The 69,135-nt window shown below is 55.1% G+C and overlaps 3 protein-coding genes across 17 annotated transcripts in view; 1 reads left to right on the forward strand and 2 right to left on the reverse strand.

Annotated features, from left to right (window-relative positions):
• Nucleotides 1-263: 263 nt before the first annotated feature.
• PIK3R2 (phosphoinositide-3-kinase regulatory subunit 2) lies at nucleotides 264-9,506 on the reverse strand (the record flags this gene model as incomplete). Of its 3 annotated transcripts, none has more annotated exons than XM_079703137.1 (15): nucleotides 264-585; nucleotides 909-1,079; nucleotides 1,253-1,324; nucleotides 2,153-2,329; nucleotides 2,561-2,703; nucleotides 3,744-3,869; nucleotides 3,972-4,152; nucleotides 4,301-4,399; nucleotides 4,489-4,597; nucleotides 4,748-4,833; nucleotides 5,333-5,543; nucleotides 5,634-5,765; nucleotides 5,874-5,915; nucleotides 6,261-6,353; nucleotides 9,185-9,506. In XM_079703137.1, 15 exons carry the CDS (start codon nucleotides 9,504-9,506, stop codon nucleotides 378-380), a joined length of 2,172 nt encoding a protein of 723 aa, XP_079559263.1. In that variant the 3' UTR covers nucleotides 264-377. The 3 variants fall into 3 exon arrangements, with proteins under 3 accessions (XP_079559263.1, XP_079559262.1, XP_079559261.1); XM_079703136.1 differs by having other exon boundaries at nucleotides 909-1,103; XM_079703135.1 differs by having other exon boundaries at nucleotides 6,261-6,386.
• Nucleotides 9,507-14,752: 5,246 nt separating this feature from the next.
• On the reverse strand, nucleotides 14,753-50,695 carry MAST3 (microtubule associated serine/threonine kinase 3; the record flags this gene model as incomplete). Of its 13 annotated transcripts, XM_079703689.1 has the most annotated exons (29): nucleotides 14,753-15,285; nucleotides 16,246-16,427; nucleotides 16,540-16,676; nucleotides 17,294-17,416; nucleotides 17,855-18,081; nucleotides 18,583-18,789; nucleotides 19,243-19,487; nucleotides 20,026-20,165; nucleotides 21,808-21,917; nucleotides 22,779-22,901; nucleotides 23,589-23,690; nucleotides 24,184-24,349; nucleotides 24,505-24,637; nucleotides 27,201-27,339; nucleotides 28,026-28,234; nucleotides 29,084-29,169; nucleotides 29,593-29,657; nucleotides 31,199-31,331; nucleotides 31,606-31,707; nucleotides 31,789-31,998; nucleotides 32,291-32,366; nucleotides 32,566-32,726; nucleotides 33,406-33,484; nucleotides 34,012-34,032; nucleotides 34,222-34,294; nucleotides 34,376-34,464; nucleotides 42,498-42,578; nucleotides 45,067-45,098; nucleotides 50,657-50,695. In XM_079703689.1, the coding sequence occupies 29 exons, from the start codon at nucleotides 50,693-50,695 to the stop codon at nucleotides 14,753-14,755; spliced, it is 4,023 nt and encodes a 1,340-aa protein (XP_079559815.1). The 13 variants fall into 13 exon arrangements, with proteins under 13 accessions (XP_079559815.1, XP_079559817.1, XP_079559827.1 ...); XM_079703691.1 differs by lacking the exon at nucleotides 42,498-42,578 and having other exon boundaries at nucleotides 34,222-34,291; XM_079703701.1 differs by lacking the exon at nucleotides 42,498-42,578.
• A 6,539-nt stretch (nucleotides 50,696-57,234) lies between these two features.
• IL12RB1 (interleukin 12 receptor subunit beta 1) overlaps nucleotides 57,235-69,135 on the forward strand; it is a gene marked incomplete at both ends in the record, with an annotated part of 18,660 nt that continues 6,759 nt past the window's right edge. The window contains 9 exons of the mRNA XM_079702590.1: nucleotides 57,235-57,295; nucleotides 58,044-58,112; nucleotides 59,034-59,151; nucleotides 59,569-59,738; nucleotides 61,694-61,833; nucleotides 64,971-65,004; nucleotides 65,479-65,601; nucleotides 66,361-66,443; nucleotides 67,287-67,524. Coding sequence (XP_079558716.1) covers nucleotides 57,235-57,295; nucleotides 58,044-58,112; nucleotides 59,034-59,151; nucleotides 59,569-59,738; nucleotides 61,694-61,833; nucleotides 64,971-65,004; nucleotides 65,479-65,601; nucleotides 66,361-66,443; nucleotides 67,287-67,524 — 1,036 coding nt within the window. The remainder of the gene's footprint in view (nucleotides 57,296-58,043; nucleotides 58,113-59,033; nucleotides 59,152-59,568; nucleotides 59,739-61,693; nucleotides 61,834-64,970; nucleotides 65,005-65,478; nucleotides 65,602-66,360; nucleotides 66,444-67,286; nucleotides 67,525-69,135) is intronic.

Raw genomic sequence — 69,135 nt, forward strand, 5'->3', positions numbered from 1 at the left:
TGGGTGGCCAGAGCTGCAGGGAGGGCAGTGCCGGTGGGGGAAGGGGGGGTGGAGTGGGGGAGGCGGGACCCCCACAACAGATACGCAGAGGGAAAGAGACCAAGAGGGAAAGAGAGGACAGACAGATGGAGCTAGAAAGAAACGAAGTGTGACAGTGGGAGATGGACAGAGACTCAGAGAGATGGAGAGACAGGCAGACATGGAGAACCTGAGAGAGACAGAATTGCAGAGAGATGAAGAGAAAAACAGATAGACCTGGAGAAATTCACAAAGACAAGAGAGATGGAGAAAACCCAAGAAAGAAGAGACAGGTTCAAAAAGATGGAGACCGCCGATGTAGCTGCCACCCCAGCTGGGCCAGTTCTCCTGCTCAGAGCTCAGCGGGTGGCAGGTGGGGGCCCGGGGCCCGGGGCGCGCACAGGATGGGCAAGTGTGACGGTGAGTGCGTCGTTGTGCTGCACCAGCGAGGCGTGCTGGTAGTGCAGCACCAGCTCCTTCAGCGACCCGTACAAGTTGTAGGGTTCTGCGAAGCCAAAGCCTGTGGCTGTGCGGTAGATGACGCAGTGCTTGGTGTCGCCGTCCACCCTGTGGGTGCAGGCGAAGGGGTGGGTCAGATGGGCCCCCACCAGGCTCTCCCAGCCCCGCCCCCCTATTCCTGTCAGGTGACCCTGCCTGGGACCTATATTTCCCCATTTCCTGTATGCTGGATGCCGACCCGGTCCAGACCCCGCCATCTCCTGCTTTGATACTGTCCCAGCTTCCTCCTCTGTCCCCAAGAATCCAGGGCTTCTTCCTGTCTTCCCAAGGCCTAACATACAGTTGGCACTCAATGAGAGCCCTCAGAAGGAATGGGCGGATCCCTCCTCCCCACCTTCAGTCCACTCTCCGTTCCCTTGCCAGGCACTCACACCACAGAACAGGCATAGCAGCCCCGCTGGCTGCTTTCACGGATGAGGAAGGTGCCATCTCGCTTGCCACTCAGCATTTCCTCAGCTTGGGTGCGGTTGATCTTGCCTACATACCATGTGCGTTCCTCGTGGTGGGGGAGATCATCTTCATCCTCCATCAGTGAGTACTGGCTGTGGGGGAGGCAGGGAGGAGCCCTGGTCACTTACTCGTTAGCCTCCAAGGTCCCCCTGCCACCTGGACAACTCTCCCTCCTTGGTGAACTCCTACTCATTCTGCAAAGCCCACCAAAAATGGCCCCTCCCCTGGGACAACCCCTCCCCCCCGCCACCAAGTGGTCACTCACTCCTCAGTCTCGTTCTTGATCCCCAACCATTCATTGATTTTCTTCTGCCGGGCACCTTTCTGAGTGAGCCACCTGGGGGGAAGAGGAAAGGTGGGCTCCTGCTGCTCCGCTGGTAGGGAAACAGCAGCTGCAACACAGGCAGGGCGAGCCACCATGGGCCAGGCCAGCCTGGCTGGAGGCAAGGGTTGACAAGTGCAGGTTCTGGGTGTGATACCCCTGGTTGCCACAAGGGGTCAGCCTTGGCCTGGCCAAGGACCACTTGAACCCAAGTGGACTCCTCAAGCTCTGCCAGGGAACCCCCCTATTTATTATGTTTCTGTTTACACTTTTTGAGACTCTGGGTTGTGCCACCATGGCAAGGTCTTATCACTATCAGAGGCTCAGTCCCGGGGACTTCACGGTGGTGTGCCTTTGCACAGGGCAACTTTACAAAGGACTTTGAAAGGACCAAGTGAGCTAATGTGTGCACGGTGCTTGGCACACAACAGGTGTACATGAGCGTCCAAGACCCAGGCAGAAGAAGGAAGCCCCTGATGAAGTCCTCAGTGGGTCAGTGGGCAGAGGAGGGATCTTGGGCTCAGGCTGGGCGCCGTGTGCTGGGTTGCACAGTTGGCATTCATGGAGTGGACCCTGTTGGAGGCTCCCAATGACCCAGCCTCGTGAGAGCAGTGTTCCCATTCCACAGCTGAGGCTGAGGCCGCCGCACAGGGAGCCCATCTGAGGGAACTGGGAGGGGCCTGATCGAGAGGGAAGGGGCTGGCGGACAGACAAGGGGGCTAGGGGACTAGGTAGGGCTAGTTGGTGGAGAAAGCAAGAGTGAGACGCATGCAGAGGTCACCTCACCAGGTGCCCCTGCACTAACGGGGGGATCCACGGTTGAGTGCAGAGCCAGGCACTCACACGAGGTACTGGTCTCTGATCTTGCGCAGTTGCATGAGGTCTGGCTTGAGGCTGTTCATGCGCTTGTCAATCTCTCGGTTGTCGGAGGCCTGTGCCCGCAGCTCCTGTTCCAGCTTCGTGCGGCTCTCGTGGATCTCAGCAATGCGAGACTTAAGTCGCTCTGAGTTCAGCAGGATCCTGTGGGAGGAGTGGCTCAGAGGCCTCAGATGGCTCCCAGTATCTAAGCCTTTGGACATGCTGTTTCCCTGATTGCTCTTTCTGGCAAACTCCTATTCATCCTTCAAAGCTCATTTCAACCGACCCTCTCTTCCCCTGAAACCCAGGCTGCCCTCTCTGTTTCCTTTCTTTCCCTACTTGCGCTGTGTCAGATCAAGGTGTGGTAGGGCAGGGCAGAGGAACCAGACTCACCTCTGCATCTCTTTCTCATTGCCCTCACGCCGGAAGCGCTCCAGATATTCCTTGCTGCACTTCTCCTGTGTCTGGCCCTGCTCTTCAAAGATCTTGATAGTCTCATTGAAGGCCTCTATGGCTGTGCGCTTCATCTGCAGTTCCTGGAGGAGGGGGTAAATCTGAGCACCTCCTGGGACTCCCTGCAAGTCCCTCATGAAGGATAAAGGCAGATCCCAACCTGATATGGAGACTTTGCTCAAGCTGTTCCCTCCACCACGTGCATCGTTCCTCTAGCCCCTCCTTCACCAAACGAACTCCTATTCAGCTTTCAAGCCCCACACTCCCCAAACCCCCTCTTCCTTTAGATCCTCCTTTAGGCACCTTAAAAAAATACCTGGGTCTGTGAGCACGGCTGAGAATTAATGATAAATCTAGTTGCTACAATTCATGGGGCTCCTTCTCAGAGTAGATGCTGCACCAAGCACCTTCCATGCATCATCTCATAAAACCTCCCAAGAGCCTCCTACAAAGTCAGAACTATTAATGGGGAAACTGAGGCTCAGGGGGCCTAAGCCATTTCCACGGTCATGATGTTCCTAATTGATCCCAGACAGGTATCTTGTCCACTTAGAACCTCAGGTGACCCATCACTAGAAAGGGGACAAGACAGAAATTGCTCAGGGACTACAGGGGAGACAAATTCCCTGCTCGAGATGGGATGTTCAATCTGAATAAGTTGTATCTCAACTTACAAAAGAAATTTATTAACACAGTCCTTGAGTAATAAAACCTCCCCCCACTTCCTTGTTTTTAAAAGACACTGCTCTTTTCCATGACCTCCTGACGCTTTGTCTTAGGCAACTCTTCGTCAGGCGGTTATCATCATTTTGAATAACATCCAGGTTGAAGGGGATGGAGAAGTAATTAAGACTCACGGTTCCAGTTTCCAGATGGGGAGACTGAGGCCCAGAGGCTCAACCAAGACATCTCCCACAGCTCAGCCGCTCCTGGGAGGCTGGTTGGTGCCTCTTCATCTGTTTTTATTTGTTTTTTTTTAGAACCACATACATTGATTTCTATGTTTTTAGAGTGATTCCTGGTTGTAAGAGCCTGCTGTGACCTAGAAGTGGACATCTGTCCCTGTGGCCTTGGCACTGCCCCTCCGTGCCTGGGTCTCCCGGGATGCGCTGGCCCGCGGTACCTGGGAGGTGCGTGTGTACTCCTCGTAGAGCTGGTCATACTCGCGGCTCTTGTCCTGGTACTGCTGGTGGTAGACCTTGAGCTGGGCGCCCACTGCTTCCACACTGTCCTCCTTGACGATCTGGTCCTGGGGATACCCGGTGCCGTCAGGGAAGCTACCTGGGAAACAGGCCCAGGGCCGGCCAGGCACCACCCACCCCCGCCCCCAGCTCCCACCCCAGCCCTGTACCTGCTGGTACTTGGACACCGGGTAGAGGAGCCGCGTGTCCAGCTTGGCGTTGTACTGAGCCAGGGACTCGTGGCGGTAGTGGGTGATGAGGTCCACAACAGAGCAGAAGGTGAGTGGCTCCGAAAAGCCGTAGTGCCCGTCTCGGTGGAAGACCTTGATCAGCTTGTTGTTCCCACCTTTCCTAGGGGCGGGTGAGAGGGGGTGTCAGCAACCAGCAGCATCCGCAGACCCAGCAACGTCCCACTGGCTGTGCGACCCCCAGTCCTCTGACCTGGGTGTTCTCCCTCCCACCGCTCACCCCTGGTCTCCCTGAAGGGACAGGCCCCCACCTGAGGGTCAGTGTGTACTCCCCCTGGATCTTGCTAGATGCATCTCGGACCAGAAAGGTGCCATCCGGTGTGTCCCGCAGTTTCTCATTTACCTCCTCCCTGTGGAGACAGCCAGGACTGGGGCTGCTCACTGGGAGACCCGACCCCTCAGGCTTTGCCCACCATGTGGCTCCACCCCACGACCCTACCTGGAGATGTCACCCCAGTACCACTCAGCATCCTGCAGGGAGGGCGGGTTGCCCCCATTGGCCAGGCCTGTGGGGGCTGGCTTTGCCTTGGGGGGTTTTGGCGGCAGTGCTGGGGGACAGGAAAACAAATGCACACTGAGCACCAACTGTATACTGTGGCCAGCTCCCATTGCAACCAAGCCTGCCGATACTGGCAGGGCTCCGAGTCAGCATTCTTGGTCCCCAACGATAGGAGTTAATAAAAGGGGGTGGAGGTCACCTGGGGGCGCAATCTCCTGTTCCTCCAGATGTTCCTGAAGCAACTTCTCCACCAGTAGCGCAGGGAAGTCGGGGGTGGCCTCAGTCCTAGGGGGAAGAGACGTGTGGTGAGCGCTGGGCAGGGCCTGGTGTGCACAGGGCCCTGCATGTGCTTGCGTGTCTGGCGGGGGGTCTCTGTGAAAGCGTGAGAGGGGAAGAAGAGTAGGTGACGCAGGCTGGTGTGGGAGACCCACTACTGTTTATGTATATGCAGTTAGCTCCCAGTAAGTATTCATACAACAAACAACAGGAATCAGCACGTGAAGGAAGGTACAGACACCACCCAAGTGCCGGCCCTCCGGTCTAGGCCCCATCGCCTTGTCCCAAGCCCTGCTAGAGTCTTCCTGGACCTCAAGCCCCACCCCTTGTTATCCTTCCTAGCTCGCCCATCAGGACAGCTCTGGCCTCTTCCCCGCTGGGCCCCGTCCACACTCCTTTCTCATCGTCTAGACCCCCGCCTTGGCTACGTCTCCAGCCCTTCCTCCATCTAAAGCCCCACCCCTTTTTGCTCCGGCTCAGCCCCGCCTCCCCAGCCCCGGCCTCTCACCCGTCGGGCGCGACCCCTGGCGGCGGCGAAGGCGACGGCGCCCGCAGCAGCAGCGGCCCGAAGGCGGCGCTCAGGGCACGCACAGCTGGGCCCAGGGCTGGGGCGCGCCGGGCCACCCGGCCCAGGTGCTGGAGCAGGAAGCGCAGTGTGAGCGCGCTGTGCAGCGGCAGTGTCGGGGGCTCCAGCGCCGGCCCCACGGGCCCCGCGGCCTCTGCGGACAGACGGCCAGAGGAGGGTGAGCCAGGGCTGGCACCCGCCCGCCCCAGAGCCCTCCCCAGTCCGGGATTCCTGCCAGACTCACCCCGCAGGGCTCGGTGTGCCTCAGCCACGGCCTCGGGTGTCACAAGGGGTGCGGGCAGCGCCAGCAGGAAGCCCTTCACGCCATCTGTCAGGGCTGCAGCGTCCCACTGCTCCATATCGCTCAGCGACCAGTCTGCGGGTGCAAGGGGGATACATCGATCCAAGGCGGGTGCAGGGAGGGGACATCATCCGTCCAGGGCAGGTTCCTCTCCCACTCTTGCCCACTGAAGCTTTCCCTCACCTGTGCGCGCGGCAGGTACCTCAGGCCTGTAGCTGTCTAGCCCTGTGGGGAAGGGGATGGGGTAGGTCAGTGCCACCCCACGTGGCAAGGCGAGCTCTCAAATGCTGCCTCGACCCCTGTGTGGGGTCTGGGGTGGCTACTAACCTCCCAGAGGTAAGAACAGGGGGAGGGGAGGGAAATGGTGGCAGAGGGCACGGCGCATGCAATGATGGGGTCTACGTTCCCCTGGGAGTTACTCCTTCCCCAACTCAACATGGAGGCCCAGAACATCCAGACTCAGCCACTTCCCATACAGAGTGAGCCCAGCAGCCCTGTGAAGGAGATGAGTTGCCCATCACTAGAGGTAAGCAAGCAGAATCCAGGGGTTGCAGCCAGGCCGAGGCTCACCTGTCCGCTCAATGGCCTCCACAAGTTTCACCAGGATAGGGGGAGCCACATCAGGCGGGGAGAACTGGTCGGGTAGGTCAGGGAGTGTGAGGCCTGGCAGGAGGGGACAGAATGTTGGCAGGGTCCCTAGAAGGACCCTGGCCCCTCTCTCTGCCTGCTGCATCTCAGCCCAAGTGCCTGGCATCTGGACCACCACTCTGGGCGGGGGGACAGAAGGCCCAGCTGGTGGGGCTGGGAGGGCTGAATTAGTGGGGAACGATTTTCTAGGTTAAAATATCAATTCACCCAACTACAGAGGCCAGATATAGTTGGCCGACTAGTGTCCTCCCAAATGGTATGTCCACTTCCTAATCTCTGGTACCTGTGACTGTGACCTTACTTGGAAATAGGGTCTTTGCGGATATAATTAAGGCAAGGATTTCAAGATGAGATCCCTAAATCCAATGACTGGTGTCTTTATAAGAGAAGGCCTTATGAAGAGAGAGGCAGAGATTGGGGTGATGTGGCCACAAGCCAAGGTACACCTGGAGCCCCCAGAAGCTGGAAGAAGCAAGGAAAGATCCTCCCCTAAAGCCTCTGGACAGAGCACAGCCCTGCCCACACCTTGACTTTGGACTTCTGGTCTCCGGAACCATGAGAAAATAAACTCCTGTTGTTTGAAGCCACCAGTTTGTGGTAGTTCATTACAGCAGCCACAGGACACTCATACAGCAGGTTTAGGGCTCTGCCATTGCCTGCTGTGCAACCTCAGGCACAGGACCCACCCTTTCTGTGCCTCAGATTCCTCCACTGAGAAACTGGTCGATGGAATCATCTCTCCTTTCTCAGTGGGAACAACAAAGTGGTTGAAGACAGTAAAAGGAAAATACCCCAGCTGGATCAGAACACCTCATTCCAAGGACCTTTCTCCATTTTCTAAGTCATTTTGTTTAAAAAAAAAAAATTTCCCCCCTTTTGAAAATGCTGACCTCCTTCCATGTCCCAACTCCGCGCCCCCCCCCAGCCCCATGTTTCTGCCCCACCCAGCCTTTTGTGCTCAGGCGCACTCTGCCTGCAGGGCCACCATTTGATGCAGCTTTGGCCCTTGGCGGGGACGCCCTGGCACACAGCAGGAGCAAGCCGGGGCCTGCGGGGCCTCCCTGAGTGATGGGCCAGGTGGTGCCTTGAGCTGAAGAAAGGCCCAGCTGTGTCGAAAATGCAAAAAAAAAAAAAAAAAAAAGTGAGCGAACAAGGGGAGGTGGGTGACATCCCAGCTGGTAAGGGGGCTCTGAAATTCAACTTTGAAATTTGCCTGTGACCAGTTTGCAAAGCATGGAGGGAGGTCCCATTAGGATAGGCATTATCCCCATTTTACGGATGAGGAACTGAGGCTCAGGGAGGGAGCAACCTCCCCGTGGGTGCACAGCCAGACGGGGGCGCAGGTGACATCAGGGTTTGGCACGCAGTTCCCTGCGTGGAGTTGAATGGAGGGAAGGCAGGCAGCTGCAGCCTGCTGCCTGGTGGTCCCAGGATCCCGGAGGGTCAGGGCTTGAACAAAAGGACTAGTACCCCCCATTTCCAGATGAGGAAACTGAGGCCTGGAGAGGGGTGGTCCTAGCCGATGTCACATAGTCCTGGAAGATTTGGAGGGTGGGGCTGGGTGGCCGCCCGGAGTGGGGATGTGTGTGGTGTCTGGACCCAGGCCAGGCACAGGAGGGAGGCGGCTGTTACCAGGGGGAGAGGCAGATTCTGGCTGGGAGCCCAGATGGGGCCGCCTCCTGCTCCTCTAGGCCGAGGCGGGACGCAGGCCCTGGCCCTGGAGACGCCAGATGCTGCAAAGCCCAAGCCAGCAACCATGCTGCCTCAGCACCCCGCCATTTCACCCCACGCTGTGGGACTCTGGCCTGACCCTCTTTGGGCATCAGTGTCCCTCGGGCACAAAACCAGGCAGGCCATCGGGTGGGGCCTCGGTGCCTCCCAGGGGCTTTGGCCTTCACTGGGTGACTGCCCCTGAGCGAGTGGTCCAACCCCCTTGCACCCTGGTCTCCACATCTGTACACAGGGCCTCACTGGGTGGCTGTGAGGGTCGGAGCAGACCACGCTGGGTGCTCAGCACTCATCAGCCTCCTCCCCACAAGCTGAGCCTCGGTTTCCCTGGTTGGAACCCACACACCCTGCCCAGCATACAGCCCAGCACGCAGCAATTGCAGCGTATGTTCAATGCCCTGATTCTCCACTCCCAGGACACTCTTTGGAAGTAGGGATGGCCGAGGGTCTCTTTGGGGAGGGATGTAGGGTCCTCACACGTCACTGTGCTGCATGGCCTCGACTGAGTAGCCCACCTTCTTTGGGCTTTTTGGCTCTCTTCATTTTGGAAACCGGAAAATTAGGGTTACAACAAAGGGGGTTCCTCAAGGGATTCTGTCTGCAAACCACAAGATGAAGCTAAATTGAGCCCCTGAATCTTACTGGACACTCCCTATTGTCTTCAAAATCAATCCCACAAAGTCCTTGAGGGGAGGACCCTGCCCGTTTTCTCACTCCACTCCACCTGACGGCTTGTCCCCTGAACCCGTCATGACATTCCCACCTCAGGGCTTTTGTCCTCGCTGTACCTGCTGCCCGGAGCCGTTTACCCCCATCTCTCCTGAGAGGCTCCTTCCTCACAGCATCTGTCATCACCTAATCACGTTCTCGTCACTTCTTGAACCAGAAGCCCCATGAGGGCAGGGCTAGGCCTTGTGTCCACCACTCGGTGCCCAGTGCCATGAACTGCATCCAGCACTTGACGGCAGTGTAATCAACACTTGCCGACCAACCACATGTCCTTATTCCTCCTCTCCTGGAAGAAGCACCATTGCCTCATGGGAGAGAAGAGGAAACTGAGGGTCTGAGGGCACTCCCCCTTTTCCCCAGCCCTGCCAGGGCCCCTACCTGTTGCTCACCTGGCTCAGGGGGCCCATCTCGGGGTCTGGCAGGCAGTGGGCGTGGGCCACGTGGGCGAGGCCCAGGCCGGGCCAGGGTCACAGGCCCTAGGAACTCAACATAGGTGCCAGGGAAGTCGCCGCGCTGCCGTGTACGCTCATTGAGGCCAGGCATCCAGCCCACGCTCTGTGGGCAGCGCTCACTGCCCTCGGCCACGCCCAGCGCCTGCAGGGCTGCCCTGCTCACCACCAGCACGTCGCCCGGCAGCAGCTCCAGGTCCTCCGGCCGCTCCCGGCGGAACGGGTACAATGCACGGTATTGGAAGCCCTCGGCGCCAGCCATGGCTGGGCAGGGTGGGGTATGGATGGTCAGGTGGCTGCTTGGAGCCCCAGTGGCCCCATCAGCCTGGGGTGGGGGCCAGGAGGGTCCGCTGGGTGGGCTTGGGGACTCAGACCTCTATTTCCACCAAGAAGTTACAGGTGACCACAGGGGATGCTCACGCCTTGCTTCCCACCATTGTTCCACGACCCTGACAAGGGTCACTCGTTGCTCGGTCCACCATTCGTCAACCGGTGGGAGGGGGTCGGCAGCAGCGTGATCTCAGGTCACTCAGCCGCTGCGTCCCCCCTCAATCCGTAGGGCTGGGCTGGGCCGCTCACTCCCTCGCGTGGGGAGCCATCGGCTCCCGAGGCTGGCGGCTCTTCCAGCTGCGCCAGGCGAGGGGGCCGAGGGCACAGGCTGTCACCATGCTCGGCTCGGGACGCCGACCTAGGGGGAGAGGGGCGGGGCAGCATCAACCAGTTTGGACTCCTGCCACCCCTAACTCAGAGATGGGCCCAAACACCAGGTTAGAATTCCCTGACTCATTGGCTAACGGGGGGCCAGTCCCTGCCCCCTCAGTTTCCCCAGCTGTAAAATGGGTACAACAATAGCCCTCCTTTGGGGTTGTTGGGGGCACAGCTCCAAAGAATCTGCCCCGGGCATACTGCATACTCAGTAAACAAGCTCTTCATCATCCCTGTTAGAGATGGGGAATCTGAGGCTCAGAGCAGGGAGGTCTTTGTTGGACAACTCAATGGGCCAGGATGCCAGGACTCAAAAACTCAGATCCGTCCAACTTCACAAGGCCCAGGATAGATGAGAGGAGGCAGCAGCCACATAACAGACAGTTATACCCAGAGTGGGTAGGGTGTAATGGGTGATGCTCAGGGTGCTGTGGGAGCCCCAAGGAGACTGGGCCAGCTGAGCACAGAAGGAGGCATCAGGGGCAAAAGGCGGTAGGAAAGGAGGTCCAAGCAGAGGCCCCAGCACAGGCAAAGGCCTAGAGGTGAGTCCAAACAAATGGATCTCTGATCTCTGCGGGGGAGGAGGGAATGGGAGTGGGGGCGGTGTCCAGACATTGCTCAGTTTGGTGCCCACACAGTAGGTACTCAAAACAGAAGAGGGTTGGTGGGAGGCCAAGAAGACCTTAGCCCCAGGGTAGACATGGAGCCAGTAAAGGGTGGAGGGAAGGAGGGCACTGCAACTGCCAAGAGGGAGGCTGCTGGATGCAGGGGCAATGATCACTCCTTAGGAGCCCCCAGTCTCAGGGAGACACAGCCCAGCACAGACACATTCTCAATCTCAGCCCTGCAGGTTCAGTCCTCCAGAGAGGTTGGGGGGTGGTAGGCGGTGCTTTTCCTAGGGGCGGGTCCTCACAGAGGAGAGGAGGGGGCACTGGCCAGAGGAAAATAGTACAGGCAAAGACTTGACAGCAAGAACTGCTTGCCAAGAGTTCAGGGTGGCTTTAAGAAAGCCACAGACCACGCAGGGCCTCGAGTGCCAGGCAGAGGGTCAGACTTTATCCCTCGACCACGGGAGCAGCAAGAGGTGTCCGAGCAGGGAGCACAAGCTCCACATTCCAGGACGCCCCAACTTACCCGCTCCCTGGCCCCTGTACCCCCACTCTACAGGTGGGGAAACTGAGGCCTAGCGAGGGGGACGTCCAGGAAACCGCCTAAATCCGCTTGCCTGCCCGCCTCCGCGCCCAGCTGAGCACACGTTTGCACACGCCCCAGTGTGCGCTCCTGGGAACCAGCGCTCCCCGAATCCAAGAGGCGGGTGGAGAGGCCAGGCCTGGCTGGGGTCTTGGCGGCTGGACTCAGGGCCTGCGCGCTCACGCGTGTGCAGACGCGCACTCGGGCCTGCGTGGACCCCGCAGCCCAGCCCAGGGGCCGGAAGTGGAGTCGACCCTCTGCCGTCTTGCACCCCACTATGCCCCACACAATGCCTGGGCGCCCCTCATTACTGCTCGATGCCCCACTCCCGGCAGGGCCTCCCTCAATTCAGGGCCGCAGCTCCAACCCCTTATCTCTGTCTAGGGTCCCCCGTTCCGCCCTCATCGTCCGGGGAAGGCTGCAACGCAGCCAGGTCGAGCCAGAGGCCTCCCGCTCCCTGCGGCCCCCAGTTCCCGCGGGGCCCGATGCAACCCTGCTCGCATTCTGGCTTCCACCGTGGCCCCACACTCTGCCTGGGCGCCCCCGCATCTGACCGAACCCCAAGACCGGCCTGCCACGCGGACCAGGCCGGACTTACCTGGTCGAGGCCGCCACCGCTGTTGCCGCGGCCGCCGTCACGCAGAGCCGAGCCAGACCCGTGGCTCCACCGCGGCCGCCGTCGCCGCAGCCGCGGGATCCCCACCTCCGCCGCCGCCGATGTTCCGAACAGTCGGGTCCGCCCCCGGCGGAAATGGCCGAGCGTATTCGGGCCGGGAGGGTGCAATGAGGCCGAGGCGGAGCCTGGGGAGGCTCGAATGCTTCCGGAAAGAGCCGAACGTACTCCCGCGGGACTGGAGGGTAACGGGGTGGGGGTGGGGCTCCCCGAGATAGCCGACCGTTTCCGGAAATAGCCGAACATAATCGGGTCAGATGAATAATTCCGAGGCTGGGCTCGGCTAGGCTCGGCTGGACTCAGAGATGTCCGAGCAATTCCGGAAATGGCCGAGCGCGCTCCCCCTGGACCGGCAGAACAGAGGCTGGGCCCCGAGACTTCGGAAAGTTTCTGGAAAGAACCAAGGGTGCTCGGTCCCAAATGAGGCCCTGGGAACTTAGATCTAGAGGCGACCACCAGCTTCCGGAAACTGCCGAACCATGGACAGCTCCAGAGGGCGAGTGAGGTGGCCCAGAACTCAGGAAATGGAGGCGGCAGAGTTGGGGGCACGGGCTCAGACAGAAAGCTGCGCTTTTCAGGAAACAAGCTGAGAGCCGAGAAGGAGCCGGAGTTGAAAGCCGGAGTTTCCGTGGTAGCCCAGAGCGTCCGGAAACAGCTGAACTAACTCTCTCGGGTAGGGAGAACTAGCCCAACGCCTGTCCAGCTGCGGACTGTTTCCGGAGATAGCCGAAGACACTCGGAAACAGGGGGCGTGGCCAAAGGTTTCCGACCTACGGAGCGCTTCGGAAGTAACCGAACGCGCTCGGGCTAGACTGGGTTCCAGTGGTGGTGAGGGGAACTTCAGGGCACAGCCCCAGCAAAGACTGGTTAAAAAAGGACACAGGGCCTCCCTGGTGGCGCAGTGGTTGAGGGTCCGCCTGCCGATGCAGGGGATACGGGTTCGTGCCCCGGTCTGGGGGGATCCCATGTGCCGCGGAGCGGCTGGGCCCGTGAGCCATGGCTGCTGAGCCTGCGCGTCCGGAGCCTGTGCTCCGCAGCGGGAGAGGCCGCAGCAGTGGGAGGCCCGCGTACCACAAAAAAAAAAAAAAAAAAAAAAAAAAAAAGGACACAAAGATGGTTTATTTATTTATTAACACAGCTTCAGGGCCCCAGACGGGTGTCTGGATGAAGCTTCTAAGGACAGAACCCATGATGGGTACTCAATTCAGAGAGGACAGCAGGAGGCCAGGACCAGAGAAGGCATCAGGAAGAATCTCAACAGTGAATTCCCAGCAGCCTTCAAAACCCACAAGTGACTTTGAGCCAAGGGTCTGTTTTCATCCCGCCCCCACCCCACTCTTCCCTTACCCTTTTCTTGGCCCCTCACAAATCCAGACATTGGACCTCTTCTTTGTAAATGTAGGCTTTTATTCACCATCAGCTCCGGGATGGAAGGTGGGAGCAAGTCATGCACAGCCTTGATCTAGTTCCAACACCAGGCAGTGCTACACGGATGTCTCCAGAGAGAACACAGAGTGGGCTGCAGTGCCTGGAAAGTGCCCTCACCATTGTGGGGTATGGTGATCTTGCTGGCCACCTCTGAATGGGAAATGGAGACTCTGAGATGCCCAGTGGGTCACACAGCATTACAGGGGAGAGAGCTGGAGCTGGAGTCGGCTGTATCTGACAACAGATTCTCCATTCCAGCTCCCTTGACTACAATGCCCAGGACAGAGCCTGGCTGCATGACTCTTTCCAGGCAATGGTGGGGGCAAGTCTCCACGTCTTGCCAGGCCTTAGTTATTTGTCTGTAAAATGGGGATGACGACACCACCTCCAGCCTTCTCAAGGTTGGCTGAGGGAAAAGCCACAGTAAAAGCGCTTGGCATACAGTAGGTGCTTAATAGTCGTTGGGATTTGTTTTGTAAACACAAGGAAACTGAGGCACAGAGTGGGGAAGTCATTTTCCCAGAGCCAAACAGTGAAGCCAAGAGTCCAACTTGGGCCTCACTGCCCCCCAGTTGGATTTTTCTCACTCGTATTTCATCCCTACAAGGCTCTGGCATATCGAGGGCACCCCCCAGGGGCTGTTTCAGACACATCATGGTCAAGTTCTCACCCTGGTGGGCATTAAATACAAAAAATCTTGTCCAGGGTGGACATTCTTCTCCTACCCTGGCAGTGTCCTTTGAGGCCTCTGCCTCCTGGGGCATCAGTGTCTGCTTGTGACGCGGGTGACCCCTCTGCCTAGATCTGGTGAACTTCTACTCATATATCAAAGCCCCAGTTCCCACACCTCCTAAGCCTATAGGACTGGAGGCAGACTCTAGCAAGGCTGGCCTAGGGATGGAGGCTATGATGGTGGGAAGTAGCCTTCAGAATCCAGTCCATCATCAAGATTACTTTGTTTTGTGGTGGAGGGGAATTGTTTACGGAACCTCCAAGTCATCCAAACTGGGCCTGGACAGGTAAGCTTGGCTGCATCCCTTCAAATCTGTGGGTCTTGAGTCAGGGATGGGATCAAGTAACACAAAAAAACTTTAAAAGTACAGAAAAACCATAAAACACGAACACACGTTGACTTGTCCAAAGTGCTTCCTTCTCAGCCCAGGGGGCAGGGTCTACAGATGGGTCCCCAGTGCATGGGACAAGACCTGGGCAGCCGCCTTAACAGTGGCAGCTCAGTCTGGCTATCGCTTATAAAACGTAATAAATTAGCTGCAGGGATTTGCTGCTATTTACAATGCCACCCTAGTCTCCCTTGCCTGCCCCTATGGCTCCCTGACTGATCAGCTCCAGAACATGAGGGAGGCACATTCCAGCAAGAAACGCGATCGCTTCTCATCTTCCAGGTGTCAGAGGCTGGTGGCTCAGTCTCCATCCAGGTGTCAATTTATGGAAAACACATTCCACAAAAAATGCAGTGACTTCCAGGCCAGGGAGAGGCTAGGTAGGAGGGATTAGTCTTTCTCAGAGAGTCCAAGGGCTCCTGGCACAGCCTCAGCGCCCTCCACGGCGATCTGCGGCACCAAGGTTGGTGGCCCAGTGGCCTCCTCAGGTGGTTCGTCAAAGCTGACCTCCTGCACAGCCTCCTGCTTCTTGAATGAGTCTCGGCGCTCAGACAGATGCAGCCGTCGCATGACCACCAGCTCGGAGTCTGGCCCGCGGCTGCGGCGCCCCAGCTCCCCGTCGAGCCGCTCACCTGTACCCAGCTTGTCAGCCGACTGGCCTCGGCGCAGCCTTGGGGACCGGGCAGGCGCAGGCGGGTGCCCTGACAGGGGCGAGGGTGAGCGGGGTGGGGGCGCTGGCACGGGCGGGCAGGCCAGCGGGGAGGGCGGGATGCTGCTGGTGGACTTGCGGCGGCCTGCTTTGGGGCGGGGTGGCCCAAGCTTGGTGGCCAGGCCATGCAGGGAGCTGGGTCGGGTGTGGCCAGCGGCAGCCGGAGATGCAGGGCTGCTGGAGCTTGGGGATGCGCTGGGTGGAGACACTGTGTCTGTGGGTGACGGGAGGGTCAGGGCCACCAGCCTCAACGTGCCAGCCTCGAGGTGGGGCCCTAAGACTGACTGCCAAAAGCCCACACTGTTCCCTGTGGCCACCCATCAGGCCTGGTTTTTCCTTTGTTTGCACAGGCTCTTCCTTTGGCTTAGATCTGGTGGACTCCTACTCATCCATCAAAGCCCTAGCTCCTCTTCACCCACTTCTCACCTATATGACCCACTGAATCATTCAGCCAAAGGTACCTGCCCACCGTCCATCTATCCATCCCATGAACCCATTGATTCTGGAAGTTATCCAGTACGGACCCTGCCTCTGCCTGTGTCTACTCCCACCCCTAGGCCTCAGCCCGTGAGGATGCCTGATCTGAGAAAGACAAAGATGGCACAGATACCCCCAGCCCCATGAGGTCAGGGTAGGCCAGAGGGAGAGACAGCAGTTGGGGTCCCCAGAAGGCAGGGAGGGCTTCCTGGTGGCTCTCCTCCAGGAGGCCTTCCCCGCCTCTGTGGATTGCCCCAGACTGTCTCTCTAGTCTGATGCTAACCCAGTGGAACTAGGGGTGCCCATCTCTGGCTGTCTCTCACAGACTGGGGACCCTCAGGGTTGGGCCAAGTCACCATCCTTTCCTTCTCCAGAACAATCTTTCCATGCCCTCTCTGGCTCACCCTCCATGGCTCCCTACTGCCCCCCAATTTAAGCCCAGCTCTTCGGCTTGATCCATCCCCCAATCCCCTCTCCCTAGCCTCCCTCTAGCTTTCACGTCTCTCCTGTCTGGATCCCCTTTGTTCATGATGTTCTTTCTGCTGGGCACACCCTTCCCTGCCCATCCCAGACTGCCTTTGAGGCTGTCACACATCAAGTCATTCCAGCCTCCCAACTCTGCTCACTCCCCCGCTGTGCTGACCACCGCAGCCCTAAGGGGCCGTTCTTCCCCGGGTGGTCCTGGGGGTGCACCCACCTGCTGGGGCATCGGGAGCTGGGCTGCAGCAGGGCGTGGTGGGGCTGGGGGAGAGGCTGTGGGTGGGTGAGCCCGGGAGGCTCTCGCTGGATGACAGGGAGTGGTGGAGGCCGGAAGAGAAGCTGCGGCTGGTGTGCAGCACAGACGACTGTTTTGAGATCTTCTTGAAGAGCGACTTCCGCCTGGGGGTTAGGAACCCAGATTCTTCAGAACCCCTGCCCCCAGCGGCCCAGGCCGCCCAAACATGCCACAGGTCCTGCATCAACCCTCCCCGGCAGCCAGCCCACCACTCACCGCTCCTGCGTCTCCCGCCTTCGGCTCCGCTTGTTCCTGCGCGCCATGCGGCCCTTGGTCACATTCTTCCGTGCGGGGCCCACCTTGATGGAGGTGTTCTCCAGGGGCGTGGTCCGAAGGGCGATCTTGTTGCCACTCTGCAGGAGGGATGGCAAGGGGTCGCCTGTGTGCCTTCCATCCACCGAGCCATCCACGCACCCACCCACCCATCTACTCATCCGTCGGAAGCCCCGTATCCTAACCACCTGCTTCTTACCTAATGACCCCACCACTCACTGGGCCAAAGATGGATGTCTGCCATCTGTCCATCCATCCAATGAGCCATCTACCCACCCACTGGTCCCAGGAGCTATCCAACTAGGGGTCTGCCTCCTCACCTGTGCCCACCTCCCCCGCCTCTAGGCCTCAGCCCCTGAGGACCCTTGGTCTGAGGGGAGGCAGGAGGCAAAGATGGTACAGATACCCCCAGCCCCACAGTCAGGGTGGGCCAGAGGGAAGGTCAGGAGAAGGGGCACCCAGGGGGCAGGAAGGGCTTCCTGGAGGAGTGGCTCTGAGGCAGAGGCCACGGGACATGCAAGGCCGAATGCGGAGTGGTACGGTTGGACGGGGAGAACCGCACAGAATCGGGAGCTGAGGCCAAGGGGTGGGGATGGAGGTCACAGGAGCAGCCCAGAGGGTGGGCAGTGTTGGGAGATCCAGGGGCCCTGAGGATGGATGGGGGTGGAGGCTCTGGGATGGAGGCGGGGGCCTGCACCTTCAGCAGTAGCTCCACGACGTCCATGTGCACCAGCCCCAGGACCGACTCCCCGTTGATGTGGGTGATGAGGTCCCCGGCCCGCAGGCCTGCCTCCTGGGCAGGGCTTCCCTCCTCCACACTCTGGGGGTGGGGGCAGATGGCGGGGTCAGTGGCCTGGGCCCCAGAGCTAGAGACCCCAGCCCAGCTGAGTCAGCTACAGGCCCCCAGCAAGCTTCTGCCTTTCACACTGCCTGGTTTCCCAGACCTTTCAGAGACCAGTGGGGAGGGGACAGGTCCTGGGCTGGGGGAGGGAGGACAAAACACCCACTGTGCGGGAGCTTTGTGCCCACTTGAGGTCTCCATCCCTCTTGCCCAGTCCTCTCCCCATAACTGACAAGGACCATTAAGACACAGGTGGCATCAGTTCCCTGCCCTGGGCTCCAAAACCTCATAGGCAATGAGTACTCGCTTGCTTTCCAAGACTAACAAATGCAGCTCCAAAAGGGAAGCGCCTTGCCAGGGCAGAGCTGGGACTCAAACCAGGTCTGGCTGTTCCTGCCCATCCCAGGGCCAACTCACCCACACGACATGGTGCACAGTGTAGATGTCACTGTCACCCATGTAGACGCGGATTGCCCGCAGGCTGAAGCCGTACTTCTTGCCCGAGCTGTGGATGACAATGGGGGGCCGCAGGCTGCCACACACGGGGGAAGGGTCTCGGCTTGGAGAGGAGTCGCGGGACGACGGGTTTGAGGACAGCGAGCGTGGGGACAGGGGGCTCATGAGGGGGCCGCCGCTGCCGTCATCTGCAGGGACGAGGTTCAAGGAGGGGGGTCACTCCCTTGTGGGTCCCTTCACAAGGCACCTTCCTCTCCCTCCACACCGATCAGTCGGTTTGTTTTTGTTTTTTGGCCGCACGGCGCAGCATGTGGGATCTCAGTTCCCGGACCGGGGATCGAACCTGTGCCCCCTGCAGTGGAAGCTCAGAGTCTTAACCACTGGACCACAAGGGAAGTCCCCACACTGATCACTCTGGCTGCTTTGCTGCCACTCCAATGCCCCAAACACCCTCTCCCTTCCCCTCCAGGCCTTTGCATATGTAGTGCCCGCTGCCAGGAATGCCAGTCCCCCAGCTGCTTCCTATCTCCTGGGCTCAGCCCTGAAGAGCAGCCCTGGGAGCTTTGTGCCCAGGGACACATCACCTGGAGGGGCCCCCTCCAGCTCCCGCTGGCCAAAGCAGCCCCCACTCCGTGGTTAAAATGGACATGGACAGACAAGCAAAGACGAGGCTGGGCCGTCGGCGTCACCTGCCGTGATGATGAGCGACAGGGCAGACACTGAGGCTGACTTGGGCACGCGACCCCCGCTGGGGGAGGTCTTGGATTTCTCAGGGGCTGAGTCTCTCGGGCCCCCAAGGCGGCGGCCCCGGCCGGCATCCAGGGCCCTCGGCGTAGAGTGTCGTGCACCAGTGCTGTTGCTTCGTAGGCGCGCGTGGCTGAGGGCAGCTGTGTCAGCTACAGGGATCAGCAGGGTCGGGGGGTCAGTCTGCCCCTCCCCCATCTCACCACTTGGCCCCTCTGCCCTCAGAAGGCAAAGCCCCTTCCTCCCTGGTTGGTGTGTGCAGTCCAGCCTCCTGGCCTTTGTTCAGGCGTTCCCTCTTCCTGCACACCTTTCTTTCACTGCTCTCCCTGGGAAGCTCCACTCTTCCAAGTCCCCTACTTCAAGAAGCCTTCCCCTCACCCCAGTCAGATTCCTAACTCCCACTCTTGGAGCTCCCCAGTTCAATTCCTCTCTCCCGTCCTAATCCAATGAAGCTGCGGGGTATCACCCTCAGACTGAAGCCTTTGTTACACAAGTGAATGTTGTCTCTAGAGAACTCCTACTCATCCTTCAAAACCCATCTCAGATAGTCCCTCCTGTGGGAAACTCTCCATGACACCATCCCTCCCACCCTGGATTCCACCTACCAGAGAGGCTTGAGGGCTTGGGCATCACTGGGGTGGCTGCTGGGGGTGGGTCGGGCTCCCCTAGAATGAAGACGGGCCTTTTGGGGCCCACAGGAGCCGGGCCGACTCCCTCATCCTCTGATGAGAAGGCAAATTTGGGCATCGTGTCCAGGCTGATGGTGTTCAAGGAAGATGGGCTAGGGCCCCGCTCAGGCTGGGAAAAGGATAAGTGGCAGGAGGAACCGGAGGATGTGCAGGACCTCAGCCTGTAGCGGGGAAGAGCCTGAGTCACACCTGCCAGGTGCCCTCACCCCAGGACACCCACTCTCCCCTAGTGACCATACCTTAACTCTCAGCCTAGAGTCAGAGGTAATTTGTAAATATAAGGTGAGTTCCCTCTGCCTGCTCTATCCTCTGTGACTGCCCAGAGAACTCCTATTCAATTTTTAAAACCCAGCTTCCAACGCCCATCCTCTAGCAGACATTGACTATTTCTGTGAGTTTGGACATTGAAAGATGAAAGGGACTTCATGAGCAAAGGGTATTCTGGGCAGAGGAAACAGCACAAGCAAAAGCCTAGCAGTGTGACGGTACATGACTGCTTTAGGTTTAGTGTGGTTAGGAATGCAAAGCCAAAGGGAGTGATGACAGGGGCCAGGTTGGCAGGGGTCTGACAGGCTGGCCAATATGTTTTACCCTTTTCTACTGGGCCACTGGGAAGCTCTTTCCAATGTTAAGACTTTGTGGCTCCACCTCCCAGCAGGTTTGGATGCTGGATCTGCTTATACTCCCCAGCCCACCTACCGGACCTCGGTGGTGCTCAGCCGGCGCCCATAGTCCCCCTCACTGCTGCGCTCCCACCCTTCCTCCCGGTCCTCACTGAAGCTCCGTTCAGCAAAGGTTGGGGTGGGCTGGGCGGCCAGGAACTCAGAGCTGCTGTAGACCTGGGAAGCAATTAAAAATAACAGTAACGGGACCTCCCTGGCAGTCCAGTGGTTAAGACTTCACCTTCCAGTGCAGGGGGTGTGGGTTCAATCCCTGGTCAGGGAGCTGAGATCCCACATGCCTCTCAGCCAAAAAACCAAAACATAAAACAGAAGCAATATTGAAACAAATTCAATAAAGACTTTAAAAAATGGTCCACATCCGAAGGGGAGTCCTGGGCAGAGCTCTGGCCTCTGAGGCTTCTGAGGAGGAGCTGCTACCATCATGACAAGCATGGATTTCTGTACATGAGCCCCTTTGGCAAACTGGTGACACCTACAGACCTCCTCTCAGAGTAGTATTTTTAAATGCATCAAATGAAATAGGTCAGGTTGCAAGCGAGGCTGATTATATTAAAATAATATTAGGATATTTTTTAAACCAGCAATATGGTACTATACGTGTCTCTTTAGTAATGCATTAAATAACAAGATCTAGCAGGTCTTATAAGTACCATAATTTTGAAGTAGTTTTGAACTTGAAAGATATTTTACAACGACTCCAGCGTGACGTGAAAAATCCATGATTTGTATTTGTGACAAAGTCAAGGTCATGCTAATATTACTGTGATTTGTTGCTCATATTACAATTAGAAAACATGCCAAATTTCAGTTAGAGATTAGTGAAAATAAAGATGTAATTTATTCCCATGCAAGTTCACAAACCCTAGATTAAGAAGCCCTTCAATAAATTCTGATAGTACCTGAAAAAAAAAATGGTCCACATCATAAGAAAAAAAACAGAAACAAAAAAACAGTAACAACAACCGCATTCGCGGGGGACAGCTTAGTTGAGTGTTTCCTACGTGCCTGACACTTCCTTGAGTCACTTCCTCAGATGCTTACTTACCACATCTCTAAAGACGTAGAGTCTTTAGCCCACTGTACAGGTGGAGAAACTGAGGCTCAGAGCAGCCTGGCTACCAAGGGGCCACAGCTGGGGTTTCCTGCCTGGGGCCCAGACCCATAAGCAGTGCAGGTTTTTAAATCAAATTATAAACAAAGGAAGGAACTCAAGTTAAGCTGATGAGGCTATAATATAACACCCAGCATAGCAGGTCTATTCACAATTGCCCCAAAGTGGAAACAACCCAAACGTCCATCAACTGATGAGTGGATAAAACGAAATATGGTCCAACCATACAATGGAATATTATTCAGCCATAACAAGGAATGAAGCACTGACACATGCTACCATGTGGATCAACCTTAAGAAGCCAGACACAGGGAATTCCCCAATGGTCCCACATAGCGTATGATTCTATGTATGTGAAATGTCCAGAACAGGTAAATGCATAGAGACAGAAAGCAGATTAGTGGTTGCCGGGGAGCGGGGGAGGGGGAAACCAGGAGTGACTGCAGCCGGGTACAACCCGGTTGCCCTTTGGGGATGATGGAAATGTTCTGGAACTAGATACAGGTGATGGTTCCACAACATTGTGAATGTACTAAATGTCATTGAATTGTATGCACAGTTTAAAATAGCTAAAATAGTCTATTTTATGTTACATGTATTTCACTACAAGAAAAAAAAAGAAAAAAAAACCCCCAAACATCTTGCCCTGTTTCCTGAGCACTAGCTACATCCAGGGCCCAGGCTCACCTTGCTGAACCGGTGGGAACAGGATGAGAACTGGGGGATCTCTGTGGATGACTCCTCATCATTCGTCTCGTCATCTTCAGAGCCCAGGTGACGGTAACGCTCTGAGCGCGCTGCAGGAGGGAAAGGCATGTGCAGCCCACCTGATGCTGGAGGAGGTGGACACAGGGGCTGTGGGGTGATGTGGGGAGGGCCTCCCAGGTGGGGAGACACTGTCAGGGCAAAGCCTTTGTGGTGGGACCAGGCTTGGTATGTTTAAGGACCAGAGGAGGCTTGGGCGGCAGATTTAGTATCTGGGAATAAATCCCAGTTGTGTTCCTAAAAGCTGTGGGACTGTGGATGGGAATTCTTGTGTCTCAGTTTCCTCACCCTTAAGATGGGTTACCCAGAGTTAGGTAAAATTGTGCATCTCAAACATAAAGGATGTTCCTCATCTTACAGAAAAGGAAACAGATGCTCAGAGATGAACTCTGACATGCCCAAGATCACACGTCAAGTTCTGGAGGAGGCACTGGAAGCCAAGGGCGTTTACTCTGTGTTTGGCCAGAGCCCCGACTGGGGAGAAGGAGATTTGTCTGAGCTCACCTGAAGTGCTCGAGGGGACCCCCTCCACCAAAGCTGAGCGAGGCACCCCACCCTCCTGTATGACAGGCAGGGCTCCATGCCTGGTCAGGGCTGACACTCAGGAGGCTGAACCTGCTGGGGGACCCCCAGGCAAGGGCTGCCACACGCAGTGCCTTGGTTTCCCCTCCCACAACCCAAGGTGGTGCGACAGCCTCCTGAGCTCAGATGCATAGGAAATCCAGGCAGGGGGGCAGCCAGCAGACATAACCCAGCTTCTTGGAAAGCTCAGGGAGTTGGAAGCTCCAGGCCCAGGCCGAGGCACCAAGCTGGGGTGGAGACCCTGTTAGACACCCCTCACCACCCCAGGAGATCGTGGGACAGCACAGCCCGCCTCCTGGACCCCTGCTTACTGTCGAAGTAGCTGGTGTCGTCCTCAGCTTCAAGCTGCGGCACGAACTCGGCCTTGTGTCGCAGAAGCCCCGCCCAGTCCAGTGTCCAGAAGAAGGGGTGCTGCTTTACTTCGTGGGTGCCTCCTGCAGACATGCCTGGCTGAGCCCTGCTGGTCCCCACCCCCCACGGCCCCCTGGGCCAATTATGAACCCAAACTTGGCCAACACAGAACCAGAAAGATGGGAGGGGAAACGAGCCTTTAAGAGCCCATAGGGGAACCAAGCTAGGGCTAGAACCCAGGCCCTGCTCTTCCCTCTGCTGGATTCTGAGACCCCATCACCTGGAGAAACCCCAGAACCTTAGGAGGGGGCTTTTTCCACATGTTTCTACCCCATGGAGCAGAGCTGACTGTATCCTGTTCCCCAACCTCAGCCCCCATAGTCCTCTCCAGTGGCCAAGCTTCATCCTGAGTGTGATCTGTAGTGGCCACATAATGGGTGGCTGCATGAATATTAAATAGTCCCTTAATCAATATTTTGGTGGCTGGGGAAACTTGGGACAGTGGGATCCACTGGACTGGGCCTTGGGGACCATAGGACACAGCCCATGGTGACCTGGCAGGCTCATATACACAGCCTCAGTGCCCCTTGTCTGAACCAGATCCAGCTACCTGCTACTCTTCAAAATCTCAGGCTAGTTCTTGGTGAGCTCCTATGCATCCTTCAAAACCCCAGTTTCAAGTCCCCCTCCTCTATGAAGCCTCTCAAATAGAACTCTTGTTTACCCCAGCCCCCATCCCACCCACCTGGGCCTCACCCACACCTACGTACCAGTGCCCAGACGGTCCAGGGGGCTCTGTCGGAGCAGCCTGGTGATAAGGTCCTGGGCGTCAGCTGGAAGGGCTTCGTCCCCCTCTGGCCACATGATCTCATCTAAAATGAGAGGAGGGAATGAGGGACTGGGGACAGCGCTTCTTAGCACCTCCTACCACCTCCCCTTTCTATGCTCCAAGCCATCAGCCTCCTCTGCTCCTTCAGCATACCAGGCTTGGTCCCATACAGCCTTTGTTCTGGCTGTGCCGTCTGCCCTGAGCACCTTCCCTTCATCCATCTCTGTGACTCCCTCTCACTCCTTTAAGTCTTTGCCCACACGTCACCCAGTGTGGCCCTGCGTGACTCTCTATTTAATAGGGCACCCCTGCACCCGCCCCCCCACCCCCTCCCTTCTTCCTGCTTCCTTCTCCCCTTGGCATTTTTTGCCTCTGATTACTCCATAATTTGCTTATTTATCTCCCTTACTGTCCGTAAGGTGCCCAATCCACAAGTGGGCCTGCTCCCCTCCCCAGCAAAGGCAGGGGGGACCACCGACCAGAGCCAAAGTGGGGCTGAGACTTAAACCTGGGGCGACAGGGCAGGGGGAACGCACCACTGACCACCTGGCCAAAGAGTTCCTCAGGGGTATCTCCGAAGAACGGCACACAGCCCACCAGGAATTCGTAGAGGACGACGCCCATGGCCCACCAGTCCACTGGCTTCCCGTAGCCCTGGCGGAAGATCACCTCCGGGGCGATGTACTCAGGCGTCCCGCATACCTGGGCCAGGTGGGACAGGGAAATGAAAGACCGCCCCCAGCCAGGGAAGAAAGTGTGGGTAGAATTACAGGGATAGTTTATTTTCTCCTTTTTGCTGCAAAGTCTCCCCATGTCCTGGGCTCAGGCTTCAGGCAGAGGGAGGCAGCCCCGCCCACCTGCTTGTCCACGAACTCCCGAGTGTCCTTCTCGATGTGGCCCTCGTAGAGGTTGGTGGCCATACTCATGAGCCCGATCTTAGACAGGCCGAAGTCAGTTAGCTTGATGTGGCCGAGCGAGGTGATGAGCAGGCTGTGGGCAGGCGGGTGGTGAGCTCAGGTCTGGGGGGCCCGACGTGCTTGGCCGCTCCCGCACCCTCGCCCACCCAGAACTTGGTCCTACAGGAGGCGGCCCGACCCCTCCATGGATCAGAAAGCACTGCCTGTGCATGATCACATTATTGAAAGAACCAACGGGTCTTGGGCAATATTACAAATTTGGCAAACATCTCTGTGCACCAACTGGGTGCATCTGGTGTTGCTCTTGAGCACCTACTGTATACTCCGCTGTGCAAAAATTAGGTTCCTGAGAATCACAGCATGTCCACACTGGGCATTAAAACATTTCGTGAACACCTCCTGGGGGGGATCTACAGCATATTCTTGTACATGCATCCATGATTTTAACAAACTGAACACTTTGTAAGCACCTATTGTTAAGTGAACATGTCTTTAGCACCTGCTGTGTACAGAAATATTTGTGCCTCTCATGGGCACACCAGTTTCTTAAAACTTACACACCTACCATGTATGCTGCTGTTCATGTTCTCCTGCAAGCTTAAGTATATAAATATTTTAAGTGATAAAATGATATGCGCCAGCTTTATTTTATAAAGTCACATTTTCACGCACCTCCTGGGGACATCTGCCCATTTAAAAATAAATTTCTGGGGGCTTTTGTGGTGGTCCAGTGGTTAACACTCAGAGCTCCCAATGCAGGTGGCCCAGGTTCTATCCCTGGTCAGGGAACTAGATCCCACATGCATGTCGCAACTAAGGAGCTGGCGAGCCGAAACTAAGGAGCCCACCTGCCGCAACTAAGACCCAGTGCAACCAAATAAATAAATAAATACATACATATTTTTAAAAGTTAAAAAATAAATAAATAAAATAAAAAGGGGGAATTTGGACACAGGCATGCACACAGGAGGAGCACCACAGCCTAGGGACTACCAGAAGCCAAGAGAAAGGCCTGGAACACATCCTTCCCCATCACCTTCAGAGGGAGTGTGGCCCTGCCGACACCTTGATTTTGGACTTCTGGCCTCCAGAACTGTGAGAATAAATTTCTGTTGTTTAAGCCCCCGAGTCTGTGGTACTTTGTTAGGGCAGCCCTAGCAAACAAATGTACCTTCTCCTGACTTGGGGTGTATTTGAAATTTTCTGAAGAAAAGAGGAAAAAATATTTTTCTGGAGCACCAACTGTGCGGGCCTATCTCTCCCTGAACCCTCCAGGGCTGCACCTTCCCACACCGTTTTTCAGATGAGAGTCCTGAGCTTGGGAGGGGCAGGTCCTGCCTTGGGGACACTTGGAAGATCCCACTCCAGGATGATCCCACAGAGACCCGATGGGCACAAAGCAAGCAGCCTTAGAGCGTTGAGAACAGAGGCCCAGGTACACAGCAGATGCCAACACACATTTGCTTTGTTTTCTAAGCCACTCACAAACAACAAGATGCCCTGAAAACATGCAGGGCTCTTAAGGCTTATGTTCACACCTCCACATAGCAAGTACCTCCACTGGAGAAAGGGACCCATGTCCCTGGCACACAGTAGGTGCTCAATGCATGCTGACCTCAACATAAAAACTTTATAAAAAGATAGCTGCAGTGTTCGGGGACTGACACACAGTCATTGCCTAATAACTGTTGTTCTGATCACCTTTACACAGCTGGTGTCCAATAAATACACACCAGCTAAAAAATGTGCTTTATAAACTCAAAGGGGTCATCAGTGTGTGAGAAGTTAGTTATACTGCCGTCTGAGTTCCTTCAAACGGTGAGCACAGGCCCAGGTATACAGCAGGTGCCAAATACAGGTGCTTTGTTTTCTAAGCCACTTGCAAACTACAAGATGCCCTGAAAACATGCAGACTCTTAACGCTTATGTCCACACCGCCACATGGCAAGTACCTGAGAAACTCACACTTCTTGCCTGGTATCCAAAGGGCACTTGATGAAAGAGCAGCCCTTTCCTCTGTACACAGGAGGTGCTCAACTAATGCAGGGAAGAGTGCTTTGAAAATTATGAAAGGGTTACAAAGCATGAGGGATTATTCACACTCACACTTGTGTTTTTCAGTCACCCAGAGAGCACCGGGCACTCAGTAGGTGCTTACTAGAAGCTAGAATAAAATAAACACCCTAGGACTCTCTTTCTTCCCTGCACTAATACACAGCAGGAGCTCAAGACATGCAGTCCCTTTCTCTGCACATAAGGTCTTGCGAAGTGCATGTCCCTGTTCTTTGTATATAGCTGGTGCCTCATAAGTGCATGTTCACTTCCCTGTGTGGCAGCAGCTCTGTGAGTGCCTGGTCCCTTCCCCTGTCCAGTCTGTGCCCCCTCACATTGCCTGGCCAGCACCTCGATAAGTGCACTGTCCTTCTCCTGCACACAGCAGGCGCCTATTAAATACCTGCTCTCTTCAGTACACACCAGGTGCTCAACATTGCCAAGATCCCTGCTTTCTACCAGCAGGGGGCCCATGATGCCAGCAGAATCTAGATGGTGGGGCTCCTGAGCAGTCCCAGACCCACTCAGAGGCCCCGCCCCCAGGCTACTCTGAGCCCCGCCCCCTGAGAGCCCGGGCCACTCACTTGTCTGGCTTGAGGTCCCTGTGAACGATGCCATAGTTGTGCAGGTACTCCAGCGCAAGCACCGTCTCGGCGAAGTACATGCGGGCCATATCCACGGGCAGCGGGCCCATGTTCTTTAGGAGCGTGGCACAGTCGCCGCCTGCAGAGGGGTGGACGTGCTCACAGAGGCCCTCGGCTCTACAGCCGTGCCCAGACTTGTGCCTATGTGCCCTCCCCACCTTCTGCAAAGTGTCTCCAATCTGTCCTGAATTGGGGTGGGGACCTGGGAGGGGCGGGAGAGTAGGCAGACCCTGCCTTCTGATTTTCCCCTGGCAGGGCAGCAGCTCTGTTAAGTGCACAGTCCCTTCCCCTGTACACAGCTGGTGCCTCCTAAGTGCATGCTTCCTCTCCTCACCCGGCAGCAGCTTGGTAAATGCACGTCCTGCACTTACCTGAAGGCCCTGCTCTTTCCTGAACTGCAAACCTGATCCCACAACTCCTCACCCTGGTCCCCAACCCCCCTGGTCCTTCTGACGCACGCCTCCCTCCCTTCGCTGCTCTTGCTCTAGCCTCTAGGCCCCTGCCCACCAGTCCCTCCTGCCTAGGCTGTCCATCCTACCCCTATACCCTAGGGTCCTGCCCTCACACTTCTCTTTGGGATTCCCCAGTTCCAACTCCCTGAGGCTGGGTCCCCCACCACAGACTGAGGGTCCCCCAAGGCAGGCTGGGACCCCATGGAGGACAGAGCAGACTGCGGGCTTGATCAAAGGAGGGATAAGGTATTTCTTCTGGATAAGGAGTAAGCTCTCCATTGCTCTGGAGGCACGCAAGCCCCAGTGACCGCACCTTCCACATACTCCATAACCATGCACAAGTGGCGCCGGGTCTCGAACGAGCAGAACATGCTGACCACAAACGGGTTCTCAGCGAAGGTGAGGATGTCGCGCTCCACGAAGACCTGCTGGATCTGGTTGCGAAGGATCAGGTTCTGCTTGTTGATCTTCTTGATGGCAAAGCGCTGCCTCGTTTCCCGGTGCCGCACCAGGTAGACGGCCCTGGGGCGGGGCAGGGCGGGGGAGCCGGGCTCGCTGAGGCCCGAGATCCAGGTCCCGGCAAGCACTGGGACCCGACCTGGGTCCAGAACCCAACCCGCTGTGCCTTTGCCTGTGCTGTGCCCTCCACCCGGGACACCTGTTCTCTTTACCCGGCCCTCCTTTCTCCCAAAGCAGCCACCCCGTGGGTTTAAGCCACTCTCCCTGGTGTCATATAAAGAGCCAAAGATGACCCCTAGGTTGTTTATTTCTTCACAGCCGACTGAGACCCGTTAGCTCAAAAGCCCCGCTGGCACACACTCAAATCGCTTTAACTACAAGTCAAATAAGCAGATTTTTAGCCATTTAGAGCCTGCTGGTTTTGCATACCTTGTAGATAAGATAAACGCTGGGGCTATTAAAGACCCCAAGCTGCTCCTGCCCCGTGGAGCTCTCTGACCCAGAGACTCCCCACTGTGCTGTGGACACATAAGCTTGGACACAGAAGCCTCCTCTGCAAGCCCCCCTCCGTCCCAGACCCCACAAGGGTCTCATGTTGTGAGGGACTCCTCCCCCCTCCCACAAAGCAAATCCGTTAAAGCGGCACTTAAAGAATGCTTGGCGCATGCTACTGCCATCGTGTGGCCATCTTTTTCCTTGCTCAGTCCCCAAATTCCTAGAACCCCAAACACCTGGGGCAAGAAGGACCTAGATCACGGACAAGCCCTTCCAAGGCCATGCCCCTGCTGTTTTGTGCCTCCACTTCCCTCTTCAGGACTCAGTTTCCCTGTGTGCACACTCAGGGGCTGTGTGGGCTTCAGCCATCCCCATGGGCATCTGAGAAATGGGTCTACAGGGTACCCAAGGACTCACCCGTAGGCCCCATTGCTAATGAGTTTGATAGTCTCGAAGTCGCTCTCACAGGGCTTCCTCCGTGAAGCGCCGACCAGGGCACGACTCTGCGGGGGGGTGGCAAGAGGGGTCAGGGTCCTGCCCCACCGCAGAGCAGGCTGCGTTCTTCCTGCCCCCAAGTCCCAACTGCTGGTCCTGGCACCTGACGCTATCTCTTCTCCTATACAAACTTCTCAAACTCAGAAGCTGAGTTTGAGCTTTTGCTTAAGCCATGCTGCCCTCCTTGCAGAAAACTCCTACACATTCTGCAAAGCTCCCCTTTCCAGTGCCCCCTCCAACCCTGCCCTGCCCAACCTCCATGGCAGGGCAGTCTCACCTGGCCCCACCATCCCCCCCAAAGTCACAGGCGTTCATTAAGCACCTGCTATATGCAAAACCTCAGCAAACAGCAAACCCAGCCCTTCTCATGGCCACCTGGTCTACCGTCAAAAGAACAAGACAGGTGGGGCCGCCAAAGCTCTGCGTCTTACTTCTGGGGACTCCGGTGCTGGGGGCTGTCCTCCACTGTCATCAAGGTGACTCAGAGGCACCATCTCTGTAAAATGAGGGAGGAGCCTCAAATGGGGTTTCTGAGCCCTGCCCCTCCACCACCCAGAGACTTCCGGAGGCCTCCAGGGCTCATCCTGGGCTGGGGAAATGGTGCCTCCTCTGACCAGCTCTCACGATACTGTCATTCAGCCCCTACTGCGTCCAGGTGTCGGTCAAACCCAGGAAGCTGGACTGAACAACGACTAAGGGACCTTCTAGAAGGGCCAGGGGGAAGCCCAGGCTCCAAATGCTCAGCCTACCTTGAACCCTGGCCCCAAGTCTTGGGCCTGTGAACACCGGCTGTGACGCTGCCCCTCTGGGTGATGGCTCCTAACATCCTCCTCAGCTCAGGGCATGGCCCAGGCGAGCCCCCTTAGTTTCCAGCCCTGGGGCTTAGCAGAGGGGCGGCCCCAGGTAGGAGTGTGCAGTTGGTGAACATCAGCAGTGACGGTGACCATGAAGACAGTGTCTTGCGGTCACAGAGCAAGGCTAAGATGAGGCAGTGGAGCCTCAGGGTGAGGGAGGCCCGGGTTCAAATGCAGCCCACCCGTCCCACCGTCAGTGGGCCCACTGCGCGGTGCTGGGTAGATGATCTGCCCCCGCAGCCTCAGCTGCCACCTGCCTGCCTGGCCACTTCGTGTTTCCTCTGACACCCGGGCCCACCCACAGTGCCACCTGCATCATCTTCATGAGACAGAAAAGAGGTTGGCTGCGGCCACACGGCTAGTCCATGGGCGATCTGGCCTCGGGCACACCTGGGCCTGAACCCCAGCTCAATCTCATCTGCCTGGAGCCTCAGTCTCTCCAGCTTTAAATGGGGACAATGGCAGCCCAATCCCAGTGGACGCTGGCCACTGCGGCTGGTCCCTGCTGACCCCGTCGCCTCCCCCCGGCTCCCCTCCTTCCTCAGCCACACTCCTTTCCTCACTGCTCTTCCAACACGCCAGACACAGACCCACCTCAGGACCTTTGCCTTCACCATTCCCCCTGCCCGGTTCATTTTCTCTCTCCCCTGAATCTGCACACCTTTCCATCCTCCAGGCCCCAGCCTGAATATCCTCTCTTCCCAGAGCTCCCCCAACCACCCCTGGACCAGGCCAGGTTCAATGCTCCCGTAGCACCATGTCTGGGTTGTTCCCGTCCTGGCTGGGGGGTTCTCGGCCACCTCAGTCGTGCTCATGGGCTGCCCCATCTGACTCCCACTTCCCGGGTCCTACTTCCCGGGCCACAGTAGGATGAAATTGGGAAAGTGCTTTGTGAATTCACAGGACAACGTGAATGCCACTGCTAAAGGTGGTCCCCTGGCACCCTGGCCCAACTTGACTTAGCATTTGAGGACTTCGCAGGTCAGGGGCTCCAACTAGTGGCCACCTTACCCCAGAACCCTGGGCACTTTCCCCATAATATGCCCTGCAGGTGGCTGAGGACAGGGCCAAAGAGAGAGGAAGGACAGTGTGGCGGCTCTGGAGTCAGATGGGCGTGGGTTGGAATCCCGGCTCCACCGCAATATCGCCCCAGTTTCTTCTTTCTGCCCCACCCCCAGCTCACCCTGGAGGGGGTCCTTAGCCAGGCCCAGCTGCCCAATGATGTACCGCGGCAGGTCCGTCTTGATGCCCTGGCCCTCGCGGGCTTGGCCCTCGGCAGCCTCCAGCAGGTGGTAAAACTCCTCAGGGTCAAACTCCTGGGGGTGCAGAGGGGTTGGTCAGCCGAGGCCTGGTCCCACCTGCAGGCCTTTGCACACACCGCTCCCTCTGTCTGAAGCATCCTCACCAGCAGCTCCAACTCGTCCCCAGGATCTTAGCTCCCGGTCCCTCCTCTGGGAAGCCCGCCGCAGCCTGGCAGCCCCCAGCATTCCTCTCAAAGCCCTACACGATGGGGCCTGTCTCTTGTATCTCGGCAGGACTGTTGGGTGCCTGGACTCAGCCCGGCACCTGGCCATGTGCCAAGACACTCACCAGGCACTCGAGGAGCCTCGCTGGCCGCGAGATGATGATCAGCAGCTTCCGGACAAGCTGGACAATGAAGCCAACTTCCTCACTGTCTGAGCGCTCATGGGCCTGGGGGCAGATGGGTGTTAGCGTCATCCACAGGCCCTTGGTCCTGACCTGCCCTCCTTGGGGACCCCTGCCCCCACGCACATCCTGCAGCAGCCTCTCCAGCTTCTCCTGCATCTCCAGGAAGTAGCGGGAGGTGACAAGAGCCTCTCCAGACTTGGCCAGGCAGTCGCGGGCCAGCTCGATGATTTGGTGATGGATGAAACCCAGGACGCCGTCAGCCAGTGCCAGCCGGGCGCCGGGTGAGAAGGCGGCCAGAAACTCCTGCAGACGGCCCTCCATCTGTGCTGTGGCCTGGGTGGGGAGCGGGGGAGATGGGGTGACCTGGTCATTGGATGGGGCTGGGGAGCGACATGCGCAGATGGGGGCGGGAGAGAGAGATGTGATGATGGGGTCCAAAGATTGGAGGAGAAGAAGCAACGTGTATAGGTGCGGGTGGGGGAGGGGGGAGTTTGAGACAGAGAGATAGGGGAAAACACAAATGGACAACGGATGGGGGGACGCAGCCAGGAAGACAGCAGGTGCCATTGGAGGGACAGCAACATGGAGGGAGCTGGGGCTGGTCTAGCCGCCAGGCGCTGCCCACCTTGGGGAATCTCTCCCGGTACACGTGATTCATCATGACGATCTCATTGTCGAAGGCCCCTGTTGTGCGTCCAGGGCTGAAGGAGGGGACAACTGGCTTATGACATGGGACCCAAAACACAGCCCAGGGAAGGGCAGCTGAGTCAGGTCTGAGGGCCAAGGGCCGGAAGCCAGGCTTGTGCACGGTCAGGACCAAAGGTGGAGGAGGAGCCACGATGTGGGTCCCAAAGCCAGCCCAGGGAGGGGCTGGGGCTGGGGTCAGAGGTCGAGGCCCACCTGAGGCTGCGGGAGCGGGGCCGAAGGCGAGGTGAGTGGTGGCCGCCCTCCTCATCAGCCATGCTCTCTGAGCTGCGGAAATGCTTGGACAGGAAGCATAGTTCGTCCGGCGTCGGCTGGAAAGGAAGCTGGTGGAGGCGCTCCCTGGAGGATGAGCTCGACTGGCAGGAGGGGGTATCGGGGCCATGGGTTCATGGTCAGTGCCACAGCCAGGACCCCAGCATTACCCCTGAAGGCTCAGGCTGTCTGCTGGTCATCAGATGGTAACTCTCCTGCCTGGCTCCTATGCATCCCTCAAAACTCCAGCTTTGCTGTCCCCTCTTCCAGGAAGCCTTCCCTACCTGCTCCCTTGGCAGCCCCAAGACCCCCTCTGACCAGGCCTTCCCTGACCACACAAGGATGAGGATATCTGTGTACCCCGGACCAGGAGCCCCTTGGGGCTGAGGCTGGGTCCTTTCAGGGATGCCCCAACGTTGCCCAAAATGGGGCACAGAGGGGCCAGCCAGGATGTTTGCTGATTGGATAACTATCCAACACCTTAAAAAAAACCCCAAAGGGGCTTCCCTGGTGGTGCAGTGGTTGAGACTCCGCCTGCCGATGCAGGGGACACGGGTTCGTGCCCCGGTCCGGGAAGATCCCACATGCCGCGGAGCAGCTAGGCCCGTGAGCCATGGCCGCTGAGCCTGTGCGCCTGGAGCCTGTGCTCCGCAGCTGGAGAGGCCACAACAGTGAGAGGCCCGCGTACCGCAAAAAAAACAAACAAACAAACCCCAAAGACGTGTCTTCCCCACCCCCAACTTGGCACTCCCGTTTGCCTGCCAAGGTAGGACTTGTGGGTACCGAGAGAGTGGAGCTGGGCGTGTTGGTTCCATAGCCAGAAGACGGGAGGGACGCGAGGGACCATCTTCTGCCGTCGGCCCTGGAGAGAATGAGAAGTTGGAAGGAAGGCACGGCCCCTGCAGCTTGTGGGGACCAAGGGCAGGCACTGTGGCTGGCCAATCCTGGCCCCATTGGAGGAAGGACCTTCTGAAAAGGCCAAGAACCGGAATACAGGGTGAACAAGTCCACTGTGTGTTTTCTCCATGTTCTTCAGCTGCCTCCTCCAGGAATTCTTCCCTGACACCAGCGGCCAGTTCGTCCCCCATCAAAGCTGCTCTCTGAGTTGCAGCTGCTGGGGTACACGCTGGCCACTCCCACCAGACTGAGGACTCCCTGAGGGCCAAAGTCCAGCCTCTCATTCCTCAGCCCCCAGTGTAGGGCACGGCATCCAGCAGGCACTGAATAAACGTTGTTGAATGAATAAGTGACATCTAAGTGCCTGGCACATAACAGGTCCTCCATCAGGTCTTGTTAAGTGAATTAACAACTTTCAGTGAATGAGTGATTCCTGGACCAAGCCATGCCACCCCCTCCCCCTCCCCCTCCCGGAGGGCTCATAGAAATTACCTGTCTGTGCTCGGGATGTGGCTGCAGGAGACCGTGCGTGCATGCGTGCATTTGCCAGGGGCGGAAGCCAGAGGAGAGACCACAGCAGGGCAGAGGCCAGGGGTGGGGAAAAGGCTAATGAGGAGGCAGGTCCAGCCACCACGTCCATGCCCCTGCCTGTCCCCTCGTCCATCAAGTCAACACCATCCCCCAGAGCCGGAGACCACTCACCTCCGGGCAAAAGGAAAGTTGATAGCAGATGCAGCTGAGAAGTTCCGAGGACTATCCAGGGGGCTGCTGCCTGCTGAGGAGGACGTGGGGGAACTGAGTCAGTGGGGGTGGAGACAGAACACTCCCACCCCACCCCGCTTGCCCCCACGCTCACCTGTTGGGATGGACAGTGGTGACAGGGGCCGGGAAAGGGTCGGCGAGGGTGTTCCTACCACCAGGCTCTTGCGGTTCCCGCTGCGGCAGCTGTCGGGGGGGAAGGTGGGGACAAGGTCAGGTCCAGGACTCCTGCTTCAGAGGACCACATGCTCAGCCGGGAGCACATGGGTGATGGCTTCAGGGCAGGACAGGAAGCTGGGGGCGACCACTCTCTCTCTGCTCCCCAGGCGGACCGCCCCGCTCCAACGTCATGGCCCTGGCCCAACTTCTCCAGCTTCTGTGTTCACAATCCCACGCCCAGGACTTCCCCAGCGGTCCAGTGGTTAAGACTCCACGTTTCCAATGCAGGAGGCACGGGTTCGATCTCTGGTGGGGGAAGTTCCGCATGCTGCGCAATGCCGGGTGGGGGGGAAGTTTGTTCCACAATCCCACCCCCACAGCCTTGCCCACATCGTGGCCACTGCCAGCAACAATGGCAAATAAGGCAGAGGTTGGAGAGGACCCTGGAACCCACAGGTGGGTTGAGGCAGGCGCCCACTCCATTTTATGCACCTTTTCCCAGGGCCACTGCTCCAATCTCTGAGCAGACCCCCTCCCCAAGATCCCCCTAAAACGCCAATCTGATCCTTGGAAACCCTAAAACCAGCATCTTGCACATTGGGTCCTGTTCTTGTTCTACCAAACTTTTTTTTTTTTCAAAGAATGGTTTTTTTAAAAAAAAAATTTATTTGTTTATTTATTTATTTTATTTTGGCTACACCGGGTCTCAGTTTCCGCACGTGGGATCTTCGTTGCGGCACACGGGATCTTTTAGTTGCGGCACGTGGGATCTTTTAGTTGCGGCATGCGGGATCTAGCTCCCCGACCAGGGATCGAACCCGGGGCGCCCCCTGCATTGGGAGCGCTCAGTCTTACCCACCGGACCATCAGGGGAGTCCCTGTTCTGCCGAACTTTTGCCCACATGTTTTCCTCCCTTCATCCCAGCTCCCTCCTGGCCGCCAGAACCCTGGCCCAGGTGCCCCCACCCACCCTTGCCCAGTAATTCCCATATGTGCCCTGGCCCCAGCCCCCGCCCTAGCAGAGGGAAGTTGGGAGCGACACTGTACCCCCCACCCACTCCGGCAGTCGCCCGGCAACGGCTCTGATTGCTCTCGACAAGTGCATCAGCCCACACAGCCTGAGCCGCCAACGCAGCCCAGCCTTGGCGGGAGAACTGCGCAGGGAGGGAGAGATGACACCTCGGGGCCTCACAGGGCCAGGAATGGCGTCCCAGGCAGAAGGCACAGTGCAGGCCAAGGAGAATGAGGTCAGCAACTGGCTCAGGAGACAAGACATGCACGGAGGAGGGGTTCAGCCTATCCACGGCTCCATGTGCAGCTGCTCCGCTGAGCCTGTTTCCCCATCTGTATACTTTGCAAAGGTGCATACACAGTGCTCAGCTTTGGGCCTGGCACTGGGTAAATTGCGGCATGTACGTATATTGTCATCTTTCTCCTGACATTGCTCACAGGGCCTGGTGCATGGTGGGAGAGCAAGCAATACCTCTCCAGCGAATTAAATCACCAACATCTGCCAATACCAATAAGCCCAGAGCAGGGAGAGACCAGCTGCACCCATTTCCCAGCCTGGAAAACTGAGGCCACAGATGCCATCAGCAGCAGAGATTGTCCTCTAGTCTGAGGTGCAAAAGCAAAAGCGAAACCCACAGGTTCCTGCAAAACTTCCTGTCACCACCCCCCCAACACACACACATCCGACAGCCCACATCCTCTTCCAGCCCTTCACCCCCACACTGCACCCCAATGCATCATTTTTCACTTCCAACAGCATTTGGGAAAAACACTGGGAGCCTCCCCCTTGCTCTCAGGCAGGGCTTTCTTGAAAACAACCAAATCTGAGATCTCAAAGGGGAACTGGGCATCATCTGTTCAATTCCCGAGCATCTACTGAGCACCAACTGTGTGCTCAGCCCTCCCTAGAGAAGGCCCAGGACCCTGAGGAGCTGCCTAGTTTTTCAATAACCAGCCCTGTGGCACAACAGAGAGTGAGAATTATGTCAGAAAAGAGGGGCCTGAGGCCAGTTTCCTGCACCTGATCCCTGAGGTGCCCATGAGCCTTCTGTGGCTCCCCAGGTTCTGGAAGAAGAGCCTAAACCCTGGATTAGTCATTCAAGGTCCTTCAGCAGCTGGTCCCACCGTCCAGCCTTTGCCTGTGCTCCCCTCTGGGAATGCCCCGACCAAGCACTGGTGAGACATTCAAGCACAGAGGGGTTAAGGAACTGCCTGAAGGCACACAGCCTGACAGTGGCTGAGCTGGAATTTCAACGCAGGTCCAGCAGAGCTCACAGCCCTCACTTAGCTTCTCTGCCTTTCAGAAGAAACTGAGACTCCACTTTGCTCTGGATAGAACACCGTGATTTCCCCCCACCCCCCCATAACCGACAAGCACACCATCCTCCTGCAGCAAATATTTGCTTCCGAACCATCATTTCCGCTGACTGGGCCCCAGGGACTAAACAACCTCAGTTTTTCCAAGAAGCTCTTCCCCAGGTCTGCCCAGAGGACAGGTTTGAATTCTGACTCAGTCCCAAATCCCTGCTGCTTCTGTCACCACCTGAGCTGCGACCCCGGCGGACAAACACCCCAATTTGGGTAAGGAGCGGTGAAAGGAGGGTGCCTGGGACCCCAGGGGATACCTGGATCCCAAAGCATCCGCCCAATTCCCCCTACCGCCGCACACAGTGGCCCTCCCCGCGCTGCCGAGACACACTTTTGGCAACTCGTGTCTGCTCGGTCCGCCGCCGCGCCTTTGCCCGCGCGAAGCCCCCTACCTCTTGGAGCGCTGCAGCAGCGCGCCCTTGGCCAGGCGGCTCCGGTGGCCGGGCGCCGCCACCGCCGTCCAGTAGCTAGGATCGGACATGCTGCTTCCCTTTGTGCCGCCGCCGCCGCCAGAGGCCCGAGAGGCGCGGGGGCGCAACCAGCGGCGGCGGGACGCGAACCTTCACGGCGGGATCTGCCCCGGGAGCCCCGCGGTGAGGGGCGGGGACGCGTCGCGGGGCTGGGGCTAGGGGGCGAGGAGGAAGCGCGAGCCCGGGAGCGAGGCCTGGAACCCCGCCCAGGACAGCGCGGGGGCGGGGCCTGGCCTGGCGGGGTGGGGCGAGCGACGCGGAAGCAAGGCCTGCGAACCCGCGTGCTGGCTGGTGGGCGTGGCGTTGCCATGGCCGCGGGCGGAGGGGCGGGACGTTGCCAGGCTTGCGGGAGGCGGGGGCGGGGCGTTGGCGGTACCTGGATGTAGTTGCCTTCGAAGTTGGCTCCCTTCCTTCAAAATGTAAATCCGATCGCGCCCCTTTCTCCCCTACCTAGGCGCTAACCCCTTCTGAGTGCGGCACTCAAGACCCATTCAGCGGCTTGGCCCAGCTCATGCTACCGCACCCACGCTGGCTCTACTCCTTGGAATGCCTTTCCTGCCTGGCAAAATTCAGCGTCCCCTCCTTCAGGAGGTCTCCTCTTGTGTCTGTCCAGCTCTGTCTTCCCCAGGCTTGAGCTCCTTGAGGTCCCAGCATCTTCCAGCGCTGGACTGGCACAGAGGGTGTGTTTAGCAAACTGAGTCAGGGCATCTGATATGCTCTTCCTGTCTGTATGATGGGAAAGGCCATCAGCCTGGCTACTATCAGGAATCAGATGCCTGATTTAACTTCTCAAGCCTCAGTATTCTCAACTGTAAGATGGGAGGAAAATGGGGCTGACATGAAGATTACACTGTGCGTCCCAAGAGTGCCTGGTAAACGTTTGATAAACGTTAGCATTAGGCAAACTTTCAGGCCTCTGGTTCCCCATATACACATGTCCCTTTGTGAAAATGGAATAAAATCAGAGGCACAGAAAGTGCCTGGTACAGAGCTGGGGGTACAGTTCATCTTCACTATGGAATGTCTCACACAGTAGACTGTGAATTAATGCTTCCTCCTTTCATGACAGCCCCAGGAAGTCAGGGACAGTGTCACCCTGAAGGTGGACCCCCCACAGGCCTCACAACACTTTGGGAACTGGCCCAGGCAGGACTGACCTGGAGCCCAGACCCCACATCTGAGAAAACTGAGGCGTACAGGGGGTGTTGCTGCCTGATGTGTAGCCCTAACCCTGCCCATCCATCTTGCCACCCATTTTGCTTCTCAAGTCTCTCAGACTCCCTGCCTTACTCCCTCCAAGCCCAGTGTCACCTTCAGGTGGCCCACACGCAGTGGCCCAGATATCTGCTGTCTCCCCAGGCCTGCTCTCCACACCCCCAGACTGGGGCTCAAACAACCCATATCTGGCCACTCATTCACTCAACAAACATTGAGCACCTACTGTGTGTCTGCCCTTGTACTGAACCCTGGGGATGCAGGCCACAAATAATCCCTGCCCCCAGGAGTCCCCAGTCTGGTAGGGGAGGCAGAGAGTGAACAAGAAACAATTAAATGAACAAGTTAATTTCACACACTGAAGTTGAGGAAGGAAAAGAACAGGGGTAAGGCTGGCAAAGGACAACTTTAGCCAGGAGGCCTCTCTGACGTGACACTGCAGCCAGCAGTGAGACATCGAGAAGGAAGAGGAGCCAGCCATGGAGAAAGAGCATCCCAGGCAGGGAGCACAGCTCATGCAAAGGCCCTGAAGCAGGACTGAGGGGAAGATGCCAGCAAGACTCACCATGTGGGCCTTGTGGGCTACAGGGAGGAGTGCAGTTTTACTACAGCAGCAACAGGGAGTCATGGAGGATGTGTGAGCAGCGGGAGGGTGTGATCTGGACTAAGTTTGTAAACCACCCCCCATGTCTGCCATGAGGAACAGGAGCTGTTGGGGGCAGGAGTGGAGGTGGCAGGAGGCTAGTGAGGGGCTGTAACAGGATCTGGGAGGGGAGGACACAGGCCTGGACCAGGGTGGGGCTGTGGAGTAAAGTGGGTGGATCCTGGACTTATTCTGAGGCTAAAGAACAGGCTCTGCTGTGGGGTCATATGTGTAGATGAGGATAAGAGAGGTCACCCATGATCCTCAGGTGTTTAGCCTGAGCCACATACGGGAAACAGAGCCTCCTGCATGGGAGGAATTCGAGGTCCCATAGGCCTGGGGACCCAAGTGGGGATGAAGCCACGGTCTCATGCACCATAGGCTAACATGATGTGTCCACAAGCTCCCCCTACCATGTGTGCCGGGGACACTTCTGCACGCAGTTAGTAAAGGAGCTGCCCATCATCCCCAGCCTGTGCTGCCTACGTGCCTCCCACTATGCCCATTGTGTTGGCATCCCCAGCAGCTGCTTCTCCCACACCCATCTGGCCTCAGTTTCCTCCTCTGCAGAACAGGGTTACAGCTGGCAATCCAGAGGGCCTGTGGCCATGGCAAAGACCTCCCCTGAAAGGCTGGCTGATCAAGTGACCTCTGGTGCCAGCCCCTTGCCCACTAGATCAAGCCCCTCCCCTACTCACACACCCTCCACGGCTCCTCATTTTACAGCAAATTCACACTCCTGGGTAAATCCCTTTCCTAGAGCTCGAATCCTAACTCTGTGCCTCAGACTTTGCCTCTCTCTGCTTGTGCCAGTAACTGTGTAAATAGGAAAGCCCTAGGTGGACATACAGACCCTCATCTCCGACCCCACATTGGTAGGGCCACCCCAGCCCTTCCTACCTGCCCACGAGCTGTCCATGCCCCTCCAGGCCCCATACTTTATGCGGCTCCCAGTGCCCTCGGTAGAAAATCCAAATTCTTCCCGTCCTTGGTGTCCAAGGCCCCAGAGGGAACACACCTCTGACAATGCTGTTCCTGCCTGGAACAGCCTCTTTGTTGTCCCCTTGGCCACATGGGCCCAACTCATGACCTTCTCCTCAAACTGCTCCCCACCAGCACCACAGGTAGAGCCCTCCCAGCTGCTTCCCATTTGTCTGTGCCACAAGCATTAATTGAGCACCTGATGTATAGCAGGCCCTGCCTGAGGCTATAGGATGACCAGGACAGATCCAGGTCAGGCTTTCAAGGGGCTCTCAAACCTTGGATGAGAAAAACAACTCAATAATCACACAAGAAAACATGGAAATCACAACCATGATGGGGTCAGGATGAGGGAAATGGATGTGCATAATGGATGCAACTGGGGCTTGGGGGCCCTTATGGTGGGGTGAGGCAGGGGCGGGGAGGTTTAGTCACGAAAGGCTTCCTATCTGAGAGCTTGATGGAGACTTGACAAATGGATAAAGGAGTAAACAGAGAAAGCGGAGCTCTGGGCAGGGGGGACAACAAGTGCAAAGGCCCTGAGGCTGGCCAGCTTATATTCTGGCAGTCCAGGAAGCTGCACGGCTAGAATAGGGTGAGCACTGGAGAGGTGGATGGGAGGACGTGGGGCAGGGGGGTGGTTCATCACAGGAGCTGGACCCATAGGGCCTTGGAGGCTGAAGGGACAAATGTGGGCTTATTCCCCTTGGAGCAGGGGAGGCAGGTACCCATTTCCTTGCCTGGCCCAAGTCAACGGGGCTCTGCTGCCCCCTGGTGGCAAGCAAGGGGGCCAGTGGACTCAGCTAGAGTCCCAAACTCTCTGCCTCTATTTCCCCCTGGTAAAACTGGCTTATCTGCTCTCAACAGGTCCCTCCCCTCATCTTGTCCTCACCTGAGGTTGAGGCCAAGGACCCAGAGTCAGATCTGGCCTGACACTCTCTCTCAGGGTGCCTCTGGACAACACACTCTGAGGTTCCAAGCTGAGTTTCTCCTCAGCTAAAGGGGGGCGACACAGTCTCTGCCTCCCATTGGACACCCCAGGCTGGTCCAGGCCCCACCATCTCCCACCTAGATGTTGCCCTAGCCACTTCCCTGCCTCTGCCACCTCCATTCCTGTCCCCTGTCCCCAGCCAACCTTTCTTCCCCCAAGGTAGCCACAGGGGCTTTAAAAATCTTGGCCCTGCCTCAGGACCTTTGCATGTGCAGTTCCCTCTGCTTGGTGCTTCTCTTCCCCTAGCTCTGCTCAGGCCTTGGCTCAAACACCACATTAAGAGGTCTCCGTCTGAATGTGTCTTGTTTGTCCATTCCCTTGTTCATTGCCTACTTCCTGAGAACTGAGAGCCTCATGAGGGAGAAACTATGTTCATCTTGTTCACAGCTATGCCCTTAGCACCTGGCACACAGTAGATGCCTGCTTAATGAAGGTACCTGCCTGTTGCCCAGCTCCCAGTGTGGGCTCCAAAGTGTTCTCTCTTCTCCCCACTAAAGGCCCATGGGAAGAGTCTGAGCAGCTAATTCACACTAAGGTGTAAATGGTTGATGGGCCATCAAATTCTAGACATCATTGACCTGTACAACTGTCCCCTCCCTGAATTTTTGCCCAAGCTGTGTGAGGCGCCCACTATAACCCTGATGTTCTCTCCCATACAGGGGCAAGACCCTGAGACCCCACCGTCGCAGAGAGTGGCTCAAACCCTCAACAGACTCTGATGGCAAAGCTGGCCCTGACTTGGCCCCCAGACGTACTGAACCAGGAGAACTGGTGTCTCCTCTCTGAACCTCAGTTTCCTCCGCTGGGCAATGGGATCAGAAAGGGTGCTTCTCTCCCAGGGTTGCAGAGGGGACAGAAGGCACTTGGGGCACTCAGTCAAGCTGGTTCTTTTCTCCTTATACCACTTGGCCTGGTTGACTTCAGTGCACAGGGCTCTAATGGTGGACTCTCAGGGTTAGGAATGTGTGTGTGTGTGTGTGTGTGTGTGTGTATGTGTATGTGTATACATTCACAGGGAGGAGCTTTCCGGCCAGCTGAGCTGGGTCACAGCACAGGAGGCCAGGCCAATTCAGCAGGGCCCTGAGCAGGCTGGGAACCCAGCACCTGTCTCGAGGAAGTCCTTGGGCAACAGCTCAAGTTCTGGCCTTGCCCTGACCATCTATCTGAAGGGGGAACCTGCTGCCTATGACTGAATATGGAATTTTCCCATCATGGTCCTAGTGTGGATCACAGTGCCATTTTATGGAGAGGTAAACTGAGGCCCAGAGAGTCCATGTCACCAGCCCACAGTACCTTGGTGGGGAGCTGTGTCTGGGCAGCTTCCAAGTCTCTGGGGTGCCGGGGCGATGTCCGAGCCCCGCCCGCGCGCGCTGTCACTTACCTCCAGGGGTGCAGGCCCAGTGAGGGGCTGCAGGGGCTGCTGGGACTCAGCAAGGACGGGCTCTGGCTGCTTGGAGACAGACTGCAAAGAAAGAGGCCGGGGACGGTGAACCCGGCAACGGCCCCTGCGTGTGGCCGAATCGGGAGACGGGACCGGGGTTGTGGTTTCCTTAGGGAGAAGGGGCCTGAGGCTGGGGATACTAGATCTCGCGCAGGCCGCGAGGGCGGGGCCAGACCGTTGACTTGGGAGGGCTCCCTGGAGGCGGCGGTGCGACTCGGGGCGACTTGAACAGAGACACGGAAGAAGGGTGGTTGTCAGCCTGCCCCTCTTCCCCCAAATCTCCCCTTCCAGGTCCAAGCACTCACTCGAGGGTCAGCGCCGGGATGTGCAGCTTGTCCCTGCGGGACTTCATGCCGAGGCCGGGGCCGCGTCTACGCGACCGGGTACTGACGCCCCCTTCGTGGCCGCCAAGCCCTGATTGTGTCGCGATCGGACAGACAGACAGACGCGGACGCCGGGACAGCACGCCTGGCAGGCGAGACAGACGCGGAGTGGGGCCTGGGCCGCCGGGGCGGGGGGGCGGTTGGGGCGGGCTCTCTCCGTCCCGGGGCGGGGCTCGGAGCCCCGCACCTGCGCGCAGGCACAGACCCGCAATAAAGGTCGGATTGTGCGAGGCGGGAGCCGCGGTCCCACCCCTCCCGGGCAGGGACGCTGAAGGTGCCGGGTATCGAGCCCCCGAGCTGCACGGCCGGAAAAGAAGGGCAGTCACTGCCTACTCCGCCGGACTTTTTGCTCCATCAACTGGCCCCGCCCCTTCCCGGTCGAGGCCGTACCTCCGCGCTCACCCAGCCCCGCCCAGCCCCGCCCCCGGGGGGGTGTCTCTCGGACACCAATCCACTGTGTGCGTGCCCCACCCCAATCCTCCCACCCGCAGCCGCTCAGCCCAGGCGTTCCCGGCCGCCCGCAGCGGGTGTCCCCATCCCGGCGCACACGGGAGGCCCCGACCACGCCTACAGCACTTTGTTTCCCTGGGTTCCCTCTGCCCAGTCAGTCATCCCCCTCATTCATATCCGAATTCAGCCCCACCAGCCTCCTCCCTACACGTGGACCCCTGGCGCTCCGAGCCCCACCCTCCCTCCTGCCCAGCCCAGACTCCGAAGGTTTGGGGTTGTCTGTGTCTGGCCATGGCCCCCTTGAAATCCTGGTTGGACCCAGTCAGGCACACCGCAGGTGGCAAAGACTAGACACCCCTCAGGTAGTCTTTGTTCTGGTCCTATTCCGAGGCCCAGGACTTTGCCCTCAGTGGTTTGTACTGATTCACGGTCCACTACCCCGCCCCCAGCCTGGGCAAAGGCTGGGGACAGTGCCTGCCTTCCAGGCAGTGTCCAAGCCCCGCCCCTACTGGGGTCCTCAGGTCCCTCCCCACCAGGTGCACTATCCCCAGTCCAACAAGAGATGGTCTGGGCTTAGGGGCTACTCTGACACCAGCCCCACCATCAGATTTCAAACTCTCATCCAACCCCCAGGACCTACCCCTTCTCCTCTCCCTCCACCTCCCCTATGCTCACTTCACCCCAGCTACCCCGTCTCCATGCTGTTTTTCCAGTGCCAAGCTAGTTCGCACCTCAGTACCTTTGACCACGCTGTTCCCTCTGCCTGGAATGCTGTTCCCCCCACACTTTCCCCCTGGCTCTTCCTCCTCTTCCAGATCTAGTCTCAAATGTCACCTCCTCTAAGAGATCCCACATCTTCAGGGCTAAAGCCACCCTCCAGCCCCCTCTGTCTGTCTCTGTTTAATTTCTCCCCTGTATAATACCACTTCATCACTCTCTCCAATAGAGTGCAAGCTCCATGGGCAGGGTCCAGCATTGACTTGTCACCGTGTCCCCTGTGCCTGGAACAGAGCCCAGCACACAGTAGATCCTAAAAAAACGTTTGTTGAGTGAGTGATTTCACTGAGGCGCAAGGGAATTCCCACCCCCAACTTAGGCAAACGCAGCCTCCAAAGAGGGAGTGTCTGCACTCACACTCCCCCAGACCACCAGTACAAGGCAAACTCCTCCCCCTCCTGGGCTTTGGTTTCCCCATCTGTAAACAGGGGAAGGCACTGAACAAATGTTTTTTGAGCTTTGGGGATCTCAAAATGCCAATCACCAGGAACATTAATGTGACCCTGAAGTGTATGATTTTCTGCCGGTGTTCCCCAAAATAGAGTGAGCTTCCTGTCATGGGAGGCATGCAAGCTGGTTCCAGGATACTTGACTGGAATTCTACAGTCTGGACTCTGGATGCCACCTTTTCAAGTTGGTTGCTTTACAGCCAGCGATGCAACCCTTATGCACCTCAGTTTCCTCGTTTGCAAACTGGCATAGTTTGTACCTCACCTCCCAGCCTGTGGTGAGGGCCACGTGAGGCGCCTGTGAAGTACTTTGCAAACACCGGGGCAGGATCAAGGTGAGAAGCTTTGTAGTAATTATTAAATAAATTCACAATTTGGAGGCTGCTGCTGAACTATCTGTGCCCAGGGCCACAGGGCCCCACCCAGCCCACTGGCCCCAGGTGAACTCACCCACGTCCCCGGCGTGGTAGGCTCAGCTCCTTCTGAAAAGAAAACAGGGGTCATTCTCAAGGAGACAAACCCTTCTCATCCCTAGCTTTCCACCCACCTCATTTCCCAGTTGGCCCCTTGTTCACCCTGTTCCAACCAATGCCTCTTTTCTGCTCACCCCACACATTGGACTCAGCCCTGCCTCAGGGCCTTTGCACCAGCTGTATCTTCTGCCAGGACCACTTTCCCTCCCTTCTGGTGCTTGTTAATTGAAGCTCATCCTTCAGGTTTCAGCTCAAGCGTCCCTTCCTCTAGGAAGCCCTTTCAGATTCCCAATCTACCTCCCTTCTCAGCTCCCCTACTTACATTTTTAAGAAGTCATTATTCAAAATAAATTAGTTATATTTACAAAGAAGTATGTCAGTAGTGGCTAAATACTAATAATCTATTGAGAAAAGGGAGATTCCTTTGTCATCCTCACCCTGTCCCCTCCCAGATCTGAAAGCCATTCCCTGCTCACCTTCTGCAGAATCTTTGCAGGTTTGGGTCCTGGTCATTGGTGGGGGCTGGGCACACTGACCAGTGACTACCTATTGAAGACTCTTTTAGAGCTCAGCAAGCCGATCTGCACCAACCCTGGGTGTCCTCACCATACATAGGGCAGAAAGCCCTGTGCTTGGGTTCCACTGTGACCCCAGAGTCCACCCTCAAATGTGGCTTGCCCAAGAGGGCTTTTTAATTCTCAAAAGGCTGTATAGCACAAGTTTAGAATCTGAGGACACCCAGACCTGGGTCCAGATCTATCATCTGTTCTTTCTTGGCCGTGGAACCTTGAGCCAAGTGACTGGTACTACCTGTGCTTTGGTTTCCCCATCTGTAATTTGGAGATAATGTAAGAGGGTTCTGGGGTAAAAATGATCAGAAATTATCGTTGTTGTGTTACTTACTGTTGAGCTCAGTAAGGGCCTTCGCAGACTATCGCAATACTTGCTAAATTTTATTCACATTTACTGAGCCGCTACTACGCATGAGGAGCAGAGGCCTTTTTACAGGTGGGGAAACTGAGGCGCGGAGGGCAGCAGCTGCCCACATCTCTCGACGGAGGTAGGGCCGGGAATCCAGGTCTCTGGACACCACACACACACACTGGGGCGGTTGCGTCGAGGATGCAGGACTATTTTTACCTCGGTGGGCTCAGGGCTGCCCACATCCAGAGTTGGGCGTTCGTCATGGCAACCAATGATGTCATCAGCCCCCGCAGCCAATTGGAGGGGGCCGGAAGCTGCTGGGCTCGGGATGACAGGGCTGGGAGGGGTTAACAGGGTCTCCAGGCAGGGGAAGAGGAGGATCTGCGGGGGTGGGGCGTCGCCCTGAGGCTGGACCCCAGCTACCTTGAGCTCAGAAAATCAAGTCAGAGCACTTCAAGGTGGGAGGAGGCTCACCTGCCACCCTGAGGTCCCCTTGTTTGCTTGAATACCTCTGGGGATGGAGAGCTCACTATCATTCTGCGCAAACGTTCATAGACCCACCACCACCACCACCACCATTAGGCTCTCCTTCGGCCCCCTCCGGTTGTTATGAGATCTCATGCCAGCTTCCTCCTCCCCTACTAACCCACAAAACAGTAAGGAGCTGGGATCTGAACTCAGGGGTTCTTGCTGTGCCCACACGTGCCGCCCCCCCCACACCCCATCCCAGCCATTTCCTTCCAAAACACTGACAATCCTGGGTTCCCAGTCTGGCTCCCTAATCTGGGCTGTGTGACCCCCGACAAACGACTTCAGCCGTCTGTGCCTCAGTTTCCTCCTTTGGAAAATGGTCCAGTTACATAGGGCCCTGGGAGGAATCAAGTAGCAGGCTCAGGGCCTGGCGCTGGGGGAAGCTTTGATCAATCAGAGCCCAGAGAATGATTTTGTGAGGTTAATAACTACCAATTTAACCACAAATTTTAATTTACTTCCAAAATACAAAAAGATGTGAAGTTGCACAGAGAGGTGAGGGACGGTCAGCAGCCCCCCTACAAAGGCTCAGTGGAATGCTGGGCCCACATGGAACTCTCCCGGCACCACCCCCGGACCCTCTGCTCCCTGCGCCATCTGCTCTTGCCTTCAGCCCCCTCTTTGCCAGCTGTTCCTCAGGGAGTGGCTCCCGCCTAGAAAGGGGGTGGGGGTGGGGGTGGGGGTGGTCTAACCCCCCGGAACTGCCCTTTAAAGATAATATTTATGGCATCCTCTTCTGGGCTTGACTGGGCTGGGAGATGCTGCCTCCTCACCAGAAGCCTCAGCTCCACCCGGAGGAACCCACATTCTGAAGGAGACAGGGTAGGGCATGGACACCCCCATACTGGAGGCATTAGTAGGGACCCAGAGGAAGAGAAGGGGTTGGAGGGAGAGGGGAGAGGAGGAGGGTTTCAGGCTGGGCTAGCAGGCTAGTGGGAAACAGTAGGGTGGAGGTGGGACTCAGCCCAGTGGGCACCAAGTCTCATCGGAAGTTGGAAGCTGGAGCGAAGAGAGAGAGGTCAGCAGGGACCACATGGCACCAGCCGGAGGGCTTCCTGGAGGAGGAGAATAGTGGAACCGGACCGTGAGGATGCCAGATGAACCTTCCAGGGAGCTTCCCCAGCAGCAGAAGAGACAAAGTCCAGACACAGACTGGCCACCTTCTCTGTCCCTGGATGCTCTCTTTGGGGATCTGCTTTTAAAATTCTGTCGTTTGTTAAGCAAAGGGCAAAGTGGGAGATGATGAAAAAAATGATAAAATAATAGTGGTAGTAGTCCTAGTAATAACAGCCTATGTTAACTGGCACCTACAAATGCTACACAGAAGACTGAGCTTAACCCAAACCAGAAAGGGCCAGTCTCCACCTCTTCCCCTTACCCACAGCCAATGCAAACTGGTGGTCCACAGGCCAAGCCAGGTCCTGTTTACAACCTCCTAGTACTCAGTCAACCGCACGCCCTGCATTGCCACAGTCAGATTGGCCAGGATACCCCCAGCTATTGTCTGGACTGGCCAATCAGCACCTGACTTCCTCAAGCTTTCATGAATTGACTCTTTGATCTTTGGCAAGGATCACCCTCCAGGGTATCTGATTGGCTCTGACCTGATTGGCTGGGGGCGCTCTGGGCTCCAATCAAAGAAGTGTGTGACTGATGCCCCAAACCAAGGCCCTCAACATCTTTGCACCCTCAAGTGCCAGACCACTTAGAATTCCAACTCCCTGACTTCCTGGATGTTATTTTCCTTCTCTGAGCCTCAGTTTCCCCCTCTGAAAAATGAGGCTAATAATCTCTTGGGCTGTTGGAGAACTAAATGCATGTACAGTGCTTAGCATTTGTAGATGTCCCTTAATGTGAGCAGTTATTTACACTTCTACTGTTATTTTAAAAATTATTTTCATGTGTCTCCTACTTGGTCCTTTACTCTAGATGCCTTCCTGGTTTCTGGCCCCCTTTCTGGCCCCCACCTGCTCCAGAAGAGTCTTTCAAAGCCCTCAGATCTGACATGACCTCCCCTGTTCCATCACCTTCCATAGCTCCCAATCACCCTAGGAAGAAAGTCTAACCTCTTCAAAATCAGCGCTGGAAGCCCTGGAAGCAGATGGTCCCATCTCACATGCCCAGTTCTAGCGCTAAGAAATGGCTTCTAGCTTCCCCATAAATACATATGGTTGCATACCTCTGGGCATTTGCACGTGCTGTTCCCTCTGTCCAGAATGCCCTCACTCAACTGGGCAAACCCTACTTGCCCCTCCGCCTCCTTGGATGGAGGCCTGCCAGTGTGGGGTTGGGCTGGAGGGAGAGGCAGACCTGCCTGGGTTCAAATCCTCTGTCGCCTTACACACTGTGACACCTGGACAGAGGCTATGATTCTATGAGCCTCAGTTTCCCCGTTTGTAACATGGGACTCGTCATCAGGGAATGGGTGCCTCTTCCCCATGGAACAGCAACCCCCCCGTTTCTGACGTCAGCTGCACCCCCCATTCGCCTACCCGAAGGCGGTTTCTCTATTTTAAGAGGCTGCAGGCAGGGCTCAAATCTATCTGGGGCTCCGGGCGGGGCTTGTTTCCCAACAACACCCCACTGCAAACCAGTCCTGCTGCACCCCCTCCTCTATGCTCAGGCCCCCCACTCCTGCCTCTGGCAACGGCCCCTCCCCGCCCCCCACCCCCCCGCATGTCCTCAGGGTCTCTGCCTTGCAGCTCTACCCACACCCTCCCTGACTCCCAACCGAAACACTCCCTTCCTTCACCTCCCAACAAGTTCGCAGTTCTGCAGCCCGGGTTCAAGGCCTGCCTTTCCCCTCCCTCCTCGGCCTCAGTGCCCACCTCCCCACCCCACCTCCTCCTTTCTAGCTTCTCTGAGCCTCATTCATTTCCCCAAACACCAACCCCCTGCCCTGCCACCAGTGGCTGCTTCCTCTGTCCCAAGGCCACCCAGCAACCCTCGGTTCAGCCGCCTTCTCCAGGGGTGCCTGAGCGTGCCCCATCGCAGCTGACACCTCTGCGGGGTCACTGCTGCTCAGGCATTCGTCTCCCCCAACAGGCTGGGAGATCCAGGAGGGCGGTTCCAGGGGTGAACCCTCCCTCCCCCGCCTCTCCAGAGGGGCGGGGGTGGCGTGGGACGGGGGACTACAGCAGGCACTCAATAAATGTTTGTTGGGTAAATGATGAATCCCGGGTTCCCCCACTTGCAACTGGTGGCTTCTTGCGGGTGTGGTCTAAGCCCCAGAGGGAAACGGCTAGATTGTCTAAATTCCCAATGGACGGATGGGGACACTGAGGTCCAGAGAGGTCAAGGAAGTTGCCGCCGCGGGGTCACATGCGTTAGAATGCCAGCCTCTGCTAGGTCTGATGCTTTTTTTGCTTATCTCCTGGTGGCGCTGCCTCCCGAACACAAACCCGGGGCCAGAGGTCAGAAAAGGAGGGCTCTTCTAATGAATGGGGAAACTGAGGTCGGGAGACGCAAGAGTGCCTCCCAACGCCCCAGCCCCCACCCCCCCAGGCCACAGAGCCAGCTGGCAGTGGCTTGTGCACCTGAGAGCTGGTTAAGGTCGCTGGACTGAATCCCTGCTGTGCGACCTCGGGTTTGTGACTTTCTCAGACTCCAGCCTCAGTTTCCTTATCTGACGAAAGGGCGGACTGACATCCCCAGCCTCCCCAGCTTGCCTTAGGGGTGAGCTGAAGCAGGGCTGCGGTGGCGCTGCGAAGGCACGAGGCATGTATTAATACACATTAATTAATATTAATATAGCACTAGTAAAAGTATTGACACAACGAGATGAACTTATGTGAGCGCTCAAAGGCTGTCGTTGCTCATATGATTAGAGCTGCTGGTGGAGAGGTCGAAACCCTCAGCCCGTTTCTCCCACGGAGCCTCAGTTTCTCTATATGTCAAATGGACATACCCTCTTCCCAACAGGCGAAAAGCACTTTGAGATGCGGGTGGACAAGTGGGAGTCTCCGGAGCGCGCACCTCCCTCCGCCTCAGTTTCCCCCGGTCCGCCAAAGCCCCGAGCCCGGCACCCAAACAGATTCGCCAAAGCCCCGACCCCGGCACCCAAGCAGATTCACTCCGCCAGCGCCCTCTGCCCGCCCGCGCAGGGGCCTCACCTGGAGCCCACGGCGCCGCAGCAGGCTTGGCTCGTCCATCGCCGGCTAGTCCGCAATGCTCGCTTGCGCCCTGCCCCGCCTCAGCCTGCCAGGCCCCGCCGCACCCTGCCGTTGGCCAAACCGGTCAGCTGACGAGGCCTGACCCCGCCCCTCTCCGAGAGCTGGTCTCGAAAGGCCCGCCCCCTTCGGGCGAGCCTGCCCCGCCCTTTCAGGCCCCGCCCTACCCCTAGAGCCTAGAAGTAAACATTTTTCAATGAATCTTCCTAGAAGGGAGAGTTATCCCCATTTTGCAAATGAGGAAACTGAGGTTCAGAAAAGTTAATTCATGTTCCCCGGGGGGCACACAACAAGGGTGAGGCGAGTGGGGCACTCACGTCTGTGCAAAATTTAAGAAGCGCCCACAAAAAAAGTCAGTAATGAAGATACACAACATTTTAATACAATAGTTTAACGAATCGGAACCAATACAAAAATGCATGATGAGCTAGACATCAACATTTTAAATAAAAACAGGATCAGATTCTGCCCTTGCACGACCCTGCCTTCTTGCCTCACTACAATCCTGGCCCTTGTCCCAATAAAACTTTATTTACAAGAATAGGTGGCCACTGTAGTTACCAGTTTCTTTTCTGAGGATGGCTGCCTTTGCTGAGCGCCAATTGGGCACCCAACTAAGTGCCTCTTGAGGACCTCCTCTCACAGGTATCTGATGATAATTGTTCAGCCTGACTTTGCAGAAGGGAAAGGGAGGCTGGGAAAAGCCCAAAGTCCCAAGATGGCACCCATATTCTCTCTTTCACTGGGACTCCCACTGTCTCTGCAGCTGCAGGGTCCCTTGGTTACCAACTGTTCGACCTGGACATTAGAGTATGTTCTCAGATTGGAGGGAACCCTAGCTAAGGTCTCTGGCTTATCGCCTGTAAGGTACAGTAGTGTCCCACCAAGTTATGGTGGCCAGATTGAGCACATAAAAATACAGGACTCCAAGGCCAAATTTGCTTTTCTCACACGTTTTGAAATTGACATGTAATTTACCTACCATAAAATTCACCTTTTTAAAGTGTACAATTCTGTGGTTTTTAAACATATTCACAGAGATGTGCAATCATCACCACTATCTAATTCCAGAACACTTTCATCACCCCCCAAAGAAACCCTATACCAGTGAGCAGTCACTCCCATTCTCCCAGCCCCTGTTAAAGACCAATCTTTCTGTCTCTGTGGATCTGCCTGTCCTGGACATTTCGCATAAATGAAATCATACAACATGTGGCCTTTTGTGTCTGGCTTCTTTCACTCAGCAAGACGTTTTCAAGATTCATTCTCGTTGCAGCAAATGCCACTACTTCATTCCTTTTTATGGCTGAATAATATTTCATTGCATGGATAGACACATTTTATTCACTCATTCATCCATTAATGGACATCTGAGTTTTTCCACTTTTTGGCTATTGTGAAGAGTGCTTCTGTGAACATTCATGTACAATTTTTTGTGTGGACATATGCTTTCGATTCTCTTGGGTATATACCTAGGAGTGGAATTCCTGGGTCCTATGGTAACTCTACATTTAAATATTCTCAAAAACTACCAGACCGTTTTCCAAAGCAGCCACTGTTATGGGTTGAATTGCGTTCTCCCAAAATTCATAAGTTGAAATCCTCACCCCCAGTACCTCGGAATGTGATTGTATTTGGAGATAAGGCCTTTAAAGAGGTAATTAAATAAAATGAGGTCATGTGGGTAGATCCAAATCCAATATGACTGGTGTCTTTATAAGAGGAGATTAGTATACAAACGTGTACAAGGGAAGACCATGTGAAGACACAGGGAAAAGATACCATCTTCAAGCCGTGGAAAGAGACCCTGGAAGAAATCAAACCTGCCAACACCTTGATCTTGTACTTCTAGCCTCCAAAACTATAATAAAGTAAATTTCTGTTGTTAAAATCGCTCAGTCTGTGATACTTTGTTATGGCAGCCCTACCAAACTAATACAGACACCTGGTTAAATTTAATTTCACATAAACAATGAATACTTTTTCGGTATATGTCCTGTGCAATAATTGGGACATAGATATGCTAAAAAGCTGTGTTATTTATCTGAAATTCTAATTTAACTGGATGTTGTGTGTTTTATCTGACAACCCTACAATAAATAGACTTCATCTGGAGCCTGCATACCCCAGGTGATGGTAAGCTCACACCCTACCATGGCCAACTTTCTGTCTCTGGCTAGTTCTGCCTAAAAGTTCTGTAATCCAGGCTGGGGTGGACATGTGACCTAGAGTCCTTATCCATCTCAGTCACTGTGATTGGTTCAAGATGGAGATGTGACTCAAGCTCAGCCAATCAGAGTCTTCCCTGGGACTTTGGCTGGAACCCTGAGGAAAGAGAGGTTCCCTGTACCAGAGGTGGTTGGGCTGGACAGATGGGGAGCTGCTGGAGGGGAAGCCACCAGAGAGGTCTCAAATGCCCATGATCTATCTGGAGAACTTCCCAGAACTCCTTCCCAAATGACCTCTTCAAAGGGCAACAGGGAGCATTTATTGACTGTCCGACTGGAGGACTGGCTGAATGCAATTTTTCCACGGTGAACACCTATCCTTCAAAATCCACTTCAAATTCTCTTTGAGAAGCATCAGAGAACATTTATTGAATGAATAAATAGATTTTTTTTCTTGCAAACTTCTACACATCCATCAAAACCCTCCTCAAGGGCTTCCCTGGTGGCACAGTGGTTGAGAGTCCACCTGCCGATGCAGGGGACACGGGTTCGTGCCCCGGTCCGGGAAGATCCCACATGCCGCGGAGCGGCTAGGCCTGTGAGCCATGGCCGCTGAGCCTGCGCGTCCGGAGCCTGTGCTCCGCAACGGGAGAGGCCACAACAGTGAGAGGCCCGCGTACCACAAAAAAAAAAAAAAAAAAAACCCTCCTTAAATATCTCCATGAAGGGTATCAGGGAGTGTAATCAGGGAGTGAATGAATGAGTTCTTTTCTTGGTAACCTATGTATTCTTTTTTTTAAAAAATAAATATATGTATTTATTTATTTTTAAAATTTTATTTATTTATTTTTGGCCGCGTTGGGTCTTCGTTACAGTGCGCGGGCTTCTCATTGTGGTGGCTTCTCGTTGTGGAGCACGGGCTTCAGTAGTTGTGACATGCGGGCGCAGTAGTTGTGGCTCATGGGCTCCAGAGTGAATGCTCAGTGGTCGTGGCACGTGGGCTTAGTTGCTCTGGGAAATGTGGGATCTTCCCGGACCAGGGATCGAACCTGTGTTCCCTGCATTGGCAGGTGGATTCTTAACCACTGCACCACCAGGGAAGTCCCACCTATGTATTCTTTTTTGGGGGGTGGGGGTGGGGTCCCACACTGCACGGCATGCAGGATCTTAGTTCCCCGACCAGGGATCGAGCACCTGCCCCCTGCAGTGGAGGTGCGGAGTCTTAACCACTGGACCGCCAAGAAAGTCCCCTTAAGTATTCTTTTTTAAAAAAATTGAATTATAGGGCTTCCCTGGTGGTGCAGTGGTTGAGAGTCCGCCTGCCGATGCAGGGGACACGGGTTCGTGCCCTGGTCCGGGAAGATCCCACATGCCGCGGAGCGGCTAGGCCCGTGAGCCATGGCTGCTGAGCCTGTGCGTCCGGAGCCTGTGTTCCGCAACGGGAGAGGCCACAACAGTGAGAGGCCTGCGTACTGCAAAAAAAAAAAAAAAATTGGATTATAATTGACCTACAACATTATGTTAGTTCCAGGTGCACAATATATTGATTTGATATTTCTATATCTTACAAAATGATCACCACTATGTATTCTTTAAAACATCCTCAATTGATCCTCTGGAGGCCTCAGAAAGTCCTGGTTGAGTGAATGAAAAATGTTCTTATTGGTGAAAAATGTTCTTATTAATAAATGTGTTTGTTAAATGAACTCATGGATTTTCTCCTTGCCAACTCCTACTCATCCTTCAAGATCCTCCTTAGATGCCCCTAAGGGGCACCAGGTCTCCTGACCACATGGAGAGAAGCTCAGCCCTTCTCGGGCTAAAGGTCACTACCCGCCCTTCCCACAGAAGGCGGAAGCTGAGGGGGTGGGGAAGTTCTGTGGTTCCTCCGATTACCATTTCCTGGGGAGGGGGGCCTATGACCCTATCCTTCCTGCCTCGCCCTCCCCCAAGTTTGTGGGGCATCTGAAAGTGGGACAGCTCTGGGGACATATCCCAGCTGTGCTTCTGGGGCAGCTGGGAGGGCTTCCTGGAGTAGGTGGCAGGCAGGCCAAGAGAGGTGGGTGTACAAAGATTTGGCACGGGGAAGGTGGGCTGCGGTGAGCCTCAAGGTGAGCTTCCAACTGTGACCTCAAAAAGGGTAGAAACAACACCTGACAAGTGGCTGGAATCCTTCTCACACTCCTGCCATAGCTCCTTGGGAAAAAGCTCTTGGGAAAAAGCCCAGCCCTTCAGCCCAGCACTCAAGGCCCTGGCCCTCCCTACCATCTTCATCTCTCCCATGGAGCCCCAGACCTGCCATGTTCATCTTGCTGTTCCCCACATCATGTCCCCCAAACTTTTGCCTCTTCTGTGACCTCTGCTGGGAATGCCCTTTAATTCTACGAAGCCAGTTCAAGACCTCCCTACTCTGGGCAGCCCTCCCTGGTCCCCCGCAGGGCCCCCTTAACCTCTGCTCCTCCCTGCACCCAGCCCCTGACCTCAAGGAGCTGGGGGCATCTGTGTCCAGCTCTGCCCCATGCCCCTTGATGTTTTTCCAGTGACTGCTCTAACTTTGGGGGGATGGGAGAGAGGTGTGACAAGAGCAGAGGCCACTGCGAACCCCCAAAGAACGACAAATCATACTGGCTCTCTGGTGGGCAGCAACGCTCTTTTATCCACACTCTAGCCCATTTGCAGATGGGGAAGCTGAGGCCTGGGAAGCCCAACTTCGGGAGGGGGTTTGGTGGGAGGTAGGGAGTAGCCCTGGGGCATGGGACTTACTCTGGAAGGTGCAAAGCTCAGCCCCACTGTGGGGGGCGCCCTGCCTCAGGGTTTGCATCCATGTTTTCACCTCTAGCTGGGTCCCTGAGTGGTCTGGGTGTCTCTGGACTCAGTTTCTCCATCTGTGAAATGGGGCACCTGAGGTAGGGGTCTCAGGATCATTGAGGGGGGCCCATGGGTTTACCCTTATCTCCAATGGTCCCTTCTATCTTTATGTTTCTCTCCATTTGTGTCTCTGTCTCTTTCTGTCTCTGACCCTCCCCCAGGCCTCAAATCTACTCCGCCCCCTGGCCTGGCCTGGGCCCTGCTGCCTGTGAAGACTGTTCTGTGCAGGGTCACAGGGTCCCCGTCCCCACTGTGCCAGGCCTGGAACACTGCCTCTTTGTTCCGATGGCTCTGACTTCATGGCCTGCTGGGCGCCTGACCCTGGCCAGCCCAGCTGCCCCTCAGGAATGGCTCTCAGAGAAAGGGCTCCCTCCTGGCCTCTTGGGCCTCAGTTTCCCCAGATACTTTCCCCCAGGAGAGACCCTTACCCTGTTCTTTGCCCACCTGGGCTCCGAGAACATTCTTTTTTAGGTGAAAATCACATAACATAAAATTAACCATTTTAATATGTACAGTTCAGTGACATTTAGAATATTCACTCTACAGTACACCAATTACCTCTGTCTAGTTCCAGAACATTTTCAGCACCCCAAAATTCAGCCCCATCCCCATGAGTAGTCACTCCCCATTCCCCTCCCCCAGCCCCTGACAACCACTAATCTACCTTCTGTCTCTGTGGATTTGCCTGTTCCAGACATTTCATATACATAGAATCATACAACATATGGGCTGCTGTGTCTGACTTTTTTCACTCACTCAGCCTGTTGTTTTGGGGGTTCATCCAGTTTGTAGCATGAATCAGCTCTTCTCCATGGACATTTTGGGCCTTTGTTGACAGTGCGGAGAGAGGGTCAGAAACTGAGACCACCCCCACCCCCCACCCCGCCACCTCTCCACCTCTGGCTGAGAAAAAGACACAGGGAAAAGACAAAGTTGAGTCTAAAGGAAACAAGGAGACTCTTCCAGACCTGGAACCCAGGGTGCCCTGAGGCTGGAGTTCGGGAAATGGGGAGGTGGACATTTTCTGAGTGCCCAGCCTACAGCAAGCACTTCATAACAATTTATTGGTAGAGTGAACTCTGACGTCTGAAGACCCTGGCCTCCCATTTAGCTCCTAAGTCTCAGAAGTGGACCAGAGAGGGCTGGAGACCTGGCCAAGGGCACAGAGCCCCAGGCCACCCATGGGGCTCGCACCCTGTGTCCAGCTTCAGTCTGGGGCCAGCAGAGAAGACCCCCCAGACGTGGGGCTCAGGGTCCAGGGCTCGGGTGTGTTTGTGGTCTGAATGAGGCCACCACGCCCAGGCTGACTTCCTGGGTTTCTCTTTCACTTTGACTTGCCTTGGGAGGGGCCATGACACCTAACTTTTTTTTCTTTTTAGTTTTTCTTGCTAAGCTTTAATGTGTTCCTGGGTGAGGACTGGGTGGCTGGGCCCTCTCCAGCAGCACAGAAGCTCGTCCAGGGCTGCCGCCCTCTTCGAGGACCTAATGGGGCAACGGGTGACCAGGCTGGTCCCCCTCTTTCTCCTCCTGTTACCCCGACAGGGTGGTGAGTCCCCTACCCTGGAGTCACGGCTCTTCTTGCCGGGGTGGGGGGCTGTGTGTGTATATGTGGAGCGCTGTGGACCCGGTTCCCAGGGTTGTTTCTGTGTCTCTGTGCCTCAGTCTTTCCCTCTGTCAAATGTGAGCTGGATGATCATGGATTCTGATGTCAGACTTGGGCATCTCCCCTCTGGTCTTGATTTTGTCTTCTGTGTAGTAGGCTGAAGCTCTGAATCTTTCCCACGTCCCAGAGTTTAATGAGAAATAGCTAAGGAAGGGATAAAGACCAAGTATATATATAATATATATATATATATAATATAGTGTTATGTACCCAGTGTATGTAATATACATACTCTCTCTCCATCTTGGGGAATCGAATGGGAAGGGACCCAGCCCCCAGCAGATGAGTAGGTTTGGACTCTCATCCCAGCTCTGCTGTTTCATGACCTCGGGCAACATCTTTGTGCCTCAGTTTCCCTCTCTGTAAACTGGAGATCAGCAAGGTTTCAGGGCTTTTAGAGGTCAGGCAGGGCTGGAGACCAGCAAAAGGGAGAGGTACAGGGGACCCTGGATTGCTTTAGAGGAGCGGCCCGAGAGCTGGATGGGTGGGTGAGTGGATGGATGGATGGATGGATGGATGGATGGATAGAAAGGTGGATGGGTGGGTGGGTGCAAGGATGGGAAAGTGGGCAAGCCCCCCTCCCCTGCAGTGAAAGGCTGAGACTGTCATTATCTCTTCATTGCCTTTGCAGCTGAAGCCTGTGGCACCATGGGGTGCTGTTTTCAGGATCCGCCGTATCAGTATCTGGATGCAGACTCAGGTCTGGGGCAGTTCCCCATAGTGGGAGGAAAGGGTTGTACTGGGCGCTGACTGACCCATCCTGAGCAGCCACTCCCTCAGCTCCCTCCTGCCCAGCCAAAGAATGGGGTCTCAGGAGCCCCAACCTGACAGCCTGATGGCCTGTCCTCACCAAACTCAGGGGTCCTGGAGCAGTCACCTCTGTAAGCCTCATCTACTCTGTAACAGGGTCGCAGGACTGGTGTCTGTGTCAGTCCTGATTGGTCAGCATGTGGGGCTAAGCAGCTGTTAAACATTTTGAAGTTGCTCCGAGGCAAGCATTGCTGGAACATTCATGCTTGTAACAAACTCACTAAATCTGCCACTGGGCAAGGCATTTCATCTATTCTTTTGTTCCAGAAATATTTACCAAGCACGTACTATGTGCAGACACAGTTCTAGACATGAAGGAATCAGCTGCGAGCCCAGCTGTCCTCCTGGGGTCACAGCCTAGTGCAGCAGGTGGACAAGAGGCACACAAATGCATATCCTGCATACATACAATGACATGCTATGAATAAAACAGAGCAGGGTGAGGGATGGAGAGGGAGGGGGCTGCTTCAAATAGCCTAGTGCTTGAGGAGGTGACACTGAAGGAGAAATTGGAATGTCAAATCTGGGGCAAGAACATTTCAGGCAGAGGGCATAGCACATGAAAAGGTCCTGAGGTAGGAGTGAGCCTGGGGTGTTTGAGGACCAGTGAGGAGGCTGAAGTGGCTGGAGGAGGAGGTGTAAGGAAGATGGCAGGAGACAGGCGGGAAGGGCACAGGAAGGTGCTGGAAGTCACAGCGTGTTCAGGCTGAGGTGACACCGGATTGCATAAGTGTCACAAAGATTCCTCTCTGGGGTGTGTCAGTTTGGGGACCCCGCCCCTCCCCACTCTAATCTGTTCTCAAACCTCCAGGCTTAGCTTCGGGCCCCCGGGACCTAAACTGCTACCGGATACTCAGCAACGCTGGTTATGAATGTTCCTGGGAATATGAGGGCCCTGTAGCTGGGGTCAGCCACTTCCTGAGATGCTGGTGAGGATCCTGCCTTTGCTCCTGACCCCCTGCCTCTACTCTCAGATATATGACCTCGGCAGTGTCTTTGCCTCTTTCTGGGCCTCAGTTTCTCATGTCAGAAGGGAGGGTTGGGGATCTGTGTTGTGGGGTCAGCATGGGTGGGTATCCAGTTTGGGCGGCAATTAGGATCCCTGTGGTCCTTCCTTCATCCTCACCCTGTGACTTATTCATCCATCTATTCATTTCTTCCTTCTCTCTGTGGCAGCCCATGTTAGAGATTCTGGGATCCTCCAAATCCCTTAGTCCCAAGTTGATCCCTAAGAAACCCCCAGGGTGGGGAGCGGGAGTAAAAGGGGAAGAAAAGGATCCTGGGATGTGATGCACATCATCTGCTGTGGCCGCTGAGACTCAGTACCAATACCTTCCTTCCCGCAGCCTCAAGCCTGGGCGTTGTTGCTACTTTGCCGCAGGCTCAGCCACCAAGCTGCAGTTCTCCGACCAGGATGGCATATCCGTGCTCCACGCTGTCACTCTCTGGGTGGAATCCCGGGCTGCCAACTGGACAGAGAAGTCCCCCAACATTACCCTGAACCTCTACAGCTCAGGTCAGCACCCTGTTCTCTTCCTCCCCACTACCATTTCCTCACCCAGAGAAGCCTCTGGTCCCCAAGCCTAGACCTGGGGGAATTCTGGGTCCCTGGCAAGGGGCTGGATACTGCCAGCTGTTTTTACATCCAACTCTGTCATGTAACCTGGCAGAGTCTTTCATGGTCCCCTAACGGATCCCCTACTGATGAACATTTAGGTAGCTTCCGGTTTCTCTTTGATACTGTAATGTGGCCAAGACCCTGTTGGGTCTTATAATTTTTGGGGTTTTTTTTTTTGCTGCATTGGGTCATCATTGCTGTGTGCGGGTTTCCTCTAGTTGCAGAGCATGGGGGCTACTCTTCTTTGCGATGCTCTGGCTGCTCATTGCGGTGGCTTCTCTTGTTGCGGAGCACGGGCTCTAGGTGCGCAGGCTTGAGTAGTTGCAGCACACGGGCTCAGTAGTTGTGGCTCGCGGGCTCTAGAACACAGGCTCAGTAGTTGTGGTGCACAGGCTTAGTTGCTCCGCGGCATGTGGGATCTTCCCGGGCCAGGGATCGGACCCGTGTCCCCTGCATTGGCAGGTGGATTCTTAACCACTGAGTCACCAGGGAAGTCCCCCGTGTTCGGTCTTTAAAATCTGTTTTCACGAATCAATAACATATACTTAGTTTATACTCGTTGAACTGCTACTGTGTGCCATGCTCAGTCATAGGGGACATGGGCAAGGCCAATGGAAGTCACAGCACAGGGCTGGGACAAGGGTGAGATGAATGAGGCATCCTCCTTGGCCACAAAATGTTATGGGGGTGCCAAAAAACCTCAGTAGTCATTATAAACTATATCATGATGCAACTTTTCTTTTTAAATATTTATTTACTTATTTATTTATTTGGCTGTGCTGACTCTTAGTTGTGGCACGCAGGATCTTTGTTGCCATTTGAGGGTTCTTTGTTACAGCATGCGGGATCTTTTAGTTGCAGCATGCACGTGGGATCTAGTTCCCTGACCAGGGATCGAGCCCAGGTCCCCTGCATGGGGAGTGCAGAGTATTGACCACTGGGCCACCAGGGAAGTCCCATGATGCAACATTTTAAAAAAATCAGTATTAATGCAAAAAAAAAAAAAGCCATGACAAATCAAATATCAGATTTTTTTTTTTTTTTTGCCTCACTGCACAGCACACAGGATCTTATTTCCCCGACCAGGGATCAAACCCACACCCCCTGCAGTGGAAGTGCAGAACCCTAACCACTGGACTGCCAGGGAATTCCCCAGAACTTCAAATAAAGACAGGATCTGACCCTGTATTTGTAAAACCTTGCCTCACTCTCCTCACCCTAATCTCAACCCTGTCCCTGCCTTCATGGAGCCCAGATTCATGTAGGGTGATGGACAAGGCATGATCATTACACATGATGAGATACTGCTGGGAGGTCAGGGAGGGCTCCAGCTCAAGGATGAAAAAGATCCAGTAGGAATAAAGATGGGGAAGTGTGGATACAGCAAAACAGAGGATACAGCAAGTGCAAAGACCCTGAGCTAGAATCAGGCACAGTATGACCGAGATGCAGAAAGCATGATAGATGTCTCTCCTCAGGCCAGGCTCCTTGAAGTGGGGTTAAAAAGTTAGTAAGATTTCCCTAATAGTCCTTCAGAAAAAAATAGAATCAGTTAATTACCTTCTCATCAGCAATTTACAAAAGTGCCTGTCTCACCACAGCCTTGCCAGCAATGAGTATTAATATTTTAAAGACACCTTTACTAATAGGATCCTGTGTATAAATCTTAACTCTTTGACCCATAGAACCCCAGGCTTAGATGGGACCTGTAAAGGTGTCCCTGATTCAAATTTTGGGAGCTTGGTGGTTTACTATGGGCCAGGAGGATCATGGGAAGATTTTCCAGAATTTTCAGGACCAACAGCTCACACACATGCCGGCTTCCCCTTCCCAACCCCCAACTCTGCTTCCAGTTAAATACGACCCTCCCCCAGGAAACATCAAGGTGTCCAGGTCAGCGGGGCAGCTGCTCATGGAGTGGGAGACCCCAGCCCACCAGGATGGTGCTGAGGTACAGTTCCGGCACCGGACACCTGGCAGCCCGTGGAAGTGGGTGAGTTTATTCTCCAGATCAGGGGTTTGCACAGGCACAGGGCACCCTCACACCTCTCCCATCAGTTTTTCAATCTCTGTATCTATCACCCTTCCCACCTGGCATCCACTCTTGCCCCAGGTTTAACCTCTGGGTCTCTCTGACATAAAGATCTGATTGTGATCTCTCTTGCTCACACACCCTCCATGGCTCTCCACTACCCTCAGTAAGGCATCCTCATCTTCAGCTGGCCCTAGGTTCCCTCACTTGCCTCATGCTTCCTCTGGCCCCCCCTTTTTTTTTTTTGTGGTACGCGGGCCTCTCACTGTTGTGGCCTCTCCCGTTGCGGAGCACAGGCTCTGGACGCGCAAGCTCAGCGGCCATGGCTCACGGGCCCAGCCGCTCCGCGGCATGTGGGATCTTCCCGGACCGGGGCACGAACCCGCGTCCCCTGCACCGGCAGGCGGACTCTCAACCACTGCGCCACCAGGGAAGCCCCTCTGGCCCCTTTTTGAATGGCCATCATTCTTTGCCCATGCCCTGGATTTCCAGCCTCTTTGCCTTGGTATATGCAGTTCCTTCCACCTGCATGCCCTCCTCTGTACCTGAGCACATGTGAATCCAACCCACCTTCAGGGTCCAGCTCAAGGGCTACCTCTTCCAGGAAACTACCTTTCCACCATTCCTCCCTCCCTCCCTCCTTTCCTTTCCTTTCCTTTTTTTTTTTTTTAAAGCCATGCTCTGTGGCATGTGGGGTCTTAGTTCCCCGACCAGGGACTGAACCCTTGCCCACTGCATTGGGAGCACAGAGTCTTAACTGGATCGCCAGGGAAGTCCCTCCTTTTTAAAATTCAGATGTAACTGACTTACAAAATGATAGTAGTTTCAAGTGTACAACATGATTTGATATTTGTATACATTGTGAAATCATCACCACAATAAGTCTGTTTAACCTCTGTCACCACACAGGCATGTTCCAGATTTTGCTTCTTGTAATGAGAACTTTTAAGATCTACTCTCTTAGCAACTTTCAGACAATACAGTTCAGTATTGTTAAATATAGTCACCATGCTGTACATTACATCCCCAGAACTTATTTATTTTATATTGATAACTTTGTACCTTTTGACCACCTTCACTCGTTTCGGCCACACGCTACTCCTCACCTCAGGCAACCACTACTCTGTTCTCTGTATCTATGAGTTTGGTTTCTTGTTTGTTTTAAATTCACTTGTAAGTGAGATCATACAGTATTTGTCTTTCTCTGTCAGGCTTATTTCACTCAACATAATGCCGTCAAGGACTATCCATGTTGCAAATAGCAGGATTTCCTTCTTTTTATGGCTAAATAATATTCCATTGATACATGTACCACATTTTCTTTATCCATTCATCCATCGATGGACACTAAGATTGCTTTCACATCTTGGCTGCTGTAAATAATGCTGCAGTGAACATGAAGGTGCATGTATCTTTTCCAATTAAGGTTTTGCTTTTCTTTGGATAAATACTCAGAAGTGGTATTGCTGGATGATATGGTAGCTCTATTTTTAATATTTTGAGGAACTTGCACTCTGTTTTCCATAGTGGCTGCTGCAATTTACATCCCCACCAACAGTACACAGGGTTCCCTTTTCTCCACATCCTCGCCAACAATTGTTATCTCTTGTCTTTTTTAAAAAAAATTTATTTATTTGTTTATTTATTTTTGGCTGTGTTGGGTTTTCGTTTCTGTGCGAGGGCTTTCTCTAGTTGCGGCGAGCGGGGGCCACTCTTCATCGTGGTGCGCAGGCCTCTCACTGTCGCGGCCTCTCTTGTTGCGGAGCACAGGCTCCAGACGCGCAGGCTCAGTAGTTGTGGCTCATGGGCCTAGTTGCTCTGCGGCATGTGGGGTCTTCCCAGACCAGGACTCAAACCTGCGTCCCCTGCATTGGCAGGCAGATTCTCAACCACTGCGCCACCAGGGAACCCCTATCTCTTGTCTTTTTGATGATAACCATTCTGACAGATGTGAGGTGAGATCTCATCGTGGTTTTGATCTGCATTTCCCTGATGATTAGTGATGTTGAACACATTTTCATGTACCTGTTGGCCATCTGTATGTCTTCTTTGGACCTTCGTTCATGCTTCAGCTACTCTATTCTCCCCTCTGTCCCCTGCAGGCAGGGCAAGCCTAGGCTTGCAAGAAACCTCAGCCCTGACCAATTCCCCAAGGAGTCCCTGGTTTGGGAGAGACAGAGACACCCCCCCAGCTTCTGAATTGCGGTGTCTCTCCCTCCCTCAGCCTGGGGGCATCTTGAGTCCAGGGAGTTGCCTCAGTTTGGGCCCTATCTTCCCTCCAAATGTTGTGCCCCTCCCCGAGCCTCAGTTTTCCCATCAAGTGAATGGGTTCGGATCAGTCAGAGGCAGGTGACATGGGACTCCTGTTGGGGAGGGGCATCTCTTTACTTTTTATCTCCAGCCCCCTAACACACTCTGTAGTGGATCCTCTCAGCCCCCCTTTGCAGATGAGGAAACTGAGGCTCAGGATGTCCAGGGACCTCTCAGCATCAGCCAGGGAGTGTGGGGCTAGTTGGGTCCTTAACTTGCCTCTCCTCACCCACGACACCACAAACAGATAGGTTTTGTCTCTTAAAATATTTTTTTAGGAAATTATAAAAATATAATTTTGCCTCCTAAAATAATTATTTTATTTTATTTTTTAATTTTTGGCCTCGACACACGGCTTGTGGGATCTTAGTTCTCTGACCAGGGATTGAACCCGGGCCCCAGAAGTGAAAGTGCCAAGTCCTAGCCACTGGACTGCAAGGAAATTCCCCCAAATAATTCTTAAAAAAAAAAAAAACAACTTTTTTATTTTGGAATAATCTTAGATTTTCAGAAAAGTTACAAAGAAGTACATAGAGCCTTCACCCAGCTTCCCCACAGGTTAATGGCTTTCGTTCCCAAGTCTGTCTGTCACTGGTCTCTTGCTATGAACTAAACTCCAGAGTTTATTTGGATTATCACCCGCTTTTCCAAGAATGTCCTCTTTCTGTTCTCAGATCCAATCCAGGGTTCCATGTTGCATTTAGCAAACTAATTGTTGAAAATTTCAAAAGAGCTAGAATTTTCAACACCCAAATGTAAAACAATGTATAAATATGGTCTTGTTTTAGGGCGACTGTGGACGTCAGGATGATGCTGGCTTCGGTGAGAATAATAGTGACAATGTCAGCGGTAGCAAGTTAGCATTAATTAGGCACCCACTGTGTGCTAGACCCAGTGCTAAATTCTCTGTAGGCTTGTTTGCGCCTCCCTGTAGTTCAGTATTGGATTATTCCCATTTCACAGGTGAGGAAACAAAGGCTTGGGCTTGTGAAGCCTTTGGCCAAGTTCACATCCCTAGTAGGTGGCCTTGCTGAGACTTGAACTCCAGGCAGTAAAAGAAATGGGCGATCCTTGAGGCCCCAAGAGCACAGGACCTGGCCTATTCTGGCTGTGTCCCCAGGGTCCAGCACATGATTAGCTCTCAATAAGTGCTTGTACACAGTTGGCACTCAATAAGTGCATGTGCACAGTTGGAGCTTAATATGTGCATGATGGCTAAGTGACCAGTGCCAAGCCCTGGGCGCTCCCGGCTTTGGGACAGCCCCTTTGCTTGATGTTTGATCTGCTTCTTCCCAGAGTCATGCCTCTGCCCCTTGGAGATGGACACGGCCCAGGAATTCCAGCTGCGGCGACGGCTGAGGCCAGGGGTCCCCAGAGGTCCCTGGAGCAGCTGGAGCAGCCCTGTGTGCATCCCCCCTGGTGAGAGCACCCTGGACCACAGGAGGGGAGACAGGCATTAGAAAGATGGTAGTAGTATTAGAAATAAGGTGGTGAGTGTTAGCAATAAGGTGATGGATGTTAGAAATAAGGCTGCCGAAGAAATTAGGGAAAATTAGTGCAAGGTGGCAGGGCAGTGGGCAAGTTTCACTTTGTAAAATGTGGCAAATCCGTAATAAAAAGAAAACATTTATCAGTCTTTCTCTCCTTCCGATTAGTTTGGTGGGTTTTGTTCTTTGAAAGCCGAACAAGGAGTTGATGGGTGCAAGTGGCTGTGTCGTGAAGGCAGATTTTCCCAAATGACACGGGAAGCTGGAGCCAGAGCAGCTCCAGAGTGGAGATGTGGCCCGAGGTGGGGGTGGGAGGGAGAGATGGGGGGGTGACTGTCAACATTTGTCCCCCTACCCTTTGAACTGGAGCTTCCTCCTGCCCACCCAAGTGCGTACCTGCTGGGAAACAACTCCGACGGCTGTTTTCAGATTTTTTTTTTAAATTGTAGTAAAAGAAGACATAATATAAAATTTGCCATTTTAACCATTTTTAGCCAGTTGCATTAAGTATATTCACACTATCGTGGAGTGGATCTCCATGTTTGCAGATTTTGAAAACTACTTAACGACCCATGGAATCCTGTGTTTCATGGGAGGGAAGGAAAAGGTCCCGGGTCCCAATCCAGGGTCTGCAGGACGTTGTGAGCAAGGGCTCCACCCCCAGTGTCACTGTCTTGCTGTCTCGTTGCAGAAACACCCCCACAGGCCAAGGTGAGGTTCTCAGTGGAGCAGCTCCGCCCGGATGGGAGGAGGCAGGTGACCTTGCATGAGCAGGTAATGGGACCATCGCCGGCCTGTGGGGTGGCCTGAGGACAGATAGAAGGAGACAAGAGGCTGGAGTGGAAGTGCTTAAAAGGAGGGAGATGAGCCGTGGAGGTGGTAGGGACCGGAAGGACTGTGGGTTGAACTCTGAAGGTAATGGGGAGCCATGGAGGGTGTGTGAGCAGAGGAAGGATATGGCTGGACTCAGGTGTTCACAGGCTCCCTCTAGCAGCCATTGGGGGAGCAGATTCTGGGGGGTTCTCGTGGAAGCTGGAAGGCCAGGAAGGGGTTGACTGTGCTGGTCTGGATGGGAGATGATTTTTTTGAAGTCCCCCAAACAACTCATTAAGTACAGTCGAATGAACCCATTTTCCAGAGGAGGAAACTGAGGCGCAGAGGGGAAATCCCCTGCCTGAGTCAGGGCAAACTCACCATACATTTCAACCCCTGGCTTCACCATAATTGATTCCGCCAGGTCCCCAGTGGGCTGGCACGATAAAGCTGCAGTGAAGCTCCTTCTCATCCTAGGTTTCCTATAATTTGAATTCCTTTTCTTAGGAAAAATTTCCAGGCTCGAAGTAACTGGGTCCAAAGACAGAAACATTTTTTTTCTCTGGCTTTCAGTGGGTTTTGCCAAATTATTCCCCCCTCTCCCTAAACCAATGAGCAGTGGATGTGTCAGTTTCCCAGCAGACTTGCCAGCACTGAGGTTTACTATTTTTAAAAAATTTTCATACGTGTCATCAGCTGTGGCCTGTGGATGAGCCTGTGCTCGTGGGCAGCATCCTGATGTCAACCCACAGGGACGACGTGCATGTTCAGGTCCCCACAAACCATCTCTCACACTCACAACAGCTGCCCCAGCTGGAGCTTCCGGAAGGCTGCCTCGGGCCCGACTCGGGCATGGAGGTGACCTACCATGTCCACCTGCATATGCTGTCCTGCCCATGTAAGGCCAAGGCCACGAGGACTCTGCGCCTGCGGAAAAAGCTCATCCTCTCGGGTGCCGCCTATGACCTGGCTGTCGTTTCCCGGAATCGCTTTGGCCTCGGTCCCAACCAGACATGGCACATTCCTGCCTATACCCACTCAGGTGCCTTTGGCTGGGCAGTGGAGGGGCCCCTTGGAGCTGAGCACGTACTCTGAGCCTCAGCTAGACTAGGGTGAAGCAAGTGAGGCAGAAAAGTGTAATGTGGTGTCTACTTTAGGAGTGTGTAAAGTCAGTATTCAAAATGCATAGCATTAAAAAATGCATAGCGCTATAGTGTAATAGTTAAAAAAATTCTCACTGGCAAACTGTGGCCCAGGCCAAACACTTGTTTTTGTAAATAAAGTTTTATTGGGACCAGGGCCAAGATCAGGGTGTGGCAAGCAAGGCAGGGTCGTGCAAATACAGGGTTGATCCTGTCTTTATTTAAAATCTAGACATTTTGCTCATTTTACATACATGTATACATATATTAAATATATACATATGTTTATACACAATGAAAACATCAATGGTGATGATGTGGATAAAAGGGAACCTGCATACACTGTTGGCAGGAATGTAAATTGGTGCAGCCACCATGGAAAACAGTATGGAGATTCCTCAGAAAATTAAGACTAGACTACCATATGATCCAGCAATTCCGCTTCTGGGTATTTATCCAAAGAAAAAGAAAACATAATTGCAAAAGATATATGCACCCCTATGTTCATTGCAGCATTATTCACAATAGCCAAGATATGGAAACAACCTAAGTGCCCATCAATGGATGAATGGACAAAAAAGATGTGGTGCATGTATCCAATGGAATACTACTCAGCCATAAAAAAGAATGAAATGTTGCCATTTGTGACGACATGCGTGGACCTTGAGGATATTATGCTTAGTGAAACAATTCAGCTGGAGAAAGACAAATACCCTATGATTTCACTCAGATGTGGAATATAAAAACCAACCAACCAGCCAACCAACCAACCAACCAAACAAACAACTGACTGACTAAATAAATGGGCAAACCAAAACTAATACGTAGATATAGAGAACAGATTAGTGGTTACCAGAGGGGAAAAGGCAGGGGGAGGGGAGGGGTAAAGGGGGTCAACTGTATGGTGACAGATGGAAACTAAATTTTTCATGTTGAGCACACAGTAGGGTACTCAGAAGTCGAAATATAATGTTGTACACATGAAAGATTTTTATTATTATAATATTATAAACCAGTGTTACCTCAAAAAAATAAATCTAAAATTTAAAAATTAAGGTTTAGGGGCTTCCCTGGTGGCAGGCACAGTGGTTGGGAGTCCGCCTGCCGGTGCAGGGGACACGGGTTCGTGCCCCGGTCCGGGAAGATCCCACATGCCGCAGAGCGGTTGGGCCTGTGAGCCATGGCCACTGAGCCTGCGTGTCTGGAGCCTGTGCTCCGCAGCGGGAGAGGCCACGGCAGGGAGAGGCCCGTGTACCGCAAAAAAAAAAAAAAAAAAATTAAGGTTTATATGTATGTATATAAACATATGTATTTTATTGAGGTAAAGTTCACATATCAAAATGAACCATTTTAACAAGTACAATTTGATGCCTTAATTACATTCACAATGTTGTGCAATCATCACCTCTGTCTAGTTCCAGAACCTTTTCATCACGCCCAAAAGGAGACCCCGTCCCCCTTAGCAGTCACTCCCCATCCCCCTCCCCCAGCCCTTGACAGTCAGCAATCTG

This window comes from Hyperoodon ampullatus (genome assembly GCF_949752795.1).
Source record: "Hyperoodon ampullatus genome assembly, chromosome: 4".
In the NCBI taxonomy this organism is placed as follows: Eukaryota; Metazoa; Chordata; class Mammalia; order Artiodactyla; family Ziphiidae; genus Hyperoodon; species Hyperoodon ampullatus.